General features: G+C 41.0%; 2 protein-coding genes across 5 annotated transcripts in view; both read right to left on the bottom strand.

The window, feature by feature from the left end:
• Positions 1-25,092: 25,092 nt before the first annotated feature.
• LOC102389138 (dihydrodiol dehydrogenase 3) lies at positions 25,093-50,635 on the bottom strand. 3 transcript variants are annotated; one of them, XM_025264090.3, is made up of 9 exons: positions 50,003-50,633; positions 46,620-46,787; positions 45,424-45,540; positions 43,175-43,252; positions 42,641-42,763; positions 29,357-29,439; positions 28,257-28,422; positions 27,982-28,064; positions 25,093-25,295 (listed from the first exon to the last, which is right to left on the bottom strand). In XM_025264090.3, the coding sequence occupies exons 1-9, from the start codon at positions 50,093-50,095 to the stop codon at positions 25,253-25,255; spliced, it is 954 nt and encodes a 317-aa protein (XP_025119875.3). In that variant the 5' UTR covers positions 50,096-50,633; the 3' UTR covers positions 25,093-25,252. The 3 variants fall into 3 exon arrangements, 2 of the variants coding, with proteins under 2 accessions (XP_025119875.3, XP_025119873.3); XM_025264088.3 differs by having other exon boundaries at positions 29,357-29,466; positions 50,003-50,628; XR_003103156.3 differs by lacking the exon at positions 29,357-29,439 and having other exon boundaries at positions 25,237-25,295; positions 50,003-50,635.
• A 20,954-nt stretch (positions 50,636-71,589) lies between these two features.
• Positions 71,590-72,089, bottom strand: part of LOC102396460 (dihydrodiol dehydrogenase 3) — a 19,509-nt gene continuing 19,009 nt past the window's right edge. Inside the window, exon 9 of one of the 2 annotated variants that reach the window (XM_044927946.2) lies at positions 71,590-71,954. In XM_044927946.2, the coding sequence (XP_044783881.1) occupies positions 71,912-71,954 (43 nt within the window). In that variant the 3' untranslated portion in view covers positions 71,590-71,911. The remainder of the gene's footprint in view (positions 71,955-72,089) is intronic. The other variant, XM_025264091.3, reaches the window with a different exon arrangement.

The raw sequence follows: 72,089 nt of genomic DNA on the forward strand, positions 1-72,089 counted from the left end.
AACATTACTTATATTTATATTGACTTTTGTATTCTGTTCTATTTCGCTGGTCTTTATATCTGTCTTTACACCATTACTCACACTGTTTTGATAAGAGTAGCTTTTGTTTATTGAAAATATACACACAACCTAAAAGGTGAAGTTATGCTCTATTCAATGGTAATATTTAGGACTTCAAGCCTGGGATACAGTATCTCAAGTAACCCTGAGAGAAGTGGTCCATGGAAGCTGCGGGTGGGGAGAGAAGTCAGGTTGTATAGAAGTTTGCAAGAAGGGACAGATAGTCCAAACATCAAAAGATTATTATTAATTAAGGAAGTTCAGATATCTCAAATTAAGGAATTAAGTGATTTTATATGTATGGGAAGATGCAAGAGTTTTGGCTCACTGAAATCATTCCTTTTGTATGTATCTTAGCTATATGGGGCCAGTGTGCTGCCTCTTTTCACATTTCACAGAGCTCCTCAGTGCTTGCAAGGAGTGCCAGCAACTCAATGGCCATTGGATAGCAGGCATTGCTTTTCCTGGGTGTTCTCTGGGCTCAGAAATTCATATTTGGAAGGCTGGAATAGCTGATGGCTGTGACATCCTTGTTTATTGATATAGCAAGAAATACTCCATTCCACACTTGGAGTAAGTTATAAAATCTGGAATTGTGACAAACTCAAATCTATTCTCTTTTTACTTTACTTTTTATTTTCCAAAATTTATTTCTTTCAAGATTGCTTTGTTTGCTCATGTTGCAGTGAAAAGGAAAACAAAAAGAGTGAGGTTTTTTGTTTTTTTCCCCTTAGTTAGCAGTGAAAAGGGGAAAAGAAAAAGAATGAGTTTTTTCTTTCCCTTTCCTGAGAGCAAAGAATATAGAGAAAACAGTGAGAAAGCATATTTTTTTTAATTTAACTGCTCCTAACTCTGCATTTCTGTAACTAAGTTTGCTTTTCTGCCCCCTAACTTTGCAGGAGCTACACGTCACACCTATTTTCTTTTGACTCTATGGTAAATTCATCCTGTATCTGGTGTTTACCCTTACAACACCCTTCCCCTCAAGATATATATCAGAAAGAAGGCTGCAGAGCCACCAAACTGCCAGACTCAATTACTAGGTTACTGAGGAAAGCCTATGACTGTCTTTGAAACAATGCAAGAGGAAGAAATGAAGATCCTTTCACCTCAGTTCCTCTTCACTGACTCCTGACTGTGAGATCTCAGCTTATATAAGCCCCCAGACTCCTCATGGAGGGGGTCGGGCCACAGTTCTTGCAGCTTGAGTCTACTGTGTTCCCTTCTCTGCCAGCTGAGAATTTAGGTCACTTTTCTATTTCCTCCAAACTCTGTCCCCTTATTTTTTATTTGGGTTTGGTGGGCAGAGAAAGCCAAGAATTTTTGTCAGCAACACTCAGGGTGTCTTGAGATCCCATATGAATTTTAGGGTGAGTTTTTCAACTTCTGCAAAAAATGATCTTGGGGTATATATAAAATTCAATTGAGTGTGTCGATCACTTTGGTTAGTATTGCCATCTTAATAGTAAGTCATGAACATGGTTGTCCTTCCAATACTTGTCTTTCTTCAATCAATTTTTTTAATTACTAAAAAATTATTCACAGCCTAAAAGTTGAAAGTTATATTTTATTCAGTGGGAATTTACACAGCCTCAAGTCTGGGAGGCAGCATCTCAAGTAACCCTGAGAGAAATGCTCTGAAGAGCCAAGGAAAGAGCCTGGTTATATAGGAGTTTTGCAACAAAGGACAGGTAGTCTGAATGTAAAATGATTATTGTTAATTAAAGAAAACCAGATATCCCAAGATAAAGAGTTTAGTGCCTTTCTTCTTATGGGAGGGCTTCCCTGGTGGCTCAGACAGTAAAGAATCTGCCTGAAATGCAGGAGACCTGGGTTCAGTCCCTGGGTTAGGAACTAAACCCTCAAGTAGGAAATGGCAACCCACTCCAGTATTCTTGCCTGCACAATTCCATGGACAGAGGAGCCTGATGGGCTATGGTCCATGGGATCACAAAGAGTTGGACATGACTGAGCAGCTCACATACACACACTATGTGTGGGAAGATGCAAGAGTCTGAGCTCACCAAAATCATTCCTTTGATATGCATCTCAGCTGCATGGGGCCAATTTCCTATGTTTTTAATATCCTGAGTTTCCTCAAGGCTCACCTTAAGGAATGGATGTAGTCTCATGGCTGCTGTTCAGTCACTAAGTCGTGTCCCATTCCCAGTGATCCCATGGACTACAGCACATCAGGCTTCCCTGTCCTTCACTATCTCCCAGAGTTCACTCAAACTCATGTCCATTGAGTCAGTGATGCCATCCAACTATCTCATCCTCTATCACCCCCTTCTCCTCTTGCCCTCAAACTTTCTCATCATCAAGGTCTTTTCCAATGAATCAGCTGTTTGCATCAGGTGGCCAAAGTACTGGAGCTTCAGCTTCAGCATCAGTCCTTCCAATGAATATTCAGGGTGGGTTTCCTTTAAGAGTGACTGGTTTGATCTCCTCGCTCTCCAAGGGACTCTGAAGAGTCTTATCCAGCACCAGTTTGAACAGCATGGCTGCTAGATGTGTGTTAGATGGCAGGTATTCTTTGTTTCCTTCCTGAGTCCCCTCAGGGCTCACGGCTCATTGTCTTCAGCTGGTGGCTGCAGTTGCTAAGAATTAAGACATCCTTTGTTTAGAGATAGTGCAGGAAATATTGCTAAAGCTGAAACTCCAATACTTTGGCCACCTCATGCGAAGAACTGACTCATTTGAAAAGACCCTGATGCTGGGAAATATTGAAGGTGGAAGGAGAAGTGGAAAACAGAGGATGAGATGGTTGGATGGCATCACCGACTCAATGGACATGAGTTTGGGTAAACTCCGGGAGTTGATGATGGACAGGGAGGCCTGCTGCTGCTGCTAAGTCACTTCAGTCGTGTCCAACTCTGTGCAACCCCATAGACAGCAGCCCACCAGGCTCCCCCGTCCCTGGGATTCTCCAGGCAAGAACACTGGAGTGGGTTGCCATTTCCTGGTGTGCTGCAATTCATGGGGTCGCAAAGAGTTGGACACAACTGAGTGACTGAAATGAACTGAACTGAACTGAGACCTAGGAGTTACATATTATTTTCCCAATTTTAGACATAAGGTAATTGAGGCTTGGAAAGTCCATTTTTAGAAATGTGTTCGTTAGTTAATAAATAAGTAAATCATGACATGCCTCAGATATGCAGATAACGCCACCCTTATGGTAGAAAGAAAAGAGGAACTAAAGAGCCTCTTGATGAAGGTGAAAGAGGAGAGTGAAAAGGCTGGCTTAAAATTCAACATTTAAAAAACTAAAACCAAGGCATCCAGTCCCATCACTTTATGGCAAATAGATGGGAAAACAATGAAAAACAGTGACAGACTTTATTTTCTTAGCCTCCCAAATCACTGCAGATGGTAACTGCAGCCATGAAGTTAAAAGATGTTTACTCCTTGGAAGAAAAGCTGGGACAAACCTAGACAGCATATCAAAAAACTGAGACATTAGTTTGCCAACAAAGTTATGTCTAGTCAAACCTATGTTTTTTCCAGTAGTCATGTATGGATGTGAGAGTTGAACTATAAAGAAGGCTGAGCACTGAAAAATTGATGCTTTTGAACTTTGGTGTCGGAGAAGACTCTTGAGAGTCCCTTGGACTCCAAGGAGATCAAACCAGTCAATCCTAAAGGAAATCAGTCCTGAAATATTCCTTGGAAGGACTGACGCTGAAGCTGAAGCTCCAGGATTTTGCCCACCTGATGCGTAGAGCCAACTCATTATAAAAGACCCTAATGGTGGGAAAGATTGAAGGCAGGAAGAGAAGGGGACAACCCAGGACAAGATGGTTGGATGGCATCACCGACTCAGTGAACATGAGTTTGAGCAAGCTTTGGGAGCTGGTGATGGACATGGAAGCCTGGTGTGCTGCAATCCATGGGGTCACCAAGAGTCAGCGACAACTGAGCAACTGAACAGCAAAATCATGACATAGCTTATGTGTTTGGAGAAGAAAATGGCAACTCACTCCTGTATTCATGCCTGGAGAATCTCATGGACAGAGGAGCTTGGTGGGCTATAGTGCATGGGATCGCAAAGAGTCAGACATGCCTGAAGCAACTTAGAACATACATAGATTTCAATGCAGATGATTGTTATTGATATTTCTATGAGACTAATACAATGTAGAGAAATTCAGTTTAGTTTAGTCGCTCAGGTCCAACTCTTTGTGACCCAATGGATTGCAGTAGAGAAACTGGCCGGGTGCTAGAAGACAAAAGTAAAGATTTTGTTCCATCCCTTCTTCCTCTCCTCCCTGCCTATGAGAATTATTTCCAGAGCCCTGAGTTGTTGGGATCCCAGAGAACCATAGGCAACAAGAACAATATCACGTGACCTGCAGAACTTCAACAGTTTGCTCTTTCTGAAATAAGGGTGACATTCTATGTGTAGAATGCCAACAGAGAAAAGTGTGAGATTATGTGGAAAGATAATATTAATATGACAGAGAAAGAACAAAAGTTTAAAAAGTACTAAAGGAAATATTGGAATATTAAATGTGACCTGGAAATATCAACATCAAGTAATGAGCTTTTTAATAAAAGAAATTTTATACCTCTGTCTCCTGAAAAGGTGAAACATTATGACCTGTCTGAGAATAAGCAGGGACCAGATCTTGATTACTAAGACCACTGTGCTCTAGCAGGAGACATGCCTAATTCCAGAGTGGGACAGTACTCAACTGTTGGCCTTGGACATCCAATTGTGCAGAAAGCAAGAATTTTTGAGGGTGGAGGTCAAGATGGCAGAGTAGATCCCACCTTCCCATGAATACATCAAAAAGACATCCACATCCACGTGTCCAAGAGTTCTCACAGAGGACCTACCAAATGCTGGCAGAAAATCTTGTACAACCAATGCTACAAGAAAATTGCTGTGGAACCAGGTAGGAGGAAAGAATATAACTGGAGTGGGGAAGTGATCTGCACCCCAGGGAGGGAACTATGAAAGAGAAAAGGGTCCCTCACCCTTGGAACCTCCTTCACAGGCTGGGAGGGCTTCTGGGACAGGTAAGGAGCTTCTGAGACCCAGAGGGGTGTGGAGCTGTTGGCTTACAGTGGGCAGGGCAGAGAGAGACTGACAGAGACAGTCCCTGCATCCTTGCTGCCCTTCCCAGCCAAGAGGCATGCCGCTGGTGCGTGCAGAGGCTGGGTGCTGGAACTCAGGCTGCAGTGGACAGACTGGGGAGAGGATGCTCCTTGCCCATGAGGAGACAGCCCCCCAGAAAGAGCCTGGAGTGTGGCCAGGGCCTCACCTGGGGGTGCATGCAGGACAGATCCTGGGTCTGCCCTCAGAGCCCCACTGTCAAGGGGTGGGCAAGGGAGGGTTGTGGCCACAGCCAGGGAGCTGGGCTCCACTGCTAAGAGCTCTGTGGGAGCAGCTGCCCCCAGAGGTGAGGCTGAAACCTGAGCCATTCCTGGCACCCCCACAGCCCTATGAGTGTGCCACCTGGGCAGAAGCACACCTGCAGCTTCATGAGCCCAGTGCCTGGGAACTGCTAAGCAGGTGGGTTTCCTCGCAGCTAAGGTGGGTCTGGCCCCAGCAGCAGCAGTGGGCTTTGTGGGTGCGCATGCTTGCATGGGTACGCACGCTTGCATGGGCTGAAACCTGAGCCCATTCCAGTGTTCTCACAGTGGAGGTGAAACCAGGTGCAGCGCCAGCTGTCTACTTGTGGGTTTTGCATTCTGGGCAGCTGGTGACCTCACAGAGCAAGTGGCCCTGCTGACAGTTCTTAGAGAGGGACATGCACTGGATGCTTTCTGGCAGGAGCACCCCAGTCCCCCCACCTCACACTCAGCTTTGAACCGGGTCTGGGGGCTTCCCCTCCAACACTCAGTTCCCAAACAGCACAAGAGGCCAGAGTGGGGGTGTGGATAAATTAGGAGACTAGGATTAACAGATACACACTGCTATTCATCAAATAGGTAAACAAAAAGGACCTAACTGTATAGCGGAGGGAACTATACGCAGTATCTTGCAATAACCTCTAATATAACAGAATCTGAAAAAGCGTACTGTGCTGCGCTCAGTCGTGTCCAACACTTTGTGACCTTATGGACTATAGTCCACCAGACTCCTCTGTCCATGGGATTTTCCAGGCAAGAATACTGGAGTGCTGGAGTGGGTTGCCATGCCCTCCCCCTCTAGGGGGATCTTCCTGACCAGAGATCGAACCCAGGTCTTATATATATATATATATATATATATATATAACTGAATCACTTTGCCATAACACTGAAACATTCAGATCAGATCAGATCAGATCAGTCGCTCAGTCGTGTCAGACTCTGCGACCCCATGAATTGCAGCACGCCAGGCCTCCCTGTCCATCACCAACTCCCGGAGTCCACTCAGACTCACGTCCATTGAGTCAGTGATGCCATCCAGCCATCTCATCCTCTGTCGTCCCCTTCTTCTCTTGCCCCCAATCCCTCCCAGCATCAGAGTCTTTTCCAATGAGTCAGCTCTTCACATGAGGTGGCCAAAGTACTGGAGCTTCAGCTTTAGCATCATTCCATCCAAAGAAATCCCAGGGCTGATCTCCTTCAGAATGGACTGGTTGGATCTCCTTGCAGTCCAAGGGACTCTCAAGAGTCTTCTCCAACACCACAGTTCAAAAGCATCAATTCTTCGGTGCTCAGCCTTCTTCACAGTCCATCTCTTACATCCATACATAACCACAGGAAAAACCATACCCTTGACTAGACGAACCTTTGTTGGCAAAGTAATGTCTCTGTTTTTCAATATGCTATTTAGGTTGGTCATAACTTTCCTTCCAAGGAGTAAGCATCTTTTAATTTCATGGCTGCAGTCACCATCTGCAATGATTTTGGAGCCCAGAAAAATAAAGTCTGACACTGTTTCCACTGTTTTCCCATCTATTTCCCATGAAGTGATGGGACTGGATGCCATGATCTTGGTTTTCTGAATGTTGAGCTTTAAGCCAACTTTTTCACTCTCCACTTTCACTTTCATCAAGAGGCTTTTGAGTTCCTCTTCACTTTCTGCCATAAGGGTGGTGTCATCTGCATATCTGAGGTTATTGATATTTCTCCCGGCAATCTTGATTCCAGCTTGTGTTTCTTCCAGTCCAGCATTTCTCATGATGTACTCTGCCTATAAGTTAAATAAACAGGGTGACAATATACAGCCTTGATATACTCCTTTTCCTATTTGGAACCAGTCTGTTATTCCATGTCCAGTTCTAACTGTTGCTTCCTGACCTGCATACAGATTTCTCAAGAGGCAGATCAGGTGGTCTGGTATTCCCATCTCTTTCAGAATTTTCCACAGTTGATTGTGATCCACACAGTCAAGGGCTTTGGCATAGTCAATAAAGCAGAAATAGATGCTTTTCTGGAACTCTCTTGCTTTTACCATGATCCAGCGGATGTTGGCAATTTGATCTTTGGTTCCTCTGCCTTTTCTAAAACCAGCTTGAACATCAGGAAGTTCACGGTTCACATATTGCTGAAGTCTGGCTTGGAGAATTTTGAGCATTACTTTACTAGTGTGTGAGATGAGTGCAATTGTGCAGTAGTTTGAGCATTCTTTGGCATTGCCTTTCTTTGGGATTGGAAGGAAAACTGACCTTTTCCAGTCCTGTGGCCACTGCTGAGTTTTCCATATTTGCTGGCATATTGAGTGCAGCACTTTGATGGCATCATCTTTCAGGATTTGGAATAGCTCAACTGGAATTCCATCACCTCCACTAGCTTTGTTCGTAGTGATGCTTTCTAAGGCCCACTTGACTTCACATTCCAGGATGTCTGGCTCTAGGTCAGTGATCACACCATCGTGATTATCTGGGTCATGAAGATCTTTTCTGTACAGTTCTTCTGTGTATTCTTGCCATCTCTTCTTAATATCTTCTGCTTCTGTTTCTGTCCTTTATCGAGCCCATCTTTGCATGAAATGTTCCTTTGGTATCTCTGATTTTCTTGAAGAGATCCCTAGTCTTTCCCATTCTGTTGTTTTCCTCTATTTCTTTGCATTGATCACTGAAGAAGGCTTTCTTATCTCTTCTTGCTATTCTTTGGAACTCTGCATTCAGATATTTATATCTTTCCTTCTCCTTTGCTTTTTGCTTCTCTTCTTTTCACAGCTATTTGTTAGGCCTCCCCGGACAGCCATTTTGCTTTTTTTGCATTTCTTTTCCATGGGAATGGTCTTGATCCCCATCTCCTGTACAATGTCATGAACCTCATTCCATAGTTCATCAGGCACTGTATCTATCAGATCTAGGTCCTTAAATCTATTTCTCACTTCCACAGTATAATCGTAAGGGATTTGATTTAGATCATACCTGAATGGTCTAGTGGTTTTCCCTACTTTCTTCAATTTAAGTCTGAATTTGGCAATAAGGAGTTCATGGTCTGAGCCACAGTCAGCTCCTGAAACATCACAAGTCAACTATCAGTTCAGTTCGGTCTCTCAGTTGTGTCCAACTCTTTGCAACTCCATTGACTGCAGCATGCCAGGCTTCCCTGTCCATCACCAACTCCTGGAGCAGTTGACAAAGTCAACTATATTTCAATTTTTAAAAACAATAAACAGAAAATGATAGACCATTCTAGGGTAAAAGAGCTTGAGAAACATGGCTTAAAGTGACATGTGAAGCACAATCAGTTCTATGTCAGCAAAATCTTTTGTGTACATATATGGCAACGTGGCAAAAATTTTGCATATAAAAGGGAAAATAGTGATTTTTTTTAATAATACCCTTTGTTTTTATTTGAAATTTTTTCACAATAAAAACTTAAGGAAAAAATTAATGCTAAAATAACATTAATTTTTTAACTTTTATAATTGAAAATATTTATTATGTTTATATAAATATACATATGCATATATATATATACAATTCTTTAATTCACAAAGTTGTATTTTTCATAGAATGCTCCTCCTCACTGATTTTAGCTTGTACCTTGAGGACATTACATTATATGAAATAAGATTGTCAGAAAAAGAATAATTTTATGTCAACATACATTATATGACATATCTTTTTTTTTCTGGTAGTTTTTTTTTTTAATTTTATTTTATTTTTAAACTTTACAATATTGTATTGGTTTTGCCAAATATCGAAATGAATCCGCCACAGGTATACATGTGTTCCCCATCCTGAATCCTCCTCCCTCCTCCCTCCCCATACCATCCCTCTGGGTCATCCCAGTGCACCAGCCCCAAGCATCCAGTATTGTGCATCGAACCTGGACTGGTGACTCGTTTCATATATGATATTGTACGTATTTCAATGCCATTCTCCCATATCATCCCACCCTCTCCCTCTCCCGCAGAGTCTAAAAGACTGTTCTATACATCAGCGTCTCTTTTGGTGTCTCATATACAGGGTTATTGTTACCATCATTCTAAATTCCATATATATGCATTAGTATACTGTATTGGTGTTTTTCTTGCTGGCTTACTTCACTCTGTATAATAGGCTCCAGTTTCATCCACCTCATTAGTACTGGTTCAAATGTATTCTTTTTAATGGCCGAGTAATACTCCATTGTGTATATGTACCACAGCTTTCTTATCCATTCATCTGCTGATGGACATCTAGGTTGCTTCCATGTCCTGGCTATTATAAACAGTGCTGCGATGAACATTGGGGTACATGTGTCTCTTTCAATTCTGGTTTCCTCCATGTGTATGCCCAGCAGTGGGATTGCTGGATCATAAGGCAGTTCTATTTCCAGTTTTTTAAGGAATCTCCACACTGTTCTCCATAGTGGCTGTACTAGTTTGCATTCCCACCAACAGTGGAAGAGGGTTCCCTTTTCTCCACACCCTCTCCAGCATTTATTGCTTGTAGACTTTTGGATCGCAGCCATTCTGACTGGCATGAAATGGTACCTCATTGTGGTTTTCATTTGCATTTCTCTGATAATGAGTGATGTTGAGCATCTTTTCATGTGTTTGTTAGCCATCTGTATGTCTTCTTTGGAGAAATGTCTATTTAGTTCTTTGGCCCATTTTTTGATTGGGTCATTTGTTTTTCTGGAATTGAGCTGCAGGAGTTGCTTGTATATTTTTGAGATTAGTTGTCTGTCAGTGGCTTCATTTGCTATTTCTCCCATTCTGAAGGCTGTTTTTTCACCTTGCTTATAGTTTCCTTTGTTGTGCAGAAGCTTTTAAGGTTAATTAGGTCCCATTTGTTTATTTTTGCTTTTATTTCCAATATTTTGGGAGGTGGGTCATAGAGGATCCTGCTGTGATGTATGTCGGAGAGTGTTTTGCCTATGTTCTCCTCTAGGAGTTTTATAGTTTCTGGTCTTACGTTTAGATCTTTAATCCATTTTGAGTTTATTTTTGTGTATGGTGTTAGAAAGTGCTCTAGTTTCATTCTTTAACAAGTGGTTTACCAGTTTTCCCAGCACCACTTGTTAAAGAGATTGTCTTTAATCCATTGTATATTCTTGCCTCCTTTGTCAAAGATAAGGTGTCCATATGTGTGCGGATTTATCTCTGGGCTTTCTATTTTGTTCCATTGATCTGTATTTCTGTCTTTGTGCCAGTACCATACTGTCTTGATGACTGTGGCTTTGTAGTAGAGCCTGAAGTCAGGTAGGTTGATTCCTCCGGTTCCATTCTTCTTTCTCAAGATAGCTTTGACTATTGGAGGTTTTTTGTATTTCCATACAAATTGTGAAATTATTTGTTCTAGCTCTGTGAAGAATACCGTTGGTAGCTTGATAGGGATTGCATTGAATCTATAAATTGCTTTAGGTAGTATACTTATTTTCACTATATTGATTCTTCCAATCCATGAACATGGTATATTTCTCCATCTATTAGTGTCCTCTTTGATTTCTTTCACCAGTGTTTTATAGTTTTCTATATATAGGTCTTTAGTTTCTTTAGGTAGATATATTCCTAAGTATTTTATTCTTTCCATTGCAATGGTGAATGGAATTGTTTCCTTAATTTCTCTTTCTGTTTTCTCATTATTAGTGTATAGGAATGCAAGGGATTTCTGTGTGTTGATTCCATATCCTGCAACTTTACTATAATCATTGATTAGTTCTAGTAATTTTCTGGTGGAGTCTTTAGGGTTTTCTATGTAGAAGATCATGTCATCTGCAAATAGTGAGAGTTTTACTTCTTCTTTTCCAATTTGGATTCCTTTTATTTCTTTTTCTGCTCTGATTGCTGTGGCCAAAACTTCCAAAACTATGTTGAATAGTAATGGTGAAAGTGGGCACCCTTGTCTTGTTCCTGACTTTAGAGGAAATGCTTTCAATTTTTCACCATTGAGGATAATATTTGCTGTGGGTTTGTATATGACATATCTTAATTGGTCAGACTGAAAGAGTTAAATAGGAGAGCGGTGGTTACCAGGGGCTTGGAGGAGGGAGAAATCAAGATTTACTAAGTCTCAATTATACACGATGAATAAATTTTAGAGATCTGCAGTACAACTTTTTCCCTAGAGTTAATAATATTATACCACACTACATTGTATTTAAGAGTATTGCATGCTTAAAATTTTTTTATGAGGATGGATCTCATGTTAAGTTTCCTAACCCCTCATAGGTTAGTCGGTAACGAATCTGCCTGCAATGCAGGAGACCTGGGTTCGATTCCTGGATCGGGAAGATCCCCTGGAAAACGAAATGGCAATCCACTCCAGTATCCTTGCCTGGAAAATCCCATGGACAGTGGAGCCTGGTGGGCTACAGTCCATGGGGTTGCAAGAGTAGGACACGACTTAGCAACTAAACTGCCACCACAACCAACCATGAAACAGTGAAAATATAACAGAAGATATGAGAACACAGAACCCAATAGAGAAAAGTGTGTCTAAACAGTTAATTTTCTGAGGGACGTCAAAGGGAGAACCAGTCCAAGATTGAGTAAATCACAAGGTGTGCTCTATGTTTGAGTAAATGTTCCTGAGTGGCTATTCCATCTACTATTAGTATCAGTATGAGCCTTTATCGTGACCTGTCTAACATAAATGACTTTCACAGTCTCTGGCAAATTTTCTGTACTGTGCTCCCTGTTGAAGACTCATAAATGCAGACACCAATTATTAAGATGCAGGCATCCAAACCCCACACAGACTCTTAAACGCGTCTTATCTGATTTTTCTCTTCTTTTGACTTTCCATTCCATGTTTTCATGGTCTTTTTTCTGTATGCAATTCTCCTGAGCTGATTTCTGGTCACCTTTTCAGGTTAGGGACATGCCTCTTCCCTCTGAGTTCTGGGTAACTTGTCTAACCCTCCTTTACCTTCTTTGCATGCATGCACACACACACAGTTGCTTCAGTCATGTCTGAGTCTTTGCTACCCCATGGACAGTAGCCTGCCAGGCTCCTCTGCCCATGGGATTCTCCAGACAAGAATACTGAAGCGGGTTGCCATTTGCTTCTCCAGGAGATCTTCCCAACTCAGGGATCAAACCCAGGTTTCCTGCATTTCAGGCAGATACTAAGCCACCAGGGAAGAGCTTAATATATGTTGCAATAAATACAATTTTTCTAGGTTCTAAAAGGGGCTCATTGTGGCTTATGTGAATTTTGTCTCTTCCCTGTACTTGCCTATTTTAAATGCCTCTTTTGAGCTCGGAATGGCAGTAAGTTACATGGCTTTATTTCCAGAATAAAAATTGCAATCTTGACCTGGGCTAGACTTCCTTTTCCCTCTGAGCATTAGAAGCCCTAGGGCAGTCATATGAACCAGTAAGGTTCTCTTTAGGTTGGTATGGAATGTAGACTATCAAGACAGGCCCTCAAATGTTCATGATCATGAGCCTTGAGCTGCCCCAAGGCATATTTGACAGCAATGGAAAATGTTCAGTAAAAATAAAGAAAACCAAGAGTAATGCCTTAATAAGAGGTGAAAAAAAGGAGACATATCTGAAGAGTTCTGCAAATCCTTAGATCTCCATGGTTGGGACCTGCCATCTACATAGTCCTCTAAGCTATTTTGCATCAGATGGCTTGAGTAGATTTCTATAACTTAAAATCAAGAGTTCTACATAATACAGTTTTTAGTGACTGAGTGCAGTCTACATATCTCATCATGAAAACAGCCATCATTGTAGGCAAGGTCTCCAAGTCCCTATAAAGCTCCTAGGTTTAGACCCACCCAGAGGAAGCACCATCAATTTGTTCAACTTGAAAGGGTGAAAGAGGAGATAAAGTCATCGTGTTCAAGTGTAAGAAAGTGTCACTGCTCACCACTACTGCACCAAACTGTGGGCTCAGGAAATCCCCAAGAGACTCAGGCATCATAATCAGGACTGTGCTGAACTCTCCTATTTTTATTTCCACAAGTTTCTGAGGGAAAGAGATCATGAAACTGGAGGGGAACCCAGAGTAATCTGCAGGTGAGCACAGCCTCAGACCCTGATGCAGACTGAAGACTGAATGCTCTCTCCTCTTTCATAGGGAATGGTTCTAGCCTGGTTAGTGGAACCAAGTGACCCTCCTAGTGTCATACGGGGACTCAGTGCTTGACAATCCAAGCCCTTCTCACTCATGTTACATCCACTACTGTTTATATCTCAATCCCAAATCACTACTGTTACCTCTGGAGGCGCATAGGTTCCATAAACCAGGACAGGAATGAAGTGGCCATCATTAAGCTTCACCTTCTGGCTTTTGAGATCCACTGCTTGTTGCTCCTCTGAGTAAGCAGACTTTATTTTCTTCTTCTTCTTCTGCCTTCACGGGTTATAAATAACAGGAATGTAATGCCTGAGCTGCATTGTCCAATGTTACACTGGACAGCAGTTATATTGCAGGAGGGGCAAGGTGAAATCAGTACCCATGGAATCAGAACAGAATCAAAGCCAGTTAACCTGTTTGCTTTTTTTAAAAATCAGCTTTATCTTAAGTTATATTATGATGAGAATGGCTGAATGGATGAGTATTGACTGTATGTTAGACTAGAAACGTCCACATAGCAATCTTTCTGCATTTTTCTGATTATGAAGCCCAATCTTGATCAAACATCAGCTGAAATAATTAACCTAGTTACAGTAAAAATGCACACACATACAGAATCACACAGTTTAAGGGAGTTATAATAAGAATTTTTCAAAATCTTATCCCTAAAAAATTCATGAAAACATCAAATGAAAATAAATTTGCTTTTTAACCTTTCCCATCAGCAAGATTATTTTGTTTTATTTTGAGAGTGGTGAAATTCTGAATAGAACACAAAAACCAGACATTTTATTATTGTTTAGTCACTAAGTTGTGTCCAACTCTTTGTGACCCCATGGAAGGTAGCACACCAGGTTTTCCCGTACTTCACTATCTCCAGGACTTTGCTCAAGCTCATGTCCATTGCGTCAGTGATGCCATCCAACCATCTCACCCTCTGTTGCCCCCTTCTCCTCCTGTCCTGAGTCTTTCCCAGCATCAGGGTCTTTTCCAATGAGTCGGCTCTTTGCATCTGGTAGCCAAAGTATTGGAGCTTCAGCTTCAGGATCAGTGTTTCCAACGTATATTCAGGGTTGATTTCCTATAGGATTGTCTGGTTTGATCTCCTTATTGAAGATGAGTTATTAATAGCTATTGGATACCATGTCCAGTGTGCAAACAGACTCTTGGAGGGTTTATACCTTAATTATGTAACTTTTAGAAATCTTTCATAACAGAAATGATACTTATTACATATTTTACTATCTTGCTCAGTGGTTATTCATAAAAGGAGAACCTGTAAACAAGTTAGATTGTAACAAATTTAGGAAGAGTTAGGGAAATCATGATGCATTGATACAATGGGATGTTGTGAAGCCAAATAAAATTTAACACATGGAGTGAAGGCAGAAAAATGGTGAGCCAGGAATCATTGAAGCCTCCCTTAGAAAGATAAGAAAGCAACCAGAAACCAGATAAGAAAGAAACCAGAAACCGGAAACCTCACAGGAGCTCTGGAAAACACTCAATCAAAAATCTACAACAACAATACTTAAAATGGATAACCAACAAGGACCTACTGTATAGCACATGGAGCTCTGCTCAGTGTTATGTGGCAGCCTGGACAGAAGGGAGTTTGGGGGAGACTGGATATATGGATATGTATGGCTGAGTTTCTTCCCTTTTCACTTGAAACTACCACAACATCATTAATCAGCTATACCCCAATACAAAATAAAAAACTTGAAGTTTGGGAAAAAGTCTACAGCAACAAAATGAACACACACTTAGGAAAAATCCAGAACACAGTGGAAGGACATTTCATTGTGGTTTTATTCACCTGTACCCTTCTCCTGGCAGTGCAGGGCAGTCTTTATCTCTAAAGGATGACAGTTCAGCTCTCAGTTACCTCCCTTAAACCCGACTGGTCACAAAAAAATATGCAATGTTCCGGGCTATTTGCAGGCTGCCTGAAGACTGGAGTGTGTTTTACTTCAAGGGAAGTAGGAATGGCAGTTACAGCTGCAGGGGGCTATATAGGCACAGATGCCAAGGACAAAGGACTAAGGGTGGAGACATAGACTAGAACTTGTAAAACCCTGAGTAAAACTGGGGTGTGGATTTAGTGGACACCGGGCATTCAAAAATAGCCACATATTCTGGAGAATCAAATAGGTACATGTATGCCAGGTGAGATGCTGACTCAGAAATGAACTGAGTTGCCCTTAGCTGAACTGTTGGACTGACCCCAGGACTAGGAACATGCCAAGTTAACCAGTGAAGGCCAGTCAGTGACATGGCACAAATCTGCAAAGAGTGGGTATTTGCTGTTGTTTTAAGTATGGAATTATGAACATGCACACATACCAACAAATGCATCAAAGGCCTTCACATACAGATACAAATATGGAACTCGTAGAAGAAAAACTAGAGGGAAAGCTTCATGACTTTAGATTTGGATATGTCACCAAACACAGGCGTGCATGTGTGGTAATTTTCATGTTTCAGTCATGTCAGAGTCTGTGCGACCCATGGCTCCTCTGTCCATGGGATTCTCCAGGCAAGAATACTGGAGTAGATTGCCATGCCCTTCTCCAGGGGTTCTTCCTGACCCAGGGATCCAACCTGCATCTCTTAATGCTCCTGCATTGGCGTGTGGGTTCTTTACCACTAAAGCCACCTGGGAAGCCACTAGTGTAACCAAAGCACAAGGAACAGAAGAAGAACAGGTAAATCAGTATTCATCAAAACTCAAAATGTTTTTGCATCAAATAAGCTATAAAGAGAGTGAAAATCAATCCACAGAATGGGAAGAAAAACCTTTGCAAATCATATTCATGATAAAGCTAAATTGACTGGAACTTCCTGGAAACATCCTAAAACTTAATCTGAAATTGCTTGGTTCAATTGTCAAGGTTAATTGGTGACCTTTACTCTTTATTATGGCTAATATTTCCACAATTAATCTTCTGATTATCCTTGACTGTTGATGCAAAATTTACAGTTTTATATTTCTTCACTCCTTCTGAGTTTGTCTTGACTACCACCATTTCTCTTCCTTACTGATTTAAAGCATTTTCTAAGAGAATTTGGATTTAAACCTTGAACTAGGACTAGTGTTTCCCAACTAGCAGAAATGGGTATGGTAGAAATTTTTACATTCTCTATGTGAACAGCTGACACTCAGGAATGGAAATACATTGTTCCACAAAATCACACAAGCACTCTGGTGTATTCTCTCCATACCTCCAGTAATCACCTCTGTTTCTCTTCTGTTCTTTTGATTCCGGTTTTCTACACAGTGCATCCCAAACCAAAGTAATTGTGTGAACAGGATGATGCTAAGCTCCAGGTGACAGTGGCTCAGGTGCTTTGGTCATGTCCCCTGGTTCCTGCTTCTATTCCATCCTCTCCACATCTCAGAACCACCACCTGTTCTTCATCTTTGTATTCTTGCACTCACTGGATCTCCGAGTTTGGGGGAACTTGAAGACCAGTCACAGTCACAGAATAATTGTGATCATATTACAACAGGAATGAAGTATTACATCAATAAGCATCTTTATTATAGAAAGAGTTGATAATAATATATAAGAAAAGGTCGATTCTCAAACAAGCGTTCAAAGAGTTCTTCTTATGTAACATGCATCCTAACATCAGCTGGGTGTTCATCTAATCTCATCTTCAATGAGAACAGTTTCTTCATGTCTTGGCACAAGTACAGCTAGTATCCTTGATCTGATAACTAGAAACATTTTTCATCATAATGTTCATGATTTCCATTCACAAATTTAATGAGTAAGAAGAAATCACAGTTCTTAGTTTTTCTTGGAATTGATTTTATTTGGGCTGTTTTGAAATTGATCTTTCTTGGAAAACATAGCTGAAGAACATACTGCATTCTAGGTAAGAAGTCAAGACTTGAGGGTGACCCTGATCATCGGGGACTGGTTCTGAAACCAGGCACAAGCTTCTGTGTCTTTGTTCTTTGAAGTAAAATGCTGACTCAGGAGTTAATGACTGAGAAATCTGAAGATGCAGAAACAAAGAATAGCTGTAGTATAGGGAACTGGTAACAATTTAGAGTATAATTCTGCCACATTGCAGAATCACCAAACTCTCAGTTCCCTGAAATTTATAGACAAAGGTCTGACATACATTCCTAAGTTATTTTTACATCAAGCAGCCCCCACCAAATGAGAACTGGTGACAACAAGCATGTAGACCCTAGACTTGTTGAAAGCAGGAGGCTGATAATGCTTGAAACTTCACCTTGAAGCCAACCAATCCAAGGACTGTGCATGAGCTGGTCTTGCCCGGATCCTTAAACACCATGAAACTCCTCACTAACTGCTCCAGGGAGAGTCACACGATCTTGAGGGCATTAGTCCTCTGTGGCTCCCTTTACCTGGTAAAATAACTCTTTGCTACTTCACCCAATATTCTGTCTCTGTGTTTCTATTTGGCACCAATGAACAAGGGCAGAGTTTTGGTAAAAGCTGCACAGAGACATGATTCATCCCAAGTCATGTGTTCCATTCAGGTACAGCTGCTTGAATGGTGGTCAGCCCAGCTCCAAAGGGAATACACAGGGCTGCGGATTCAAAGTCTCAATGTCTCAATGTTGATATAAGAGAGAAACAAGCAAAAAGGCTTTACATAATTGCCCATATGAGTGTGAGGATGGAGGACAGCTGGAACCGTGCTGGGAGAAAAGACCCCATATCAGAAGAGCCTTTTGTTATTCTCCAGACCACAGAGAATCTCACTCAGACAGTATCTAGAAGGTTTCATGTGAATTTGGGCAATCACAGTAAAAGCTATCAAGGATTATTGGCTCAAATGTATAGAAATTCAGTGTTATTTATCTTATTATTTGATCACAAACTTTTTTTGGATTTTATTTTGTTTTAATTGGAGGATAATTGCTTTACAATGTTGTGTTGGTTTCTGCTGTACAACATTGAGAATCAGCCATAATTATACGTAGTCCCCCTCCTCTTGGAGCCTCCCTCCCACCCTCTCCCCCACCCACCCCTCTAGGTCCTCAGAGAGCACAGAGCTGAGCTCCCTGTGCTATACAGCAGCTTTCCATTATCTATCTGCTTTACACATGTATAATAGATATTGTATATATGTCAGTGCTTCCTCCTCAACTCATCCCAAACTTTTGAAATTGCTTCCAATCAAGACTGTCTTCCTCATCTCTAAAACATCTTTAGGTCTCCCTTTTGGGGAAGAACCCTGACCTCTTGGATACACAGCACATCTAAGATACACAACCCCTCTAGCAGGATCCCAGTGAGATGGCTCATTCCTTCTTCATCAACCAGCAAACACCAGATTTACTGTCACATATACACAGACTGGGCTTTGAACAAACTAATAGAAAGCTGATTTTGCATCACTTGTTGGATTCCAAAGTCAAAGACACAAAGCCTGCACCTATTAAGCAAAGCACACTTATGCACCCTCTACAGCCTCAAACTTTAGTAACATTTTCTTAATTGATAAGATTTGAACTCATATCACCCCATGAATATTCAGGGAGTGGAGTAACAGGAGAAAAACCTTTTTTTATTTTTATTATTTTATTTTTTTATTTTATTTTATTTCATTTTTAAACTTTACATAATTGTATTAGTTTTGCCAAATATCAAAATGAATCCGCCACAGGTATACATGTGTTCCCCATCCTGAACCCTCCTCCCTCCTCCCTCCCCATTCCATCCTTCTGGGTCGTCCCAGTGCACCAGCCCCAAGCATCCAGTATCGTGCATTGAACCTGGACTGGCGACTCGTTTCATACATGATATTTTACATGTTTCAATGCCATTCTCCCAAATCTTCCCACCCTCTCCCTCTCCCACAGAGTCCATAAGACTGTTCTATACATCAGTGTTTCTTTTGCTGTCTCGTACACAGGGTTATTGTTACCATCTTTCTAAATTCCATATATATGCGTTAGTATATTGTATTGGTGTTTTTCTTTCTGGCTTACTTCACTCTGTATAATAGGCTCCAGTTTCATCCACCTCATTAGAACTGCTTCAAATGTATTCTTTTTAATGGCTGAGTAATACTCCATTGTGTATATGTTCCACAGCTTTCTTATCCATTCATCTGCTGATGGACATCTAGGTTGTTTCCATGTCCTGGCTATTATAAACAATGCTGCGATGAACACTGGGGTACACGTGTCTCTTTCCCTTCTGGTTTCCTCAGTGTGTATGCCCAGCAGTGGGATTGCTGGATCATAAGGCAGTTCTATTTCCAGTTTTTTAAGGAATCTCCACACTGTTCTCCATAGTGGCTGTACTAGTTTGCATTCCCACCAACAGTGGAAGAGGGTTCCCTTTTCTCCACACCCTCTCCAGCATTTATTGCTTGTAGACTTTTGGATCGCAGCCATTCTGACTGGTGTGAAATGGTACCTCATAGTGGTTTTGATTTGCATTTCTCTGATAATGAGTGATGTTGAGCATCTTTTCATGTGTTTGTTAGCCATCTGTATGTCTTCTTTGGAGAAATGTCTATTTAGTTCTTTGGCCCATTTTTTGATTGGGTCATTTATTTTTCTGGAGTTGAGCTGTAGGAGTTGCTTATATATTCTCGAGATTAGTTGTTTGTCAGTTGCTTCATTTGCTATTATTTTCTCCCATTCTGAAGGCTGTCTTTTCACCTTGCTAATAGTTTCCTTTGATGTGCAGAAGCTTTTAAGGTTAATTAGGTCCCATTTGTTTATTTTTGCTTTTATTTCCAATATTCTGGGAGGTGGGTCATAGAGGATCCTGCTGTGATGTATGTCAGAGAGTGTTTTGCCTATGTTCTCCTCTAGGAGTTTTATAGTTTCTGGTCTTAACGTTTAGATCTTTAATCTATTTTGAGTTTATTTTTGTGTGTGGTGTTAGAAAGTGTTCTAGTTTCATTCTTTTACAAGTGGTTGACCAGGAAAAACCTTGAGTCTAGGGATCCTGGATCAATGGCAGTAGGCACTCAGGATCCCTCTCTTTCTCAAGAGGGAGATGTTTTCTTTACATTAGATCAGATCAGATCAGTCGCTCAGTCATGTCAGACTCTCTGCGACCCCATTAATCACAGCACGCCAGGCCTCCCTGTCCATCATCAACTCCCGGAGTCCACTCAGACTCACGTCCATTGAGTCAGTGATACCATCCAGCAATCTCATCCTCTGTCGTCCCCTTCTCCTCCTGCCCCCAATCCCTCCCAGCATCAGAGTCTTTTCCAATGAGTCAACTCCTCGCATGAGGTGGCTAAAGTACTGGAGTTTCAGCTTTAGCATCATTCCTTCCAAAGAAATCCCAGGGCTGATCTCCTTCAGAATGGACTGGTTGGATCTCCTTGCAGTCCAAGGGACTCTCAAGAGTCTTCTCCAACACCACAGTTCAAAAGCATCAATTCTTCGGTGCTCAGCCTTCTTCACAGTCCAACTCTCACATCCATACATGACCACAGGAAAAACCATAGCCTTGACTAGATGGACCTTTGTTGGCAAAGTAATGTCTCTGCTTTTGAATATGCTATCTAGGTTGGTCATAACTTTCCTTCCAAGGAGTAAGCATCTTTTAATTTCATAGCTGCAGTCACCATCTGTAGTGATTTTGGAGCCCAGAAAAATAAGGTCTGACACTTTTTCCACTGTTTCCCCATCTATTTCCCATGAAGTGATGGGACCCGATGTCATGATCTTCGTTTTCTGAATGTTGAGCTTTAAGCCAACTTTTTCACTCTCCACTTTCACTTTCATCAAGAGGCTTTTGAGTTCCTCTTCACTTTCTGCCATAAGGGTGTTGTCATCTGCATATCTGAGGTTATTGATATTTCTCCTGGCAATCTTGATTCCAGCTTGTGTTTCTTCCAGCCCAGCGTTTCTCATGATGTACTCTGCATATAAGTTAAATAGACAGGGTGACAATATACAGCCTTGACATACTCCTTTTCCTATTTGGAACCAGTCTGTTGTTCCATGTCCAGTTCTAACTGTTGCTTCCTGACCTGCATACAGATTTCTCAAGAGGCAGATCAGGTGGTCTGGTATTCCCATCTCTTTCAGAATTCTCCACAGTTTATTGTGATCCACACAGTCAAAGGCTTTGGCATAGTCAATAAAGCAGAAATAGATGTTTTTCTGGAACTCTCTTGCTTTTTCCATGATCCAGCGGATGTTGGCAATTTGATCTCTGGTTCCTCTGCCTTTTCTGAAACCAGCTTGAACATCAGGAAGTTCACGGTTCACATATTGCTGAAGCCTGGCTTGGAGAATTTTGAGCATTACTATACTAGCATGTGAGATGAGTGCAATTGTGTGGTAGATTGAGCATTCTTTGGCATTGCCTTTCTTTGGGATCAGAATGAAAACTGCCCTTTTCCAGTCCTGTGGCCACTGCTGAGTTTTCCAAATTTGCTGGCATAAGGAGTGCAGCACTTTCACGGCATCATCTTTCAGGATTTGGAATAGCTCAACTGGAATTCCATCACCTTCACTAGCTTTGTTCGTAGTGATGATTTCTAAGGCCCACTTAACTTCACATTCCAGGATATCTGGCTCTAGGTCAGTGATCACACCATCGTGATTACCTGGGTCATGAAGATCTTTTTTGTACAGTTTTTCTGTGTATTCTTGCCATCTCTTCTTAATATCTTCTGCTTCTTTTAGGTCCATACCATTTCTGTCCTTTATCGAGCCCATCTTTGCATGAAATGTTCCTTTGGTATCTTTGATTTTCTTGAAGAGATCCCTAGTCTTTTCCATTCTGTTGTTTTCCTCTATTTCTTTGCATTGATCGCTGAGGAAGGCTTTCTTATCTCTTTTTGCTATTCTTTGGAACTCTGCATTCAGATGTTTTTATCTTTCCTTTTTCCCTTTCCTTTTCACTTCTCTTCTTTTCACAGCTATTTGTAAGGCCTCCTCAGACAGCCATTTTGCTTTTTTGCATTTCTTTTCCATGGGGATGGTCTTGATCCCTGTCTCCTGTACAGTGTCACAAACCTCATTCCATAGTTCATCAGGCACTCTATCTATCAGATCTAGTCCCTTAAATCTATTTCTCAATTCCACTATATAATCATAAGGGATTTGATGTAGGTCATACCTGAATGGTCTAGTGGTTTTCCCTACTTTCTTCAATTTAAGTCTGCATTTGGCAATAAGGAGTTCATGGTCTGAGCCACAGACAGCTCCTGCTCTTGTTTTTGCTGACTGTATAGAGCTTCTCCATCCTTGGCTGCAAAGAATATAATCAATCTGATTTCGGTGTTGACCATCTGATTATGTCCACGTATAGAGTCTTCTCTTGTGTTGTTGGAAGAGGGTGTTTGTTATGACCAGTGCATTTTCTTGGCAAAACTCTATTAGTCTTTGCCCTGCTTCATTCCGTATTCCAAGGCCAAATTTGCCTGTTACTCCAGGTGTTTCTTGACTTTCTACTTTTGCATTCCAGTCCCCTATAATGAAAAGGACATCTTTTTTGGGTGTTAGTTCTAAAAGGTCTTGTAGGTCTTCATAGAACCGTTCAACTTCAGCTTCTTCAGCATTATGGTTGGGGCATAGACTTGGATTACTGTGATATTGAATGGTTTGCCTTGGAAGCGAACAGAGATCATTCTGTCATTTTTGAGATTGCATCCAAGTACTGCATTTCGTACTCTTTTGTTGACCATGATGGCCACTCCATTTCTTCTGAGGGATTCCTGCCCACAGTGGTAGATATAATGGTCATCTGAGTTAAATTCACCCATTCCAGTCCATTTCAGTTCGCTGCAGCAAACATGCCCTCCATGTCTCTACAAGGAGCCACTGTCTCTGTGTTGCAAGGGTATTTGTTGTACGGACAAATACTTGTGTGGGATGAATGGTAGTTTGTGCCTCTGCCTAACAGATATACAGAAATGGGAGAGATTTGGTAGAAATTCTCCTCCTGGCACTTATCCATTTCTAACAGCTAAATTCTAATTTCATTCACAGTGTTACCCTCCACTAGACTATCAACTCAATAATTTATTTTAATTTATTCTTCTCTATTTTATTTATTGATGAAACAATGTCTTCCTAAAAGGGTTCAATAAGCTTTTGCTGAATAAATCAAGAAGTGACTGGCAAAACATATGAGAACTATTCAAAATGCTTTGCATAAAAAGGCATGAAATTGCTTCAGTCATATCCGACTTTTTGTGACCCTTTGGACTAAAGCCTTCCAGGCTTCTCTGTCCATGGGCTTCTCCCAGCAAGAATACTGAAGTGGGTTGCCATTTCCAGACATATCTAAATCATTTTCCTGTACAGCAGAAATTAACAGAACATTGTAAACCAACTACAATGGTAGTTGAAGTATTTCAACTTCAATAAAAATTTTTTAAATAAATAACTTCTAACAGTTTTAACAAATTAAATCGATAAGATGCACTGCTTTGTAATATGCGTGCATGTTCAGTGGCTAAGTTGTGTCCAACTCTTGTGACCATGGACTGTAGCCCACCAGGCTCCTCTATCCATGGGACTTCCCAGGCAAAAATACTGGAGTAGGTTGCCATTTCCTTCGCCAAGGGATGTCCCCGACCCAGGGATTGAACCGAAGTCTCCTTCATTCTTTAGAATTCCTTACCACTGAGCCACCTGGGAAGCATTATAAGAAACGAAATATAATATTGGAAGTATTTTATTTCATTTGTATTGAGATATAGTTGAATTACAATGTTGTGTTCATTACTGCAGTACAGCAAAGTGACTCGGTCATATATATACATATATATATATATATATATATATATATATATACTTTTTATATGCTCTTCCATTATGGTTTGTCAAAAAATATTGAATATAGTCCCCTGTGCTGTACAGTTGGACTTTGTGTTAATCCAATTTGTATACAATAGTATGCAACCGCTGACCCCAACCTCCCAGTCCAACTCTTTCCCAAGCCCTTCCTCCCTGGAAACAATCAGATAATATTTGATAGCTTACAAAAATACTTACACTAAGTTAAAAAAAAAAAAGTGTAAAACCTGTATATTGAAGATCATTTCAAATTGTAAATAAACACGCAAATACTTTTATATAGGAGAGTCATGAAAGTATGAAATTAAATTTATATTTTATGACAAGAAAAATTTAAACATGAAAAACTTTTCTCTACCTTTGCACTCCTCTCCCTCATTGTAAGTTGTGTGTCTGCATGACGCATGGACCAGACCTCCCACATCAGAGGGAAGACCTGCTCGACATTGAAGAACAACAGACTCCTAGCATCAGTAAGACAGCTCCTTAAAAGATAAATTCCTTCTTGACCTTGTTAGGGGTCACATGACCCCCTACGATTATGCTTAGATCTGGATTATGTACACTGTCAGTAATATGTCTTTTCATGCAGAGCCCTCTGTCTCCAAAACTTACATCCCTGTGCCTTGACTTCTAGAGGACAGAACAGTTCTCAGGCTTTCTGAGATGCTCTCCCTGGGTTATAGTGCTCAAATCTGACTTGAATAAAATTTTCCATTTCTTTCTTAGATCACCTAATTCATTTTTGACAAAGGAAAAGGCACCAGGAGGTTATCTTTATTTTCTATTCTTTCTCTTTTATTTTCCAAATTATTTTGTTATCACAGAAAACTAGAATTCACATTTGAAGTCATCTTTATTTCATAAAATTTTTTTTAATGATAAACAAGTTTCAAAAGCTCATACTCTTTTTTTAAACATCTCCACCAAGTACAGAAATGCTCTTCACAACCCTGGAAAAGAAGTTCTGGTGTAATGCCTGGTGGATAGCTCACAGTCAATATTCTTCAGAATATGGATACTCAGGGTGATCAACTGCCCTGAAAGAGAAAGAGGGGAAATAATTTATTAAATTTGTCGTATTGTCACAGAGATCATTAGTCTGTGGATGCAGTCAGGATGGGCTAAAACTCTAAATCTATAAACACATCCCATCTTCTCCCCCGACAAGCACACATCAGGTGTCTGCTCCATGTACACACGGGACCTGCATTCACCTGCATCCAATCCCAACATTCACGTGTAATATTCACCCCACAATGACAGGTAGTTTGACTCAGGTTACAATTTATAAGAGGGCAGAGACCTAGGGGTAACGATGGAGGTCATTTCAGACACAGGTGGAACTTTTGACCCTAAGTGGTGAGAAGGATCACAGTCAAGGAATTCTTTGCTGTTTTTCATAAATCCATTCAACAGAAAAAAAATATTGAGCACCCCTCAAATATAGGGTGCTTCCATTAAGGAATTACTATTAAATTGAAGAAATACCACATACACCTAAACAGTCTTACCTATAAAATGTGATTACTGCTTTCTTAATGTGTATTATATAACTACACTCATTATTAATATTACTGTTGTTTTCCTTCTTTATAGACTGATTTTTCTTTCTAAATTTCTTCTTTTCAACTCAGTTCATTAAAGAGTGCATCCTGAGCCATTCCATGTGCCGGGAGCTGTGCTATCAACATAAACCTACAAGGATGAGTAAGTCTAGGCATTCACAGAATAATGAAGGAGAGCACAGAATATACATAAAGCTTTTGAGGACAGAAAAGTAACTTGCTATCTTTTCTCATTTTTCATCATGTCTTTTTTCAGAATCATAATATACATATACATGAGTATGCAGGCATACTAAGTTGCTCAGTTTTGTCCAACTCTTAGTGACCCTATGGACTATAGCCCACAGGCTTCTCTGTCCATGGATTCTGTAGGCAAGAACACAGAAGTGAGTTGCCTGCATTCCTCTAGGGGATCTTCCCACCCACGGTTCAAACCTGCATCTCTTATGTCTCCTGCATTGGCAGGTGGCTTCTTTACCACTACTGCCCCCTAGGGAGCCCATATATATGTGCATGTGTACTGTGTGCTAAGTTGCTTCAGTCCTGTCTGACTCTTTGCATCTCCATGGACTGTAGCCCACCAGGTTCCTCTGTCCATGGGATTCTCCAGGAAAATACTGGAGTGGCTTGCCATTTCCTTCTCCAGGGGATCTTCGCAACCCATAGATGCATCCTGCACCTCTTAGGTCTCCTGCATTGGCAGATGACTTTCTCACCATTAGTGCCAACTAGAAAGCCCATATGTAAATGTACATATAAATATATATATCTTCTTTACATACAAGGAGGCTTCCCAGTGTCTCAGTGGGTAAAGAATCTGCCTGAAATGCAGAAGACACAGGAGACATGGATTCAACCCCCAGGTTGGGATGATCCCCTCAAGATGGGTATGGAAACCCACTCGAGTATTCTCTCCTGGAGAATCCCATGGACAGAGGAGGCTAGTGGGCTACAGTCCATAGGGTTGCAAAGCTACAGTCCATAGGGTTGCAAAGTGTCAAACACAACTGAAGCGACTGAACACTAAAAACAAGGGGAGGTTTGAGATCTTTCATTTGAAACTAAATCTTCATTTTATCACTAATTTGTGTATCCTTTTCTCTAAACTCCCTCCAAACACCTCTCTGTTTGATTAGTCTTCTCTCTCTTCAGTCCTGACATCCTCCTGCAGTAATTAGGCAGCTGGAATTCCATGGTACTAACTAAGTAAAGTCAAAGAGATAGGAGCTCCCCAGTGGATGGATCCCTGATGGTCAAAGTCTACACTAGGGTGAGTCTTGACTCAAGAAACCAGAGAGACCCAGACGATCTTACCAGTTGTGTCCAGCTAAGGACAGAAGTCTCTCTCTGGAGGGTCAGTCCATGATGTACTCAAAATTCATTAGGTGACATTTTAAGGGTGAGGAAATGGGAGATGTTTTGGGGAAAAGGTCAGTAAAGGCATAAATTTGGAAGAAATAGATGGTGTCTTGCTAAAGAAAAGTCCATCAGGGAGAAAATTCACCAGACACTTAGAAGAAGTAGTGGAGCCAGGCTCACTGTGACTTCTCACACTGAAGCATGTTGGCCTTCATGGGCCCCTCCTCCAGAAATATCAACAATTCATTTACAATTGTGTTAGGATAAGCAGAAATGTAATTCAGGATGGATTCCTTATTACACAGTCATTATGTATCATTTCCTCCTGATTCTACAAAGAATTAAAGATGAAACATTTGCATCAGTCCCTGAAAGAAGGAGCCTGGTGGGCTACAGTTCATGGGATCCAAAGAGTCAGACAAGACTGAGCAACTAACGCTTTCATTTTCTGAAAGAAGAATGGGCTGCAGGCACTGTGCCCTCTGTGTTTCCTGGGTCTCTGGGCCCTGAGAGGAGGAACACCAAGCACAGGGATTAGGCACAATGTAGTGAATTCACCACAATGTCAACACTGGGGATTTTACTGATTGGCTGTCCTGGGTCCCAGTCACATTTCTGTTGAGCAGAGACAGAACCCTAGAAGAAACCTCTGGTCTGAGGTCTGCAGGAAGCTGCTGGTTTACTCCTACACTGGAATCCAGAGCTCTCGCCCTGAAATTAAGCTTTAAGAAAGTTTATTCCTCTGCTGATCTACATGCTAGAGAAAATAGTATTTGTGGAACATATACAAGTCACTTACTGTTGAAAATCATAGTATCTTATATTGCTGTTGAGGCCATCGATTGCTTTCATGTTTTCCAGAGTCAGTTCAAAGTCAAACACCTGAAAAGAAGGAAGAATCACATTAATCTTTCCCCCAAGGAGCCAGCTTCCCCCTGGGGACTGGAGGACTTTCCAGCTGGATGGGGACAACTAGAGGGGAAAGGGAAGCCATGTCTGTCCTCAGTTAGACAAAGAATGACCTTCATGAAGGATATGCCTTAGGAGCCCTCTGCCCACAGCCCCACTCATCACCTGTATGTTCTCTTTGATCCGCTTCTTGTTGTAACTCTTGGCCAGAACCACAACCCCACGTTGTATCTGGTAGCGAAGGGCAACCAGAGCTGGGGTTTGCTTGTGCTTTTTGGCAATGGCAGAGAGAACTGGGTCCTCCAAGAGAAAGGGAAGGCTCGGGTTCATCCTGGAAGGAAATTCAGAACTGCTGAGGAGCTGAGACTAAGTACTCAGTTTGTGAAGAGGCTTCCCAAACATATCAGGTATGCCACCTCTAGACCAGCGCTTCTCAAAGTGTGGTCCATGGACCAGCATCATCAGCATCACTAGGATCTTGTTAGAAACACAAAATTCCATGGCTTAGCTGAAGACAAACTCATACAGAACCTCAAATATGTCATCTCCTATTCTGTGATTACAGATCTCTGCGGGTGGTTCAGATGCATTATTGAATTGAGACCAGGACTGCCAAACTCATGGAGTTTTTTTTCTTTTTCAGTTCTCTGTGGTTATTTTTCTTTTCTAATCAATGCTCAAAAGTAAACACAATGGTATGAAAGGAGAACATGATGGACAAGATTGGGAAATATTGTTTTTCATTTTTTTATAATTTTCACTTGTCTCAGGTGTTGATAAAAGTTGAGTAGTCTGAAAATGCAGACCGTGCATTTCATAATTTTTTACATTGTGCAGTTCTTCTACAAATGTTTACAAAAATGGTTCAAATTGTACTTATTTTTCAATCATGATAAACCTGGAAATTATGTATTATTGTCCTGATTTTAGACATAGGGTGAGGGAGGCTTGATAAGTCTGTTATAGTAATGTGCTCATTAGTCCATAAATAAGCAAATTATGAGAAAGCTTATCTTAGTGATCAACTGGGGGATTATATAGAGATTTTAATGCAGACACTTGTGTTAAAATGTATATACAAGACACATGCAATGTAAGATATCTAGCTGGGTGATGAAAGGACAAAAGAGGATTTCTCCCATCTGTCTTCTCTCCCCTCTACCCTTTGAGAGTTATCTCCAAAGCACTGAGTACAGAACAATAATATTTTCATCAAGAAATGAGATTTAGATAAACTCCTTGTGACCATCAATACTGTTCATTACCATTGTAATGTCCGCTGGGCCCCCAGAGCACCATAGGCAACCAGGACAATATCGTGTGACTTGCAGAACTCCAGCAGCTTGCTCTGGTTGAGATAAGGGTGACATTCCACGTGTAGAACACCAACAGAAGAGTGTCAAGTTATATGAAAAGGTAATACACCAGAGAAAGCTTAAAAGTAAGAATTATACATGCTAAAGAAAAACTGTGTCACATCAGATTACAACTGGAAATATCAAGGAAAGAATTTTTTAAAAATTATATTTCTTTCCCCTGAAAAGGTAAAAAATAATGACATTACTGAGAACAAGTAATTCTGTGGACCAGATCTTGGTTGCTGAACACGACTGAACAGACCAAGACATGTGCCTAATTCCAGATATGGGACAGGAAAAGAGCTGTCTAAGCTTTGGACATCAAACTATGCCAGAAAGAAAGAAATTGCACAGTCTTATGAAGAAATGTCTGAAAGACAAAAGAACCAGTTTGATGAATTCCCATTGGTGACATTTCAGTAGATTTGAGCACCAAAGGGAATCATGAGTGAAAGCAAATGTAGCACACAGAGACAAAAACATCCCTGAGAGAGGAAGAAAGAGCAAAAACGCTTCTCTCCACAGATGGTGATTATTACAATAAATCTTTTCTCAGAAACTGACAGTTAATGTGAAGGAGTGCAGTGTTTTCTCCTGTCTTATAGGAATAGATGTATTTTATCCTGAGTAATGAGGGAATTTTACTTTTACAATAAAATATCAGGTCAGAAATATACAAGCAACTCCTGCAGCTCAATTCCAGAAAAATAAATGACCCAATCAAAAAATGGGCCAAAGAACTAAATAGACATTTCTCCAAAGAAGACATACAGATGGCTAACAAACACATGAAAAGATGCTCAACATCACTCATTATCAGAGAAATGCAAATCAAAACCACTATGAGGTACCATTTCATGCCAGTCAGAATGGCTGTGATCCAAAAGTCTATAAGCAATAAATGCTGGAGAGGATGTGGAGAAAAGGGAACCCTCTTACACTGCTGGTGGGAATGCAAACTAGTACAGCCACTATGGAGAACAGTGTGGAGATTCCTTAAAAAACTGGAAATAGAACTGCCATACGACTCAGAAATCCCACTGCTGGGCATATATACCTAGGAAACCAGAATTGAAAGAGACACATGTACCCCAATGTTCATTGCAGCACTGTTTATAATAGCCAGGACATGGAAACAACCTAGATGTCCATCAGCAGATGAATGGATAAGAAAGCTGTGGTACATACACACAATGGAATATTACTCAGCCATTAAAAAGAATACATTTGAATCAGTTCTAATGAGGTGGATGAAACTGGAGCCTGTTATACAGAGTGAAGTAAGCCATAAAGAAAAACACCAATATAGTATACTAACACATATATAGGGAATTTTGAAAGATGGTAATGATAACCCTGTATGAGAGACAGCAAAAGAGACACAGATGTATAGAACAGTCTTTTGGACTCTGTGGGAGAGGGAGGGGGGATGATTTAGGAGAATGGCATTGAAACATGTATAATATCATATAAGAAATGAATCGCCAGTCCAGGTTCGATGCAGGGTACAGGAAGCTTGAGGCTGGTGAACTGGGATGACCCAGAGGGATGGTATGGGGATGGAGGTGGAAGGGGGGCTCAGGATTGGGAACATGTGTACACCTGTGGCAGATTCATGTTGATGTATGGCAAAACCAATACAATATTGTAAAGTAATTAGACTCTAATTAAAATAAATAAATTTAAATTAAAAAGCAAAACAAAATAAAATAAAATGTCAGGTCAGAGGATTAAAAAGAGCGTTTAAAATGGAAAATAATGAAAAACGTTCCAATGAAATAATTAATTCAATTGAAAGTCCTCAATGGATTCTCAACCATTACATGAAAACTTGGGGTAAATCAAATGTCCCCTGATGAAGGTTATCATCCAACAGATGACTAGATAATTTCAAGAGGTAAAATACACATTTCCAAATAAAATATCCAGCTACTAAAAGCTTTTCCAGAAGAACAAAAGTACTGTCACTCACAGTGGGACAACTTTTTACCTTGCACTTCTTACCTGGGTTCATTTAGGGACAAAGCATGCAGCTATCATTATCTTGTCAAAATATTTAACCTTAATGTAGCAAGGAGTTCAGATTTAAGTGCTAATTTACATAATCTAGGATTACAGAAACAAGTTAATTAGCATCACAACATAACAGTGATAAAGACAGTGTATTTGTCAAAACCTTGCCTGGATATCTTGGTGACACAATGACTGAGTAACTGTTTTACATCAAAAGAGCTTAAGATGACTCAAAATTACATGTGAATCACAATCAGAACCAGGTCGACAAAATATTGTTGCAGCCTGGCAGAGCAGAAACCAGAACCTGCCCCATGGCTCGGGGGTGCGGCAAACTGTGCCCTCATGATTGTGCTAGTAAGCATGCTGAATGGACAGACTTGGGGCTGGGCATGCTCTCTGCTCCGCTTCACTGACAGCCCCTGTGTCCATCCCCGTGGAAACAAAACAAATGTTCCTGATCAACAGCAGAGCCTCATTAACTCCCTCTTTATGATGCGCTGATCAAACTCCCCAGTATAGCTCTTTCCTAGTGATCTCATGACTTCTGCCCATAAAAGTGCGGGCTGAAAGGAGACATCTTGGCTTCCTGCCATGGAGAGCAGGAGGGCCCCCTGACCCCCTGCTAGCAAATTAGATGTGTCTGTCTTTTCATTAGGTGCTCGCCCCTGGTTCAGGTCTTTCTTACCCTCTGTGCTGGACATGGCAGGTGGCCCCTGAACCGGGGCCTCAAGTCAGAAAGGATTCCCCCGAGGGAAAAAACTCAAAGTGAAGACATTGAGCTGTAGGTGAGACGTATGGATCATGACCAGACCCTCAAACTCTAAGGGTGGAAAGTCCCTTGTTGTCTAAGTCAGGGTGTCAGTGGGGAAGGATTTGAGAAACATGAGCTGAGAAACATCATCTCCATCTTTTGAGGCACCTTCTCTGGACTGCAGGAGTGCAGGTGAACGAGGAGCCATTGACACAATTGCTAAGAGAGGTGGTTAAATATAATCTTTGGTTTCTGGAAGAAGGCACTCTAGATATTGAAAATTGGGATCCAGGGGGGGGAAATTTGAAAACAGCACACAGGAGAAGGGATTGCATACCTGTGATGGTATTTGTCACCTGAGGGCTAGTGCGATTGGTCCTATACCCTATACAGACTGAGAAATAATGTGAGAATACAGTGTCCTCAGACATGTTGGTAACCCTTCTTCCCCTTTGGCACCCAAGCTCAAGGACAATTTTCCACCACTGGCGCCTCCACTGGGTCCAGAAATGTCTTGGGAGGATAAGCCACTGACCTGGTTTCAGCGGGCCATGGTCTCTGCCCTTCCTTTGGGTGCATTAGACATTGAGGACCATTTTGCTTTCCCTATCAATTACAGGCGCAACCCCAATAATCCCACTCAGGTTATTGCAATCCATGAAACTTTTGAAATCAAGATTTTAAAGGAACTACGAAGATCATGGCATCCAGTCCCATCACTTCATGGGAAACAGATGGGGGAACAGTGGAAACAGTGTCAGACTTTATTTTTGGGGGTTCCAAAATCACTGCAGATGGTGACTGCAGCCATGAAATTAAAAGATGCTTACTCCTTGGAAGGAAAGTTATGACCAACCTAGATAGCATATTCAAAAGCAGAGACATTACTCTGCCAACAAAGTTTCGTCCAGTCAAGGCTATGGTTTTTCCTGTGGTCATGTATGAATGTGAGAGTTGGACTGTGAGGAAGGCTGAGCGCCAAGGAATTGATGCTTTTGAACTGTGGTGTTGGAGAAGACTCTTGAGAGTCCCTGGGACTGCAAGGAGATCCAACCAGTCCATTCTGAAGGAGATCAGCCCTGGGATTTCTTTGGAAGGAATGATGCTAAAGCTGAAACTCCAGTACTTTGGCCACCTCATGCGAAGAGTTGACTCATTGGAAAAGACTCTGATGCTGGGAGGGATTGGGGGCAGGAGGAGAAGGGGACGACAGAGGATGAGATAGCTGGATGGCATCACTGACCCGATGGATGTAAGTCTGAGTGAACTCCGAGAGTTGGTGATGGACAGGGAGGCCTGGCATGCTGCGATTCATGGGGTCACAAAGAGTCGGACACAACTGAGCAACTGAACTTAACTGAACTGAATTCTGGTGTTAGACTGATTGGGGTCAATTCTCCATATACATACATGGGAGTTGTTGGAAATTTGTTTACGTGGGAAATGATCTCCTTATGATGTTAAAATGCTAGCCAAAACAGCTTTAAGTGGTCTCTTATACTGAGTTGTGCCAAGAGCAAGCCTGTATGAATTTGGCCAATGGAGATAATCTTACTTTTGAAATGCTCATAGGCACAGGGCAATTTACCAGTCCAAAGCCCAATTGACTTATTAAGGTATGTTGGTGGGAGCATATGTACAGATTGCAAAATTTTACTGAAATGGCGGCCGACAGTATGAGAACTCAGCGAGCCTACTGGTTCATTTGTTAAAATATTACAGAGACCCAGAAAAGACTTCACTGAATTTTAGACTGGCTCTCATCTGCTCTCCGCTGTCAGATTAATAGTCCTAGAGCAAAGGATATTTTGTTAAAACCTATTTTAATAACATTTTGTTATTAGCCTATAAAAATGCCAATAAAGATTCCAAGGCCGCCCTTAACACAATTTGTCAAAATGACAGCCTTGGCGATTTTGTTCGAGAGTGTCAAAATGTTGGTACACAGGCTTACAAACAAACCAAGCCAGCCCAAGCAATTTGTGCTGCCTTTAAAAATAATTTTAGCTCCTCCCATGCCAAATGCTTTCAATGTGGAAAACCCAGACATACGAAAAAGGTTTGCTCCTCTGGGCCCAAAATAGATGTTACAATACCTCCGCCTACTGGTGAAAATAAAACACCTGTGTCCTAGGTAACCAAAAAGGCAATCATTGGGCTAATCAATACAGATCAAAATTCCATAAGAACGGTTCCCCTTTGCAGACCGGAAACCACCATCAGGGCCAGCCCTAGGCCCTACAAACAGTGGGGGCACTGTGAGGACCTCCAGCACACCCTTCAGCCTATCTCCAGCCTTTCAGTCTCTATCAGTGGAAGTGCTGGGTTGGACCTCCCAACCTGAGTATCTGTCTGAATTAATGAATTGGATCCCCCACCACCACCATCCAGTAGCAATCCCTGCTAGAATCCAAGGTCCCACTCCACCAGGGACCATAAGACTCATTCTGGGCAGAAGTGGCCTTACCCTTAAGGGCCTCCAAATTCTTCCTGGCCTTATTGACCCAGACTATTCAGGAGAAATTAAAGTAATGGCTCTCTCCCTTTAATTCCATGTCATTCCTCAAGCTCAACAAATTGCTCAACTCCTTCTCTTGCCTTACCATGCCCCTAGCAACTATAATCCTGTCACCAGAGGAGAACAAGGATTTGGGAGCACAGGTGATCAAGTAGTGTGCTTTACTCAACAAATACTCTCAGATCGGCCCACATGTAAGGCTGAAATCCAAGCAAAAATGTTCTCTGAAATCTTAGATTCTAGGGCTGACATTTCCATCATTACTTCTCCTCAATGGCCAGCTGATTGGCCCCTGACTGAACCCCAGGAAAAGATAATCAGGCTTGGGGGAACCTCACAATTTGCTCAACGTGCAACAGTTCTTCCTTGCCTAGGGCCCGACAAACAACTTGCTCACTTCCAACCTTTTATTGCAGACATTCCCTGTAATTTATAGGGCAGATATCTGCTTTCCCATTGGCACCTAGTTCTTTTCAATGAGGAAAAGGCAGATCATACAATGGCAAGAATGGGATGCCAACCAGAAAAAGAGCTAGGAAAGAAGGGAGATCCTTCTCCTTTATCTGTTCAGCTGAAAGTGGACAGAAAAGGGCTAACTGAGGGCCATTAAAGTTTCTCTGGGCTTCCCTCATAGCTCAGTTGGTAAAGAATCTGCCTGCAGTGCAGGAGACCTGGGTTCGATTCCTGGGTCAGGAAGATCCCCTGGAGAAGGAAATGGCAACCCACTCCAGTATTCTTGCCTGGAGAATCCCATGGGCAGAGGAGCCTGGAAGGCTACATTCCATGGGGGTCACATGTGTCAGACACAACTTAGTGATTAAACCACCACCAAAGTTTCTCTGCCACCACATGCCATACCTCTAACACAGCTTACATCTAAACCTGTTTGGGTGGATCAATGGCCTCTAGCAAGGGAGAAAGTCATATATTTACAAGACTTGATAGAAGAACAGTTTCAAGCAGGACACATAGAGGAGAGTATTAGTCCTTGGAATACTCCAGTTTTCACAGCCCATAAAAAAGCAGGCATTTGGAGGCCGCTTCATGAGCTTTGAGCTATTAATGCAGTAATGCAAACCATGGGGACCTTTGGCCATACCACAGAATTGGTCAATTATAGTTCTGGATCTTAAAGATTGTTTTCAACGATTCCCCTAGCTCCACAAGACAAAGAAAAATTGGCATTCTCGGTATCCATATTAACCAAAAAGCCCCATGAAACAGTACCAATGAAAAAAGTTGCCCCAGGGGATGAGTCTACAAGTCTTCAAGATGGCAAAGTAGAAGGACATGTGCACATCTTCTCCTGTGAGAACTTCAAAATACAACACGCTTCTGAACAACTCTCAACAGGAGAATGATGGATCCCACCAAAAAAAGATACCCCATGTCCAAGGGCAAAGGAGAAGCCCCAGCAAGACAGTTCAGTTCAGTTGCTCAGTCGTGTATGACTCCTTGTGACCCCATGAATCCCAGCACGCCAGGCCTCCCTGTCCATCACGAACTCCCAGAGTTCACTCAAACTCATGTCCATTGAGTCAACGATGTCATCCAGCCAACTCATACTCTGTTGTCCCCTTCTCCTCCTGCCCCCAATCCCTCCCAGCATCAGAGTCTTTTCCAATGAGTCAACTCTTCGCATGAGGTGCCCAGAGTATTGGAGTTTCAACTTCAGCATCAGTCTTTCCAATGAACACCCAGGACTGATTTGCTTTAGGATGAACTAGTTGGATTTCCTTGCAATCCAAGGGACTCTCAAGAGTCTTCTCCAACACCACAGTTCAAAAGCATCAATTCTTCGGCACTCAGCTTTCTTCACAGTCCAACTCTCACATCCATACATGACCACTGGAAAAACCATAGCCTTGACTAGATGGACCTTTGCTGGCAAAGTAATATCTCTGCTTTTCAATACGCTATCTACGTTGGTCATAACTTTCCTTCCAAGGAGTAAGTGTTTTTTAATTTTATGGCTGCAGTCACCATCTGCAGTGATTTTGGAGCCCCCCAAAATAAAATCTGACACTGTTTCCACTGTTTCCCCATCTAGTTCCCATGAAGTGATGGAACCAGATGCTATGATCTTAGTTTTCTGAATGGTGAGCTTTAAGCCCACTTTTTCACTCTCCTCTTTCACTTTCATTAAGAGGCTTTTCAGTTCCTCTTCACTTTCTGCCATAAGGGTGGTGTCATCTGCATATCTGAGGTTATTGGTATTTCTCCTGGCAATCTTGATTCCAGCTTGTGCTTTCTCCAGCCCAGCATTTCTCGTGATGTACTCTGCCTATAAGTTAAATAAGCAGGGTGACAATATACAGCCCTGACGTACTCCTTTTCCTATTTGGAACCAGTCTGTTGTTCCATGTCCAGTTCTAACTGTTGCTTCTTGACCTGCATACAGGTTTCTCAAGAGGCAGGTCAGATGGTCTGGAATTCCCATCTCTTTCAGAATTTTCCACAGTTTATTGTGATCCACACAGTCAAAGGCTTTGGCATAGCCAATGAAGCAGAGATAGATGTTTTTCTGGAACTCTCTTGCTTTTTTGATGATTCAGTGGATGTTGGCAATTTGATCTCTGGTTCCTCTGCCTTTTCTAAAACCAGCTTAAATATCTGGAAGTTCACGTATCGTGTACTGCTGAAGCCTGGCTTGGAGAATTTTGACCATTACTTCGGTAGCATGTGAGATGAGTGCAATTGCGCGGTAGTTTGAGCTTTCTTTGGCATTGTCTTTCTTTGGGATTGGAATGAAAACTGACCATTTGCATTCCTGTGGCCACTGCTGAGTTTTCCAGATTTGCTGGCATATTGAGTGCAGCACTTTCACAGCATCATCTTTCAGGATTTGAAATAGCTCAACTGGAATTCCATCACCTCCACTAGCTTTGTTTATAGTGATGCTTTCTAAGGCCCACTTGACTTCACATTCCAGGATGTCTGGCTCTAGATGAGTGATCACACCATCATGATTATTCGGTTGTGAGGCTCTTTATTGTACAGTTCTTCTGTGTATTCTTGCCACCTCTTCTTAATATCTTCTGCTTCTGTTAGGTCCATACCATTTCTGTCCTTTATCAAGCCCATCTCTGCATGAATTGTTCCTTTGGTATCTCTAATTTTCTTGAAGAGATCTCTAGTCTTTCCCATTCTGTTGTTTTCCTCTATTTTTTCGCATTGATCACTGTGGAAGGCTTTCTTATCTCTCCTTGCTGTTCTTTGGAGCTCTGCATTCAGATGCTTATATCTTTCCTTTTCTCCTTTGCTTTTTGCTTCTCTTCTTTTCACAGCTATTTGTAAGGCCTCCTCAGACAGCCATTTTGCTCTTTTGCATTTCTTTTCCATGGGAATGGTCTTGATCCCTGTCTCCTGTACAGTGTCATGAACCTCATTCCATAGTTCATCAGGCACTCTATCTATCAGATCTAGGCCCTTAAATCTATTTCTCACTTCCAATGTATAATCATATGGGATTTGATTATATTTGACTAGACTATACCTGAATGGTCTAGAGGTTTTCCCTACTTTCTTCGATTGAAGTATGAATTTGGCAATAAGGAGTTCATGATCTGAGCCACAGTGAGCTCCTGGTCTTGTTTTTGTTTACTGTATAGAGCTTCTCCATCTTTGGAGGGGCAAAATCACATTTAGAATCAAACCTCGTACCTGCCAGGGACCTCGGAGGGCTCAAACAAACCTTGTGTGCACCAGGACACAGAGCCCCCACAGAGACTGAGCTAGAACTATGTTTGAGTCTCTCCTGCAGAGGTACTGGTCTGCAGTGACCTGCCATATCCCTCAGTCAGTCTTTCCCATCAGGAAGTTTCCATAAGCTTCTTATCCTTATCCATCAGAGGATAGACAGATAAAAACCACAATAACAGAAGACTAACCAAAGGGATCACATGGACCATAGCCTTGTATGACTCAATAAAACTGTGAGCCATGACGTGTAGGGCCACCCAAGACAGACAGGTCGTGGTGGAGAGTTCTGACAAAACATGATGCACTGGAGAAGGGAATGGCAAACCACTTCAATATTCTTGCCTTGAGAACCCCATGAAAATGCAAAAAGATAGGACACTGAAAGATGAACACTCCATGTCAGTAGGTGCCCAATATGCTACTGGAGATCAGTGGAGAAATAACTCCAGAAAAAATGAAAAGACAGAGCCAAAGCAAAAACAACTCCCAGTTGTGGATGTGACTGGTGATGGAGGCAACGTCTGTGGCTGTAAAGAACAATATCGCATATGAACCTGGAATGTTAGGCCCATGAATCAAGGCAAATTGGAAGTGGTCAAACAGGAGATAGTAATAGTGAACATCAACATTTTAGGGATCATGATTGGACTGGATGGGTGGGCTGGGTGGACTGTAATGGGTGAATTTAACTCAGATAAGCATTAATTATATGTGGGCAAGAATCCCTTAGAAGAAATAGAGTAGCCATCATAGTCACCAAAAGAGTCCAAAATGCAGTACTTGGATGCAATCTCCAAAACAACAGAATGATCTCTGTTTGTTTAGAAGCTAAACCATTCAATCTCACAGTAATCCAACTCTGTGCCGCAACAAGTAATGCTGAAGCTGAAGTTGAATGGTTCTATGAAGACCTACAAGACCTTCTAGAACTAACACACAAAAAATATGTCTTTTTCATTATAGGGGACTGGAATGCAAAAGTAGGAAGTCAAGAGACACCTGGAGTAACAGGCAACTTTAGCTTTGGAGTACAAAATGAAGCAGGGCAAAGGCTAACAGAGTTTTGCCAAGAGACACAATGGTCATGGCAAACACCATCTTCCAACAACACAAGGGAAGACTCTACATATGGATATCATCAGATGATCAATGCCAAAATCAGACTGATTATATTCTTTGCAGTCAAAGATGGAGAAGCTCTATACAGTCAGCAAAAACAAGACTGGGAGCTGACTGTGGCTCCGATCATGAACTCCTTATTGCCAAATTCAGACTTAAATTGAAGAAAGTATGGAAAACCACTAGACCATTTAGATATGACCCAAATCAAATCCCTTATGATTATACAGTGGAAGTGAAAATAGATTGAAGGGATTAGATCTGGTAGACTGAGTGCCTGAAGAACTATGGACAGAGATTGATGACATTGTATGGAACGCAGTGATCAAGACCATCCCTAAGAAAAAGAAATGCAAAAAGGCAAAATGATTGTTTGAGGAGGCCTTACAAATAGCTATGAAAAGAAGAATACTGAAAGGCAAAGGAGAAAAGGAAAGATATACCCCTTTGAATGCAGAGTTCTAAAGAATAGCAAGGAGAGACAAGAAAGCCTCCCTCAGTGATCAATGCAAAGAAGTAGAGGAAAACCATAGAATGGGAAGGACTAGAAATCTTTTCAAGAAAATTACAGATACCAAGGGAACATTTCATGCAAAGATGGGCTCAATAAAGGACAGAAATGGTATGGACCTAATAGAAGCAGAAGATATAAAGAAGAGGTGGCAAGGATACACAGATGAATTATACAAAAAAGATTCTTCATGACCCAGATCATCATGATGGTGTAATTGCTCATCTAAAGCCAGACATCCTGGAATGGGAAGTCAAGTGGGCCTTAGGAAGTATCACAAGGAACAAAGCCAGTGGAGGTGATGGAATTCCAGTCGAGCTATTTCAACTCCTGAAAGATGATGCTGTGAAAGTCCTGCACTGAATATGACAGCAAACTGGGAAAACTCAGCAGTGGCCACAAGACTGGAAAAGGTCGGTTTTCATTCCAATCCCCAAAAGAGGCAATGCCAAAGAATTCTCAAACTACTGCAGAATTGCACTCATCTCACACACTAGTAAAGAAATGCTCAAAATTCTCCAAGCCAGGCTTCAACAGTACGTGAACCATGAACTTCCAGATATTTAAGCTAGATTTAGAAACGGCAGAGGAAACAGAGATCAAATTGGCAACACCTGCTGGATTATTGAAAAAGTAAGAGAGTTCCAGATAAATATCTACTTCTGCTTTATTGAGTATGCCAAAGCCTTTGACTGTGTGGGTCACAACAAACTGGAAAATTCTTCAAGAAATGAGAATACGAGACCACCTTACCTGCCTCCTGAGAAATCTGTATGCAGGTCAAGAAGCAACAGTTAGAACCAGATATGGAACAACAGGAAAGGAAAATTAAGCCTCTCAGTTGTGTCCAGCTCTTTGTGACCCCATGGACTGTAGCCTACCAGGCTCCTCCATCAATGGGGTTTTCCAGGCAAGGGTACTGGAGTGGGTTGCCATTTCCAACTCCAGGGGATCTTCCCGACCCAGGAAGCGAACCTAGGTCTCCTACATGGCAGGTAGATGCTTTACCATCTGAGCCACCAGGGAAGCCTGGGACAACAGACAGGTTACAAATGGGAAATGAATAAGTCAAGGCTGTATGTTTTCACCCTGCTTATTTAACTTATATGCAGAGTACATCTTGTGAAATGCCTGGATGGCTGACGCACATACTGGAATCAAGATTGCTAGGAGAAATAACAATAACCTCCGATATGCAGATGACACCACCCTCATGGCAGAAAGTGAAGACGAACTAAGAGCCTCTGGATGAAAGTGAAACAGAGTGAAAAAGTTGGTTCAAAATTCTACATTCAAAAAATGAAGATGCTAGTATCCAGTCCCATCACTTCATGACAAATAGTTGGGAAACAATGGAAACAGTGAGAAACTTTATTTATGGGGGCTCCAGAATCACTGCAGCTGGTGACTGAAGCCATGAAATTAAGACATGATTGCTCCTTGGAAGAAAAACTATGACCAACCTAGAAAGCATATTAAAAAGTAGACATGTTACTTTGCCGACAAAGGACCGTCTAGTCAAAGATATCCTTTTTCCAGTAGTCATGTATAGATGTGAGAGTTGGACCATAAAGAAAACAGAGTGCTGAAGAATTGATGCTTTTGAACTGTGGTGTTGGAGAAGACTCTTGAGAGTCCCTTGGACTGCAAGGAGATCCAACCAGTCAATCTTAAAGGAAATCCTTCCTGAATGATCATTGTAAGGACTGATGCTGAGGCTGAAACTCCAATACTTTGGCCACCTGATACAAAGAACTGACTCATTGGAAAAGACCCTGATGCTGGGAGAGATTGAAGGCAGGAGGAGAAGGGGACAACAGAGGATGAGATTGTTGGATGGCCTCAATGACTGAATGGACTTGAGTTTGAATAAGCTCTGGCAGTTGATGATGGACAGGGAGGCCTGGCAAGCTGCAGTCCATGGGGTTGCAAAGAGTCAGACATAACTAAGCGACTGAACTGAAGTGAACTGAAATCACAAGGTCTGCTCTAATTCCTGAGTAACTCTTCTATCAACTGTTAAGATCAACATAAGCGTTTAACTTCATGCTCTAACCTGGGTGACTTTCATAGTCTCCAGCACATTTCTCTGTACTGTGCTCCCTGTTGAAGCTGGGACACCAAGACTAAGGATTTAGGCATCTAAACCACACACAAACCCTTAACACCTGTCTCACCTGGATTTTCTTGGATTTACTTCCCACTCCATGTTTTCATGGTCTTCCTTTGTGTATAGTTTCATCCGAGCACTTTCACACCTGATTTCTGGTCATGCTTTCAGCTCAGGGAAATGCCTCCTTCCTCTAATTTCTGGAGGAATTTCACCTCCTTCAGCTCCGTTACCTTCCGTCAGTCCCCACCACGATTAAGAAGGAAGCCATCCCCAACTTTTCCACCCAGAGTTGATCAAAGATACTGTTATAGATTCTGTTCACACAGTCCAAACACAGGCTCAGCTCTGTAGACTTCTCACTCCATAAAGGTCGAATGAACAAGGGGGAAGCACAGATAGACATCAGGCTCCAGTGTAAGGAGGTTCTGAAGAGCAGGAGGGAGAGGAGCCGAGCTGCTCACCTGGTTGCAGACAGGCTTGTACTTGAGCCCTGGCTTGTTCAGAATCTTCTCCAGCTGCTTGTGGTTGAAGTTGGACACCCCGATGGACTTGGTCAGCCCTGCGTCCTTACACTTCTCCAGGGCCTGGGAGGGAGGGGTGGTGAGCAGTCACTTGGAATGGACAATATAACAATAAGAAATGCTGAAAAATCGTTAAGAGGGTCTCTGGTCAAGAATTAGCTTTGCGTATCAAGAAGATAAAGGGGGAAACGGTCATGAAACAAGAAGATGTAGCATCTCCTCCTTAGAAAACCCTGGAGAAGACAATCACATGGAATGAAAGAGATGCCTATCTACACAATCCCAAATTCTCCATTTCATTCCTCTCTGTGAATATTTCAGCAATGGTTCCCTCCCCACAACCCCAGCATCCCAGCCCTTAGATTCATGAACTGCTGAGTGTGATGGTCCACAGCCCATTCTCACAAGTGGAAGAGATGAAGGAGGTTCCCCCTCTCCTGGCTCCTCCCCTGGTTCTCTCCTCCCCAGGCTCACCTCCCACGTGCGACAGAGATCCACTGAATCATATATCGGTTTTCCATTTTCATCTGTTGGGAAAAGTGTCTCCCCTGGCTGGAATAGAAGCAGTCATTTCAGAGATATCACCAAATAATTTCTTCACATTTAGCCAGCCTGCCAGGCACATCTGGGACCAGGACGCTAAACTTCTGTGAGGTTCCTTTACATTCTGCATACTAATATTTACAAAGAGGTTTGCAAATGGAGTTATCAGCAATGTCTTTAGAAGGCAGTTTTCAGTAATCGCTTATACATACTATATGTTTTGATAGATATAATTTCCCTAATTCTCATGGGAACTCTCAGTGCCTTAAGTGAAATATTTTCTGGCCCTTATACTTTCCTCTTGCAAAATGCCTCTATTGTGCAGGGAGTGACATTAAGTTATGCCTTACTCCTGGCATAAAAATTGAAATCTTGACCTGGACTAAATATCAGAATTCCTTTTCACTCTGAACATCTGATAGCTTCAGGGCATACACACGAACCAGTAAGGTTCTCTTTAGGTTGATAAGCTATGTGGAAGAAGCAGACATACTCTCAAATATTCTGGAGATTGAGGCTTGAACAGATCAAGGTCATTCTGCCACCCATGGAAAATGCTAAGATAAAAATAAAACAAACCAAGAGTGATGTCATTGTAAGGAATAGAAAAACAGAGACATTTCTGTCAAGTATTAAGAATCCTTAAATCTATGTAGATGGGAATTGCCATCTACATAGTCCAATAAACTCTTTGGCAAAGGATGGCTTGAGCAGAATTCTGTATTTTAAAAAATTGTTCTGCACAATAGATGTTGTTCTTGCTGTTTTGTTTTGGCTGTGCCATGGGTTTGCTATATCTTAGTTCCCTGAACAGGAATTGAACCCACTCCCTCAAAACACCCAGACTCAGCAATGAAAGCACACAGTCTTAACCACTGAAAAACTGGAAAATTCCCCTCTACATAATACAGTTCTTAATGGCTAAGTGCAGTCTGCAAACATCACCATGAACACAGGCGACAGCGGAGGCCAGGTCTCCCAAGTCCTGAGAAGACTGTGAGGTTTAGACCCACCCAGAAGGACACCACCAAATCCACGAAACATGAAAGGGTGAGAGATGAGAACACCTCATCCTGTTCAGGTGTGAGGCCATGTCAGCACTCAGCACTCTGCACCAAACTCTGTAGTGAGATCCCCAGACTCTGAGTCCTAATCAGCACCATGCACAGAACTTGCCTATTTCTACTTCCTCAAGATTTTGAGGCAGAGACACTCAGCTTACTTAACACATTTCTCTTAGAGGCAGGTAAGAGATTCAAAGAACCTCCTCCAAATAATGATCACAAATGGTTATTTAGGGGATTCTATGCTAGTGTACTCCAAGGCCAAGTCAGTGAAAGAGTGAAAGAGGAGAGTGAAAAAGTTGGCTTAAAGCTCAACATTCAGAAAACTAAGATCATGGCATATGGTCTCATCACTTCATGACAGATAGATGGGGAAACAATGGAAACACTGTCAGACTTTACTTTTTTGAGCTCCAAAATCACTGCAGATGGTGATTGCAGCCATGAAATTAAAAGACGCTTACTCCTTGGAAGGAAAGTTATGACCAACCTAGACAGCATATTCAAAAGCAGAGATACTACTTTGCCAACAAAGGTCCGTCTAATCAAGACTATGGTTTTTCCTGTGGTCATGTATGGATGTGAGAGTTGGTCTGTGAAGAAAGCTGAGTGCTGAAGAATTGATGCTTTTGAACTGTGGTGTTGGAGAAGACTCTTGAGAGTCCCTTGGACTGCAAGGAGATCCAACCAGTCCATCCTAAAGGAGATCAGTCCTGGGTGTGCATTGGAAGGACTGATGCTGAAGCTGTAACTCCAATACTTTTGGCACCTCATACGAAGAGTTGACTCATTGGAAAAGACTCTGATGCTGGGAGGGATTGGGGGCAGGAGAAGAAGGGGATGACAGAGGATGTGATGGCTGGATGGCATCACAGACTCGATGGTCATGAGTTTTAGTGAACTCTGGCAGCTGGTGATGGACAGGGAGAGCTGGCATGCTGTGATTCATGGGGCCACAAAGAGTTGGACATGACTGAGTGACTGAACTGAATTGAACTGAACTGAACTCTAATGTAATCCTTCAAACTTACTAAAAAAATCTTGTCAACCATCCATGCAAGTTATAGACATTCTGACCCATGAAATAAAACTGAGCTGATCACACTAATCACCTACCACCAGAGGCATTGGATAATGAATAACATAGAGATCGACATAGTCCAGTTGAAGATCTTTCAGTGACTTTTCCAAGGCTGGTCGGACCAACTCTGGTCGAAGGAAAGTGGACCAAACCTGCAAAAATTAAACAAAGGAAGCTGTGGGAAATGATTGCTATATGTAATTGTGTTTGTCTTCTTTCACTTAATAATTAGGCATTATTATCCGTTAGAAAGAGATGACCATGGGAAAAACCATTTCATTTCTTCTTGAGTTCCATTCTGTATCTAACCTAGCCATGTAAATTTCATTATTTGATTGAATTTGTCATCAGTATATCTTTCACAATGGAATGAAATGAATCAAGATATAAATAACTTTATCAAATAATTACCATGCCCATCAACTGAACTATGCTTAATAGAGTGTAAAAGCACAATCTTAGTCTATTTTGATCAAACAAACTATCTTCTCAAAGTTAATTACTATTTTGTTTACAATACTGTAGGGAAAAGAGCTTTGAACATATTAATGTGAGAAAAACATAGTTCAAGACACTTTGGCTGGATTTTGTGTAATGTACAAAGTGCCTCTCAAATGCTCTCTTACTCTTGGAGCTGAGAACTGAGATTCAGAATGTGAAGAAATTCAAGAAGTCTTCCAGATGATAAGAAAAGCTATAATCTGCTCCCAGGTTGTCTGATTCATTAAGTAAATATACTATAGTTTTGGCCGCTCAGTTGTATCCGACTCTTTGGGACCCCTGGAGTGTAGCCCACAAGGCTCATTTGTCCATCGGATTCCCAGGCAACAATACTGGAATGGGTAGCCATTTCCCTCTCCAGTGGATCTTCCCGACCCAGGGATCGAACTCATGTCTCCCGCAATTCAGACTGATTCTTAACCATCTGAGCCACCAGGGAAGCCCTGATTCATTAGCCCATACTAAACCACATTGCTCTGCTCTAGGTTCAAAGAAGTCAAGTGACTTTAATTTAAAATTAAAATCTGAACACACCAATGATGAGAAAGTTATAATTACTCTCTTTGAGGGGGCACAGTGAGAGGAGAAGGATACTAGATTTGAGATACATATATGTGTGAAAAAATGGGTACCAATGAGCACTGTTCAGCAAACTACTGGTCCTATTATGTAATTGTCATCTGCCCCCAGTCACTTGCACACACATGCACACACACAACACACACAGCACCTTTGAAGTGTAGAATATGTCTTCTCTCTTCACAGTGCCATCTGCAATCTTGCTTCGAATGGCCTGGCCAACCTGCTCTTCATTTTGGTACAAATGAGCACTGTCAATATGACGAAATCCAACCTCTATAGCAAATTTGGTGACCTCCAGAGCTTCACTCTTAGGAACCTATGTAAGCAAGAAAAGTAGTTGTTGAATATTCACATCATTAAGAGATTGCTAAGACACAAGCTTGATCTTACTAAGAACCAACATTTCTTCATGCCTTTGTTTAGCTCTGTATGTATGGTGATGGACCCATGACAGTTTCCTTGGACGTTCCTGGTCAGTGATTCAATGGGCACCCAGGAACCCTTCAACCCCATGTGATCAGTGGTTGATCACAGGCATCAGAGGACTCCAAGCCCACCACTAGTTTCAGTGATTTGCTGGAAGAATCCAAAGGACTCAGAATAAACTTGTAGTCATGGATAGGATTTATACTGTGAGATGTCTGAAGCAAAATCAACAAAGGTACAAGATGTATGATAAAAGCATCAAGACTGGACTGTATCCCATGAGACTCCTTCATTCATGGGGTTCGCAGGCAAGAATACTGGAGTGGGTAGCCAGTTCCTTCTCCAGGGGATCTTCCAAACTCAGGGATCAAACTCAGGTCTCCCACATTTCAGGCAGATTCTTTACCATCTGAGCCACTAGGGAAGCCCTGATTCATTAGCCCGTATTAAGTCACACTGCTCTGGTATAGGTTCAAAAATTTAAAGTGAATTTAATTTAAAATCAAAATTTGAACACACCAATGATGAGAAAGTTACAATTATTCTCTTTGGGGGGGGGCATGGGGAGAGGAGACATGTACTAGATTTAAGATAGAAATATGTGAGGAAAAAAGAGGTACCAATAAGCACCATTCACCAAACTACTAATCCTATTACCTAGAGGTGGTATCAATAAGCATCTATAGCAAATAGATGAGGAGACAATTGAAACAGTGACAGACTTTATTTTCTTGGGCTCCAAGATAAATACAGTTGGTGACTGCAACCATGAAGGCATAAAAGATGCTTACTCCTTGGAAAAAAGCTAGCACCAACAACCTAGACAGCTTATTAAAAAACAGAGACATTACCTTGCCAACAAAGGACTGTCTAGTCAAAGCTATGATTTTTCCAATATCCCATACGGATGTAACAATTGGACCATAAAGAAAGTTGAGCGCCAAACAACTGATGCTTTTGAACTGTGGTGTTGCAGAAGATTCTCAAAGGTCCCTTGGACTGCAAGGAGATCAAACCAGTCAATCCCAAAGGAAATCAGTCCTGAATATTCATTGGAAGGACTGATGCTGAAGCTGAAGCTCCAACTTTTGGCTAACTGATGTGAAGAACTGACTCATTGGAAAAGACCCTGATGCTGGGAAAGATTGAAGGCAGGAGGAGAAGGGGATGACAGAGGATGAGATGATTGGATGGCATCACCGACTCAATAGACATGAGTTAGAGCAGGTTATGGGAGATTGGTGATGGACACGGAAGACTGGCATGCTGCAGTCCATGGGGTCACAAAGAGTTTGGACATGACTGAGCAACTAAACTGAATTGAAATGCATCAAGAAACCAGGTGATATAGTCATCAATAATGTGTAACTGTCAGCACAATCGATTTTAGAACATTTTCACTATTGCCCCCCAAAAGAAACCCTATATTCATTAACAGTCACTCCATATTAAAAGCCATTTAATTACATATTTCCAATAAGTGAATTGTATAACATGTGAATTATATCTCAATAAAACTGCTATTAAAAAAAAAAAGAAACCAGGTGAAAGCTTCTAAGATCCGTGTCTACCAGTATATATTACAGAGAAAACACCAAAGAAAAACTGTATCTATTCAATCTGTACAAAGTGATGTTCTTATGTAACTATCTATTGTTAATGATTAACACAATCAAGATAGTTAATAGATCCATGATCTCACATAGCTAACTTTGGGGAGTGTTTGTGAGAATACTTAATATATATTCTCTTATAAAATTTCAAAATATAACCCATTATATTCAAGTATAGTCACCATGCTGTACATCAGGTCTCCAGACATTCATCGCATTACAAAAGGTATGGACCTTTGGCAAACAACTTTCCTTATTTCCCACCCTTGTCCCCAGCTTCTGGTCACCATTCCTCTACACTGTGCTTCTATGAGTTCAATGTTTTAGATTCTACCTATGAAGAGAACATGCAGTATTTGTCTTTCTATTTCTGGCTTATTTCACTTTGCTTACTATTCTCCAGGTTCACCTGTGTGGTTGCAAATGGTGGAATTAACTTCCCTTTTCAAGCTGAATACTATTTCAATATGTTTCTGCAAAGCAGGATCTTTCATGTTTCAAGGAGGTAGATGTTTGATCCAAGTTCCCTCTATTGGGTCTAGTTCTGGTTTTCCTGACGATCACGTGCCTTGTGGGATGTACTGAGGAATGAACCAGTGAGCTCAGTACTAGGCTGGACCCTTCTCTTCACTCATCACATTTTGCAAAGTGAACAATCCCTGTCTTTTATCTGCAAAATGTCTCTGAATATTTTCTTTTGTTCTATAAATTAGAAAAGTGAGATTCAAAGTTTAAAGACCAGTCCCTTGTCACAACTACATACTCTAAAAACAAGATGGACAGCCAAGTTTCTGGCTTCCAGTCTAGAGATTTATCCACTAGTCTCTCTTATGCCCAAGCACTAAAAACGATACTCTAATGAAAAGACACTACAAAACCCAACAATACAGTATGAAGCCTGACCTGTAAGATTGTAGCTTATCCCCTCAAATGATACTATAGTTTCCATTGGAAAAAGTTTCCAAGCACAAACAGAATCACAAGGCAAAGCACAGCTGCCGTGTGTTGCCTGGACCGAGCAGGTATCCCGCGGTAGAAAAGCAATTCTGTCCCATTAGATTCCAGTCACCTCATCTTCAGGACCTTCCACCTCAAATAGTGCTCTGGGTGAAATACTAATTTGGAAGGAGGAAAGAGTTCTGGAATGAAATATACAAAGAAGTCCCACCATTGCAATCGCCCTCAAAGCCAAACAGCTGACAGTCAGTGTTCTCAACAGCCGAGTCTCACCTCTTCTGACAAGCTGGGAAAGAGACGGAAACTGAAGGGGAACCCAGAGTAATCTGCAGGTGAGCACAGCCTCAGGCCCTGATGCAGAGTGAAGGCTGGATGCTCTCTCCCTTTTCACAGGGCATGGTTCTAGCCTGGTTAGTGGAACCACGAGATCCTCCCAGAGTCACACAGGAGCTCAGTGCTTGACAACCGAAGTTCTCTTCCACTCATGTTACAGCCACTTACTATTTATATCTCAACCCCAAACCACTACTCTTACCTCTGGAGGTGCGTAAGTGCCAAATCCCAGAACAGGAATGAAGTGGCCATCATTAAGCTTCACTTTCTTCTGGTATTTGGGATCCATTGTCATTTCTCTGACTAAGCAGACTCTGATTTTTCCCTTCTGCCTTCACAATTGATAAACACCAGGATGGTCACGCCCTAGCTGCACTCCCCAATGTTAGCAGATACATTGTAGGAGGGGCAAGGTGAAACCAATCCCAGGGCATAAGAAGAGGATTGAAGCCAATTAACTTGCTTGCTTCTTTATCAATGCAATCTTAAATTATACAATGATGAGATTGAACAATTATTGACCATATGTTAGACTAGAAACCTCCACACCATTTTTTTTTCATTTTTCCAATATTAAGCTTAATATTTATCAAACATCAATTGAAAAAATTTAACTATTTTACCATACATACATACACACATTCACAGAACCACACAATTTAAGGCAGTGATTAATAAACATTTTACAAAATCTTATTTCTTAATAAAGAAAACCAAAGCAAAATAAATTTGCCTTTTTACTTTTCCCACCAGCATAATTATGTTGCTATCCAGACCCAACAGGATCAACAGATCCTGAAAAGAATATCAAAACCACACATTCTGACAAAGTGTTTATTGGAGGTTAATTATTAATAATTTTTGGATACCATGTGCAGTGTCCAAATAGACCCTTACAGGGGTTAATCCTTGGGCTTAGTTACATAACTTTTAGAAAGATATCATAATGGAAATGATAACGAGTTCATGTACTTTACTATCTTGCTCAATGGTGAGTCATAAATGAAGGACCTGTACACAAGTTAAATTGTAACGAATAAGGGAAGAGTTAGGGAGATCAAGATGCATTGATACAATGGGATGTTGTGAAGTCAAATAAAATTTAACACGTGGAGTGATGTCAGCAAAATGGTGAGCTAGGAAGTGTTGAATTCTCCCTTATAAATGTGAGAAAACAATCAGAAACCAGATGAAAAACCTCACAGGAGCTCTGAAATTAGTCAAACAGTCCAAATCTACAGGAACACATTGAACACACAATCAGGAAAATTCCAGAACTGAGAGGAAGGACATTTTATTCTGTTTTTCCTCACACTTACCTCTCCCCTGGCTTGAACAGTGAAGTCTTGATCTATAATGGGTGTCAACTCTGTTCCCAGCTGCCTCCAGCAAACAAGACTGATCACAAAAACCTTAATGCAATGTTCCAACCTGTTTGGGGCTGCCCTAAGACTGTGTCTGTTTCACCCAAGCCTAGGCTTAACCTGGAGAGCAGCCAAAATAGCTCATTACTGTTGCAGGGGAGACTATATATATGGTGCCAGGGACAAGGATGTAAGGGTGGAGACATAGACTAGAGCATATAAAACCCTCAGTAGAACTGGGGTGTGGATTTTGAGGACAAAGGACATTTTTAAACAGCCATACATTCAGGGGAATCAAAGAGGCACACCTCCTCCAGGCAAGATGCTGACTCACTCAGACATGAACTGAGTGCCCTTAGCTTGACTATTGGGCTAATCCCAGGACTAAAGCATGCCAAGTTAACTAGTGAAGGCCAGTCAGGACATGGCACAAATCTTCAAACAGTGGGTATTTTGCACGTGTTTCAGGTGCCCAATTGTGAACACACTCGCTCCCCACGCACATAGACCTCAATATGCAGTAAAGATTCACACATACAAGACACGGATGTGGAACCCTTAGAAGAAAACTAGAAGGGAAGTTCATGACACTAGATTTGGATATGTCACCAAAGCACAGGCAACAGAAGAAAAAATAGTTAAATCAGTATTCATCAAAACTCAAAATGTTTTTGCATCGAAGGAAACGTAATACAAAGGTTGTGAAAAGTCAATCCACAGAAAGGGAAAAAAACTACAAATCACATTTATGATAAAGCTTAATGGAGTGAAACTTCTTGGAAACACCCTAAAACTTCATCTCAAATCGCTTGGCTCAACTGCCAATTCTCTTGGTGACCTTTACTCTTTAATACTTTCAGTTCAGTTCAGTTCAGGCACTCAGTCGTGTCCGATTCTTTGTGACCCCCATGGACTGCAGCACACCAGTCTTCCCTGTCCATCATCAACTCCTGGAGTTTACTCAAACTCATGTCCATCGAGTCGGTGATGCCATCTAACCATCTCGTTCCCTGTCATCCCCTTCTCCTCCTGCCTTCAATCTTTCCCAGCATCAGGGAGTTTTCAAATGAATCAGTTCTTCACATCAGATGGCCAAAGCATTGGAGTTTCAGCTTCAGCATCAGTCCTTCCAATGAATATTCAGGACTGATTTCCTTTAGGATGGACTGATTGGATCTCCTTGCTGTCTATTTCCATAATTAACCTTCTGAATTTCCCTACCTATTGAAGAAAAATGTAAAGTTTTTATATTTCTTCACTCTTTCTGAGTTTGTGATGCCTACCATCATTTCTCTTCCCTAGTGAATTCAAAGCATTTTCTAAGAGCATTTGGGTTTACACCTTGAACTAGTCCTAGTGTTTCCCAACCAGCAGACATGGACATGGTAGAAATTGTGACAGTCTTTATGTGAACAGCTGACACCCAAGAATGGAAACACATTTTTCCACAAACATCACACCAAGCACTCTGGTGTATTCTCTCCACACCCTCCAGTAGGCATTTCGGTTTCTCTTTGACTCCAGTTTTCTGCACAGTGCATCCCAAACCATAGTAACTGTGGGGACAGGATGATGGTAAGCTCCAGGTGATGGTGGCCCAGATGCTTTGGTCACATTCCCTGGTTCCTGCTTCTGTTCCCTCCCCTCCACGTCAGAACCACCACCTGTTTTTCATTTATATATTCTTACACTTACTGGATCTCAGAGTTTGAGGAAACTTGAAAGCCAGTCACAATCAGAGGATAAGTGTGATCAGATGACAATAGGAATAAAGTACTACACCATTAAGCATCTTTATTATAGAAGGAGCTGATAATAATATAAAAGAAATCTCAGATTCTCAAGGAAGTGTTCAAGGAGCTCTTCTTCAGTTCAGTTCAGTTCAGTTGCTCAGTTGTGTCTGACTCTTTGCAACCCCATCTACTGCAGCCCGCCAGGCTTCCCTGTCCATCACCAACTCCCGGAGCTTACTCAAACTCATGTCCATAGAGTCAGTGATGCCATCCAGCCATCTTATCCTCTGTCATCCCCTTCTCCTCTTGCCTTCACAGAATAACTGTGATCAGATCACAACAGTAATAAAGTGTTACATCAATAAACAGATTTATAGAAGGGGTTGATAATAGTGTACAAGAAATGCTCATATTTGCAACCAAGCATTCAAGGATCTCTTCTTAGGTAATGTGCATTTCAACATCTGCTGGGTGTCCATCCACTATGTCTTCAATGAGAACAATTTCTTCATGTCATGGAGCAAGCACACCTATTGTCTTGTTCTGATAACTAGAAAATTCTTCTCAATATTAGTGTTCATGATTTCCACTCACAAATTCAGATGAATAAGAAGAAAATACAGTTATTCATTCTTCTTGGAATTGATCTTTCTTGCAAAATTGTAGCTGAAGAACATCCTCTATTCTAGATACAGAGCCAAGACTTGGGAGTACCCCCATCTTCAGGGACTAGCTTCACAGAGACACCCATTGTCCCAAGTCCTTCGTGCATTCAGGTCCAGCTGCCTGCATGGTGGTCAGCCCAGCTACAGAGGGAAAAGAGAGAGTTACTGCTTTGAGGTCTCAATGTCTAATTTTTATACAAAACAGAAACAAGAAAAAAGTCTTAATATAATCACCTAACACTGTGTGGCTAGAAGACAACTTCGGACCATGCTGGGAAAAAGATCCCACATCAGGTCACATAAAGTCTCTCTGAGACAGTATCTGGAAGGTTTCACGTGTGAATTTTGGCATTCACAGTAGAAACATATCAAGGACTACTCCTCAAATATACAGAAATTCAGGGTCATTCATCTTATTATTTGGTCACAAACTTTTTAAGTTGCTTTCAGTCAAGCCTGTGTTCCTCATCTCTAAAGCATCTTTAGTTTCCTTCTTGGGGGAGAACCCTGACCTGGTGGATACAGCACATTTAAGGTCCACAACACGTCTAGTGGATCCAAGGGGGACACGTCTTTACTCACCACCCAGGTAACGCTAGATTCGCTGTCACATGTACACAGACATGGCTTTGGCAAACGGATGCAAAACTGCTCTTACAATTCTTGTTCAGTTCCAGGGTCAAAGGTACAAAGCCTGCCCCTATTAAGTAACATTCACTCATCCATTCCCTATAGCCCAGAACTATGCAGCATTTTCTTTTTTTATGTATTAATTTTTTCTTTCAGTTGGAAGAAAATTGCTTTACAATGTTGTGTAGGTTTCTACCATACAACAATGTGATTCAGCAATAATTATATTTTCTTAATTGATAAGATTTGTACTTATATCAACCTGTGCTTCATTTCTATGTTTACTTAGAGATTAGAACAGTCAGAATGCAGTATGACTGGAGCAAAGGTTAGAACACAAGAATGGTTAGACAATAGTGCATTGCATTGGGGATATTAGATTCTTTATGAAGAAAGAAGCAGGTAATGACTCATAAACTACACCTCCTTAGGTGTTATTAGATGTCTCCAAAGAAAAAACCATAAATGACTCAAACTCTAAAAGGTCTTCCCAATAGGAGGAAGGGATATTTAGGGGTTAGGGATGGACATGTACACACTGCAATGTTTAAAAGGGATAACTGACAAGGACCTACTGTATAGCACAGGGAACTCTGCTCTATATTATGTTGCAGCCTGGATAAGAGACGTTTTTGGGGGAAATGGATACAAGAATATATATGGCTGAGTCCCTTTGCTGTCTGACTGAAATCATCACAACATTGTCAATTGGCTATACTCTAATATAAAATAAAAAGTTAAAATTAAATAAATAAAAGGATTTTCCTAAATATCCATCTACAGAATAGCTGCATTCAACTTACTTCTTAAATTTTTATAAAAATGCAAATTCCTGGGCCCACCTGGGAATATAGGAGAAAACAAAGAGGAAGTTGGTCTGGCTCCCTGTCAGTAAAAATCCAGTTTGTGGATTTGGCTGCAGGGTGGACTTGAACTGAAGAAGACAGAAATGGGAGGAAACCATGTTCCCCACCACCGAGGACCCCTCCAGTAAGGAACTGATTCCCCTTTTCCTTTAATTTATGTCCATTGGTACACTCTGGTTGACTCTGCTCTTAAAAGATATCCCTATCCTAATAACTTCTGATCACCTTTACTGCTCGCTCATTCCATGGTCCAGGCCAATATCATCTCTCACCTGAATTTTTGTAGAGCTCTAAAAGAGGATTCTTTTTCCTCCTTTTATACCCCACAATGTAACACCTGTAGTCACTCACTCAGTCGCATCCGACCCTTTCCCACCCTATGGACTGTAGCCTGCCAGACTCCTCTGTCCATGCATATTCCAGGCAAGAATACTAGAGTGGATTGCCATTTCCTCCTCCAGGGAATATTCCTGACTCAGGGATTGAACCCACGTCTCCTGTGTGTCCTGCATTGGCAAGCAGATTCTTTACAACTCTGCCACCTGGGAGGCCTACCAGAAATTATTCCATATCCCCAGTATGACATAAAATGTAGAAATGATATTTTGGAATAGCACTAGTAACCTTGGAGAACCTATGGAAAGGTACATGTAAGAATTATAAATGCATGCAAGAATGTATTATGTGCCAGAATAGTATGGAATGAAATGCAAATGCTTTTATTCCCTCAGGGAAGTCATTACAACTAAAAGACAATAGTCAGGTTATTGTGACTTGGTGCCAAATTTTATGGCTGTTTGGAAAAAAAGCAGAACCTCTTTTTTCTTAAAAAAGACCTGTTGAGATACTCTGAGCAGGGTCCAGATAGAGTGGATATGCCTTAGATCCATAAAAAAGGAAAAGGAAATATACATACAGATACACAGATACACACACACACACACACACACTGACCTTCCACTTAGGTTCCCTAGCTCATCATAGAATCAGGAAATCACAGAACATAAGAACTGGAAGAGATGATTCGGCATCTTAGTTATCAATCCCATCTATAGCAGTTCCACTAAGGGTTATTGAATATTTGCATGACAGAGCTAATGAGATACTCTCTTTCATTGCTATAGAACTTACTCCGATCATCTGGGAGGCCTTGTAGTATGATGAAAAAAACACAGATTTTGGAAGCACAGTCAGTTCAGTTCAGTGGCTCAGTCATATCCAACTCTTTGCAACCCCATGGACTGTAGCACGCAGCACTGTAATAGCTGGAGTGATTGTTTTTTAAAATTGTGCTCATGTAACTACCCTGCTTGAAACCTGAAATATCACTGTCTGTTTCTCTAAGCCTGAAGATATTTCAAAAGCCTACAGGACACAAACCCCCTAGCCCCTCTGACGTTCTGACCTTATCTTCAGCTCCTTTTTCCCTCCCTCACTAAACTCCACCCACATCAGCCAACTTGCTGGCCCTTAAATGTGACAGAAGCCCTCTTTCTGGACTTAGGTTTTCTGTTCTGTGCCCCACGTGTCCACTGTTTGCCTTCACTTTTGCTCAAGTGCATCCATCTCAGTGACATCTCTTCTAACTATCTTGTAAGAGCACCCAACCCTACCACCTCCCAGAATGACCCATTCCCTTCCCTGCTTTCTTTCTCTCCATATCACTGTTAGAAGTCATGAAGAATATAAAATTTTAACCTGACTTGCAGGCCTTCAAATCACCCCGCCCCGGTTTCACGGATGCTGATAAAAGACAGAATGTTTATCACCCACAACAAATGCCATAGCCAATGTAAGAATATTGTTTTTCAGCTTTTCTGAGACATAGTTGACATGTCTCAGTGTGTAGTCTTAAGGTTACCATGTGATCTGGTGTACATATATATTGTGAAAATGTTCACCACAGCAAGGCTCATCCTTGACTCTTTATTTCTAAAGCTTGAAGTGGTGGGACCAGGTGACACCTAAATAGGCAATGGATTGGATTATAGGAGGAAAAGGTTAAGTCTAGGGGCCCTGGACCAACTACACTAAGCACTCAGCATGCCTGTGCTTTCTCTGGATGGAGATGTTTTCTTCATATTACTGGACAGTAAGCACACCCTCCATTTCTCTGGAGGGTGCCACTCTATCTATGTTGCAAGGCTGTTCCCTGTACAAATAAGAATTAGTATGGCAGGAAAGTTAGTCAGTGCCTCTGCATCTCAGGTGTCAGAAATGCAAGATTCTGTGGACAGTCATCTCCCAAAGGGCATTGATCCATTTCTAACAGCTAAAGACTTGTGATTTCATTCACCATCCTCACTCTCCACTAGACTGTCACCTCAAGACACTTCTTACTTTCATTTCATTCTTGTCTGCTTTATGTATTGACAAAACACTGTCTTATTAAAAGTGTTCGATTAAGTTTTGTTGAGTAAAGCAATGAATGAATGAAGAACTCATCAAAACGCTGACCATGGGAGAACAAGACGGCAGAGGAGTAGGTGGACGTGGAGCACATCTCTCTCCACAGGTACATCAGGAATACATCTTCAGACACAGACGTGCATGCAGAACACGAGCTGAGAGTGGACAGGAGGACCTGACCTGAAAAGAATATATGCTGCTGCTAAGTCGCTTCAGTCGTATCCGACTTTGTGTGACCCCATAGACGGCAGCCCACCAGGCTCACCCGTCCCTGGGATTTTCCAAGGCAAGAACACTGGAGTGGGTTGCCATTGCCTTCTCCAGTGCATGCAAGTGAAAAGTGAAAGTGAAGTCGCTCAGTCGTGTCCAACTCTTAGCGATCCCATGGACCGCAGCCCACCAGGCTTCTTCGTCCATGGGATTTTCCAGGCAAGAGTACTGGAGGGGGTGCCATTGCCTTCTTCAAAAGAATAGATATAAACATGCAAAACTCAGTAGGACAAAGGAACTAGGGGGAAAAACAGGAGTGTTAGTAGGACTGGACCTGCCCCTGGTGGGTGGGGGAACTGAAGTAGGAGTCTGATCCCCACAGCAGGGCAATTGTCTCAGAGGAGAAACATTTAAGGCTGAGAGTGAAACAGCTGATCTGTGGCAGCCTAAATGGAATGAGAATCAGGCAGTCCTTGCCACAGCCATATATATGCAGGGCAGGAACATGGGTCTCCTGGAAGGGACAGTGGCTGGGAGCCGGAGTTTAGGGATTGTGGAGCAATCCCAGTGAGAGGGCTGCTGTTGACTGTGGACAGACAGATAGAGGGGATGTGAGGGAGGAGACTGTGGTGGGAAATGCCTGTGGAGGAAAACCTGGCAGCCATGGAAGCAAGGTGATACTGCTGAGTCATGCATAAGGGGTGGAGCCATCACCATAGCCTCTCTCTCCCCACACACCAGCATTGGCAGATGAACAGCAGAGAGGCTGGCCCATCAAACCCCTGGGACACTGAACTACAGAGTAGGACCCAGGATGCCCCTTTAAGTGCCTGATGTGCCAAACAACAAAGAAGGACCCCAGGCAAGGGAGCCCTCTAAGTGTCTGAACAGACAGAGCTATGGACAAAGACTGGCCAAAGAGGTCTTCTGATCTCCAGCTATATGAGACTCAAAAAAAGACTCTGATAGGGCCATAACTCCTGCCATGGAAGCAGTCTGTGTCCCTGCACACTTGGCGCCACTGGGGTCCCTGCAAGCCAAGCAGCTATACCACCTTCATACTCAACCCTCACCTGGTAGAGCTGCCACAGGCCAAAAAAAAAAAAAAAAAAAAAAAAAAAACTTGTGTTTATGCACATAGGATTGCTTCAGTCCTGTCTGACTCTTTGCGACCCCACAGACTGTGGCCTGCTAGGCTTCTCTGTCAGAGAGGGGGTTCTCCAGGCAAGAATAATGGAACGTATTGGCCAATACTGGTTGTCATACCCTTCTAGAGCACTTTATTTTCTACTACCCTAGCCACCAACTTCCCTGAGTACCTGGTGCTGCCAGAACCCATGCTGCCCAAGCAGCTGCACCACCTCCACACCTGGCCCTCACAGGGACAAATCCAAGCCCTCCAGGGCAGCCTCAGGAGCTAAACCCCAGTGGAAGACACATATGTAGAGAGGGGAAATAAAACCACAATTGAAACCCAGGGGCAGTGTGGCTAAGGAAGAAGACTCAAAACCTTCCCACAAGCTGTTCAAGCTGCAGATTAAATCCACATAATCAACTAAGCAGACTCTGTGTCTATGGAATACATAAAAGGCCATTGAGAGCTTCCACAACAGAAAACGCACTAGCTCTGATAGCTGGGGACATTGGAGGCAAGAATACACAGGAGTAGGACCAGATTAGAATCTGAGCAGCCCCTACAGCAGGTCCAGAGATCAGTACAGTGTTGGAGGTCATCCTAGGGAGGTGAGGTGGACTGTGATTTCCAGCAAGGGAAGGATTCTGACAGCAGTGACTCAAGAAAAGCATTTATTATTCTTATTTTTTAACTTGTTCTGTAGATTCTTTTGGCTTTTCTTCTTTTTTTTTTTTTTTTCCTTTTTTGCCCCCTCTGTTGTATTTGTCAATTTTATTGGCACTAAGAAATTTAATTAAACTTTTGAGCTTTTTTTTTTCTTTTTCCTCAGTCACATTTTTTAATTGTTGTCATAAACCTCTGCCTCTACATTGGGCTTTTGCAGTTCTGTGGAGTTTTCCTCTTTTATTTTCTTTTCTCTTTTTAAAATTTTAATGTTTAATTTTTTTTTACAATAATTCATTTATTTTTATTTTTTAACTTTACAATATTGTATTGGCTTTGCCAAGGTTAATTTTTTTAACCTACTATTTTTTCTACATTTATTCCTTTGTTTGCTTTTCCTACTGTTCTTTTCCCCTTGCAGTTAATCTTTAATATATAAAAATCTTCTTTATCTACCTCTATTTAACTTTGCATGTCTATTGTTTCTTTCTTTTCTTTCTCTCCTTTCCTCTCAACATATTAGTTTTATTTTCATTGTTTTATTCCCCTACTGGCACCTTGCTTTAGTTTTGTCTTCCAGTTTGTGCTTTAATTAGTTTTGTTCTGATAGATATAATTTTGTGTTTCCTTTGTTCACCAGGTCAATCTATTGTACTTAATTTTTGTTGTACTGCTTTGATTTTGCTTATGAGTGTCTATGTATATGTGTATATTCAATCACATCTTCTATTGTTGTTATAAACCTCTGCCTCTACATTAGGCTTTTTCGGTTCTGTAGAGTTTTCCTTTTTTTCTCCCTTTTTTCTTTCTTCTTCCATTTTTTTCTCTTTTTTATTATTTTAATTTTTAATTTTTTAAACCTATTATATTTTTTCTAAATTTATTCCTTCGTTTGCCTTTCCTACTGTTATTTTCCCCTTACAGCTAATCTTTAATGTCTATAAATCTTCTTCATCTATATCTATTTAACTTTGCATTTTCTTTCTTTTCTTCTCAACATATTTGATAGTTTTGTTTTCATTTCCTTATTTCCCACTTGGCACCTTGCTTTAGTTTGGTTTTCCAGTTTATGCTTAAGTTAGCTCTGTTCTTAATGGGTAAATACAATTTTTGATTTCCTTTGTTTGCCAGATCAATGTACTGTACTTTATTTTTGCTGGACTGATTTCACTTTGCTCATGGGTGTATATGTATATATTCCATTATTTTAATTGTTATTTGCCTGGTTTTGTAACTGCCATTTGTCTGGGGTTCATCTTTGGCTTCTTGCTTTTGGATATTTGTTTTACTCTCCCATAATGCCATAACAAACCATTTGTGGAATCTTCGTTCTGACCAGAGATCAAATCTGAGCCTTGGAGTGGGAGCACTGACTCCAAGCCCTAGACTACCAGAGAACTAACCCTAGGGAGTATCAAACAGTGAGAATTCACAAAAAGGAAACCACTTGAATACAAGACCTGGCATCACCCAACCAGCAGTAGCACCCTGGGCAGGACGCCTCATCTAACAACAAACAAAGCAAAAACAAACCCAGTCATCAGCAGACAGGAGTACCACTACACTCAGCCTTACCCTTCAGAGGAAAACCAAACAAACAAACAAAAATTCAGCACAAATCTCACCCTATACAAAGCTCACACAAACCACTGGACCAACCTCAGGAGGGAAGAAACCAAAAGGAAGAATGAATTCAACCTTCTTCAAAGAAAGAATTCAACTTTCCTTGAAGCCTGGGAAAAGGAGACTTCAAACACAATACCTTAAAAAAAAAAAAAGAAAGAAAAGGCAGAGAACAGCTGCACAAATGAGGGAACAAACTAGAAACATAGAAGTCCAAAATAAATCAAGAGGAAATAGGAAAATTACCTGGAAAAGAATTCAGAATAATGATAGTAAAGATGATCAAAAACCTTGAAAACAAAATGGAGAAGATGCAAGAATCAATTAACAAAGACATAGAAGAACTAAAGAATATAACAGAAGGAAAAAGATCTACAAAATCAACCTCAAGCAATTAGAAAATGCCAATAGGAACATATATATCAATAATAACTTAAAATGTAAATGGATTAAATGCTCCAACTGAAAGATACAGATTGGCTGAAAGGATACAAAAATAAGACCCATATATATTCTGTCTACAAGAAACCCAGTTCAGACCTCAAGACACATATAGACTGAAAGTGAGAGGATGGAAAAATATATTCCATGCAAATGGGAAGCAAAAGAAAGCTGGAGTAGCAATCCTCATATCAGACAAAATAGACCTTAAAATAAAGATTAGAAGAGATAAGGAAGGACTCTACATAATGAGTAAGGAATCAATTCAAGAGAAAGACATAACAATTGTAAGTATATATGCACCCAACATGGAGCACTTCAATACATAAAACAAACACTAACAGACATAAAAGGAGATATTAACAATAACACAATAATAGTCGGAGACTTTAACACCTCACCTACACCAATGGACAGATCCTCAAAACAGAAAATTAATAAGGAAACACAAGTCTTAAATGATACATTAGATGAGATAGATCTCACTGATATCTTCAGGACATTCCATCCAAATGCAGAAGAATACACCTTCTTCTCAAGTGCACATGGAACATTCTCCAGGATAGACCACATCTTGGGTCACAAATCACGTCTCAGTAAACTTAAGAAAATTGAAATTGTATCAAGCATCTCTTCCAACCACAATGAAATGAGACTAGATGTCAATACAAAAAAAAAAAAAAAAAAAACCTGCAAGAAACACAAACACATGGAGATTAAACAACACATATCTAAATAACCAACAGGTTACTGAAGAAATCAAAAGGGAAATCAAAAGATTTCTAGAAACAAATGACAATGAAAACATGACAACTCAATACCTGTGGGATGCAACAAAAGCAGTTCTAAGAGGGAAGTTTATAGCAATATAACCCTACCTCAAGAAACAACAAAACATCGAATAGACAACCTAACTTTATACCTAAAGCAATTGGAAAAAGAGGAAAAAAAGCTCAAAATTAGTAGAAGGAAAGAAATCATAAAGATCTGAGCATAAATAAATGAAAAAGAAATGAAAGAAACAATAGTAAAGATTAATAAAACTAAAAGCTGGCTCTTTGAGAAGATAAACAAAATTGACAAACCCTTAGCCAGACTCATCAAGGGAAAAGGAGAGAAGAACCAAATCAACAAAATTAGAAGGAGAGGTTAGAACAGACAATGCAGAAATACAAAGGATTGTAAGAGACTATTATGAACAACTATAAGGCAATAAAATAGATAACCTAGAAGAAATGGACAGATTCTTAGAAAAATTCAATCTTCCAAGACTGAACCAGGAAAAAATAGAAATTATAAACAACTCAAATACAAGCACTGAAGTTAAAGCTGTGATCAAAAATCTCCCAAAAAACAAAAGCCCAGGATCTGATGGCTTCACAGGAGAATTCTACCAAACATTTAGAGAAGAGCTAATGCCTATCCTTCTAAAATTCTTTCAAAAAATTACAGAGAAAGGAACACTTCCAAACTCATTCTACAAGGCCACCATCACCCTAATACCCAAACCAGACAAAGACAACACAGAAAAAGAAAACTATAAGCCAATATCCCTGATGAACATAGATGCAAAAATCCTCAACAAAATTTTAGCAAACATAATTCAGCAACACATCAAACAGCTCATACACCGTGATCAAGTTGGGTTTATTCCAGGGATGGAAGGATTCTTTAATATTTGGAAATCAATGTGAAACAGCACATTAACAAGTTGAAACATAAAAACCATATGATAATCTCAATAGATGCAGAAAAAACCTTTGACAAAATTCAGCACCTGTTTATGATTAAAACTCTTCAAAAAATGGGCACAGAAGGAACCTACCTCAACATAGTAAAGGCTATAAATGATAAGCCTACAGCAAACATTATTCTCAGTGGTGAAAAACTGAAAGCATTCCCCCTAAGATCCCCTGATTCTAAGATCCCCAAGACAAGAGTGTCCACTTCCTCAACTATTACTCAGCATACTTCTGGAAGTCCTGCCTACAACCATCAGAGAAGAAAAAGATATAAAAGGAATCCAGATCAGAAAAGAAGTACAGCTCTCACTGTTTGCAGATGACATGATACTGTACATAGAAAACCCTAAAGATAGTATCAGAAAATTACTAGAGCTAGGGTTACGGTTTTTCCAGTAGTCATGTATGGATGTAAGAGTTGGATTATAAAGAAAGCTGAGTGCCGAAGAACTGATGCTTTTGAACTGTGGTGTTGGAGTAGACTCTTTAGAGTCCCTTGGACTGCAAGGAGATGCAACCAGTCAATCCTAAAAAAGATCAGTCCTGGGTGTTCATTGGAAGGACTGATGTTGAGGCTGAAGCTCCAATACTTTGGCCACCTGATGCAAAGAGCTGACGCATTTGAAAAGACTCTGATGCTGGGAAAGATTAAGTGCAGGAGGAGAAGGGGACTAAGGGTGGAGACATAGACTAGAACTTGTAAAACCCTGAGTAAAATGGGGGTGTGGATTTAGTGGACACTGGGCATTCAAAAATAGCCACATGTTCTGGAGAATCAAATAGGTACATGTATGCCAGACGAGATGCTGACTCAGAAATGAACTGAGTTGCCCTTAGCTGAACTGTTGGACTGACCCCAGGACTAGGAACTAGTTAACCAGTGAAGGCCAGTCAGTGACATGGCACAAATCTGCAAAGAGTGGGTATTTGCTGTTGTTTTAAGTATGGAATTATGAACATGCACACATACCAACAAATGCATCAAAGGCCTTCATATACAGATACAAATATGGAACTCGTAGAAGAAAAACTAGAGGGAAAGCTTCATGACTTTAGATTTGGATATGTCACCAAAGTACAGGCGTGCATGTGTGGTAATTTTCATGTTTCAGTCATGTCAGAGTCTGTGCGACCCATGGCTCCTCTGTCCATGGGATTCTCCAGGCAAGAATACTGGAGTAAACTGCCATGCCCTTCTCCAGGAGTTCTTCCTGACCCAGGGATCCAACCTGCATCTCTTAATGCTCCTGCATTGGCGTGTGGGTTCTTTACCACTAAAGCCACCTGGGAAGCCACTAGTGTAACCAAAGCACAAGGAACAGAAGAAAAATAGGTAAATCAGTATTCATCAAAACTCAAAATGTTTTTGCATCAAATAAGCTATAAAGAGAGTGAAAATCAATCCACAGAACGGGAAGAAAAACCTTTGCAAATCATATTTATGATAAAGCTAAATTGACTGGAACTTCCTGGAAACATCCTAAAACTTTATCTGAAATTGCTTGGTTCAATTGCCAAGGTCAATTGGTGACTTTTACTCTTAGTTTGGCTAATATTTCCACAATTAATCTTCTGATTATCCTTGCCTGTTGATACAAAATTTACAGTTCTATGTTTCCTCACTCCTTCTGAGTTTGTCTTGACTACCACCATTTATCTTCCTTACTTATTTAAAGCATTTTCTAACAGAATTTGGATTTAACCAAGAACTAGGACTAGTGTTTCGAAACTAGCAGAAATGGATATGGTAGAAATTTTTACATTCTCTATGTGAACAGCTGACACTCAGGAATGGAAATATATTGTTCCACAAAATCACACAAGCACTCTGGTGTATTCTCTCCATACCTCCAGTAGTCACCTCTGTTTCTCTTCTGTTCTTCTTTTGATTCCAGTTTTCTACACAGTGCATCCCAAACCAAAGTAACTGTGTGAACAGGATGATGCTAAGCTCCAGGTGACAGTGGCACAGGTGCTTTGGTCATGTCCCCTAATTACTGCCTCTATTCCATCCTCTCCACATCTCAGAGCCACCACCTGTTCTTCATCTTTGTATTCTTGCACTCACTGGATCTCAGAGTTTGGGGGGAATTTGAAGACCAGTCACAGAATAATTTTGATCATATTACAACAGGAATGAAGTGTTACATGAATAAGCATCTTTATTATAGAAGAAGTTGATAATAATATATAAGAAAAGGTCTATTCTCAAACAAGTGTTCAAGGAGTTCTTCTAATGTAACATGCATCCTAACATCAGCTGGGTGCCATCTAATCTCAACTTCAATGAGAACAGTTTCTTCACGTCTTAGCACAAGTACAGCTAGTATTCTTGATCTGATAACTAGAAACATCTTTCAACATAATGTTCATGATTTTCATTCACAAATTTAATGAGTAAGAAGAAATCGGAGTTTTTAATTTTTCTTGGAATTGATTTTATTTGGGCTGTTTTAAATTGATAATTCTTGGAAAACATAGCTGAAGAACATACTGCATTCTAGGTAAGAAGTCAAGACTTGAGGGTGACCCTGATCATTGGGGACTAGCTCTGAAACCAGGCACAAGCTTCTGTGTCTTTGTTCTTTGAAGTAAAATGCTGACTCAGGAGTTAATGACTGAGAAATCTGAAGATGCAGAAACAAAGAATAGCTGTAGTATAGGGAACTGGTAACAATTTAGAGTATAATTCTGCCACATTGCAGAATCACCAAACTCTCAGTTCCCTGAAATTTATAGACAAAGGTCTGACATACATTCCTAAGTTATTTTTACATCAAGCAGCCCCCACCAAATGAGAACTGGTGACAACAAGCATGTAGACCCTAGACTTGTTGAAAGCAGGAGGCTGATAATGCTTGAAACTTCACCTTGAAGCCAACCAATCCAAGGACTGTGCATGAGCTGGTCTTGCCCGGATCGTTAAACACCATGAAACTCTTCACTAACTGCTCCAGGGAGAGTCACACGATCTTGAGGGCATTAGTCCTCTGTGGCTCCCTCTGCCTGTAAAGCAACTCTTTGCTACTTCACCCAATATTCTGTCTCTGTGTTTCTATTTGGCACCAGTGAACAAGGGCAGAGTTTTGGTAATAGCTGCACAGAGACATGCTTTGTCCCAAGTCATGTGTTCCATTCAGGTACAGCTGCCTGAAAGGTGGTCAGCCCAACTCCAAAGGAAATACACAGGGCTGTGGCTTCAAAGTCTCAACATCTCAATGTTGATATAAGAGAGAAACAAGCAAAAAGTCTTTACATAATTGCCTATATGAGTGTGAGGATGGAGGACAGCTGGAACGATGCTGGGAGAAAAGACCCCATATCAGAAAAGCTTTTTATTATTCTCCAGACCACAGAGAATCTCACTCAGACAGTATCTAGAAGGTTTCATGTGAATTTTGGCAATCACAGTAAAAGCTTTCAATGACTATCTGCTCAAATGTATAGAAATTCAGTGTTAACGCTGAAAAAGCTGAAGTTGAACAGTTCTATGAAGACCTACAAGACCTTTTAGAACTAACACCCAAAAAAGATGTCCTTTTCATTATAGGGGACTGGAATGCAAAAGTAGGAAGTCAAGAAACACCTGGAGTAACAGGCAAATTTGGCCTTGGAATACGGAATGAAGCAGGGCAAAGACTAATAGAGTTTTGCCAAGAAAATGCACTGGTCATAGCAAACACACAAGAGAAGACTCTACATGGACATCACCAGATGGTCAACACCAAAATCAGATTGATTATGCTCTTTGCAGCCAAAGATGGAGAAGTTCTATACAGTCAACAAAAACAAGACATGGAGCTGACTGTGGCTCAGATCATGAACTCCTTATTACCAAATGCAGACTTAAATTGAAGAAAGTAGGGAAAACCACTAGACCATTCAGGTATGACCTAAATCAAATCCCTTATGATTATACAGTGGAAATGAGAAATAGATTTAAGGGCCTAGATCTGATAGATAGAGTGCCTGATGAACTATGGAATGAGGTTCATGACATTGTACAGGAGACAGGAATCAAGACCATCCCCATGGAAAAGAAATGCAAAAAAGCAAAATGGCTGTCTGGGGAGGCCTTACAAATAGCTGTGAAAAGAAGAGAAGCAAAAAGCAAAGGAGAAAAGAAAAGATATAAGCATCTGAATGCAGAGTTCCAAAGAATAGCAAGAAGAGATAAGAAAGCCTTCCTCAGCGATCAATGCAAAGAAATAGAGGAAAACAACAGAATGGGAAAGACTAGAGATCTCTTCATGAAGATTAGAGATACCAAGCGAATATTTCATGCAAAGATGGGCTCGATAAAGGTCAGAAATGGTATGGACCTAACAGAAGCAGAAGATATTAAGAAGAGGTGGCAAGAATACACAGAAGAACTGGACAAAAAAGAGCTTCATGACCAAGATAATAACGATGATGTGATCACTGACCTACAGCCAGACATCCTGGAATGTGAAGTCAAGTGGGCCTTAGAAAGCATCACTATGGACAAAGCTAGTGGAGGTGATGGAATTCCAGTTGAGCTCTTTCAAATCCTGAAAGATGATGCTGTGAAAGTGCTGCACTCAATATGCCAGCAAATCTGGAAAACACAGCAGTGGCCACAGGACTGGAAAAGGTCCATTTTTATTCCGATCCCAAAGAAAGGCAATGCCAAAGAATGCTCAAACTACCACACAATTGCACTCATCTCACATGATAGTAAAGTAATGGTCAAAATTCTCCAAGCCAGGCTTCAGCAATACGTGAACCGTGAACTTCCTGATGTTCAAGCTGGTTTCAGAAAAGGCAGAGGAACCAGATATCAAATTGCCAGCATCTGCTGGATCATGGAAAAAGCAAAAGAGTTCCAGAAAAACATCTATTTCTGCTTTATTGACTACACCAAAGCCTTTGACTGTGTGTGAGAGAGTCATTTCCTAGGCAGGTTGATAAGGAGTCTAGGGGTCCCCAAGGAGAGAAGGGTCTGGAATTCTCAAGGAGGAAAAAAGGACAAACTTTTTTTCCTTCTCTACATTCCTTAGGATTATATAACAATAATGTATCCTGCCTAAGGACAGTCTCTGGATTAAACCTTCTGTTATCTTAAAATATAAATTATGGGAGTAGACCTGGGCTTTACAAGGATGTATCCTGCCTGACGACAGTGTTATCTTAAAATGTAAATTATGAGAGTAGGTCTGATGAGGTCTTTACAACCTCCAGACATTCTTTGGATTATATAACTTCATTGTTAACACTAACAAGCGGGTACTCTTTCTGCCCCCTTCTGATGCCTATGTCAGAAGCTTTCTCTATCTCCTTTATACTTTAATAAAACTTTATAACACAAAAGCTCTGAGCAATCAAGCCTCGTCTCTGGCCCCGGATTGAATTCTTCTCCTCCAGGGGCCAAGAATCCCGGTGTCTTCATGTGATTCAACAACAACCTTTCATCTGGATCACAATAAACTGTGGAAAATTCTGAAAGAGATGGGAATACCAGACCACCTGACCTGCCTCTTGAGAAATCTTTATGTAGGTCAGGAAGCAACAGTTAGAACTGGACATGGAACAACAGACTGGTTCCAAATAGGAAAAGGAGTACGTCAGGGCTGTATATTGTCACCCTGCTTATTTAACTTCTATGCAGAGTACATCATGAGAAACGCTGGGCTGGAAGAAACACAAGCTGGAATCAAGATTGCCGGGAGAAATATCAATAACCTCAGATATGCAGATGACACCACCCTTATGGCAGAAAGTGAAGAGGAACTAAAAAGCCTCTTGATGAAAGTGAAAGTGGAGAGTGAAAAAGTTGGCTTAAAGCTCAACAATCAGAAAATGAAGATCATGGCATCCGGTCCCATCACTTCATGGGAAATAGATGGGGAAACGGTGGAGACAGTGTCGGATTTTATTTTTTGGGGCTTCAAAATCACTGCAGATGGTGACTGCAGCCATGAAATTAAAAGATGCTTACTCCTTGGAAGGAAAGTTATGACCAACCTAGATAGCATATTCAAAAGCAGGGACATTACTTTGCCAACAAAGGTCCGTCTAGTCAAGGCTATGGTTTTTCCTGTGGTCATGTATGGATGTGAGAGTTGGACTGTTAAGAAAGCTGAGCGCCGAAGAATAGATACTTTTGAACTGTGGTGTTGGAGAAGACTCCTGAGAGTCCCTTGGACTGCAAGATCCAACCAGTCCATTCTAAAGGAGATCAGCCCTGCGTGTTCTTTGGAAGGACTGATGCTGAAGCTGAAACTCCAATACTTTGGCCACCTCATGCAAAGAGTTGACTCATTGGAAAAGACTCTGATGCTGGGAGGGATTGGGGACAGGAGGAAAAGGGGACAACAGAGGAGGAGATGGCTGGATGGCATCATTGACTTGATGGACATGAGTTTGAGTGAACTCTGGGAGTTGGTGATGGACAGGGAGGCCTGGTGTGCTGCAATTCATGGTGTTGCAAAGAGTCGGACACGACTGATCGACTGAACTGAACTGCTAAATTTTAATTTCATTCACAGTGTCACCCTCCACTAGACCATCAATTCAAGAATTTATTTTAATTTATTCTTCTCTATTTTATTTATTGATAAAACAATGTCTTCCTAAAAATGTTCAATAAACTTTTGCTTAATAAATCAAAGAATGAATGGCAAAACATATGAGAACTAATCAAAATGTTTAGCATAAAAATGCATGAAGTCACTTCAGTCATATCTGACATTTTGTGACCCTTTGGACTGTAACCTTCCAGGGTCTCTTCCATGGGATTCTCCCAGCAAGAATACTGAAGTGGGTTGCCATTTCCAGACATATGTAAATCATTTTCCTATACAGCAAAAATTAACAGAACATTGTAAACCAACTACAATGGTAGTTGAAATATTACAACTTCAATAAAAAATGTTTAAATAAAGAACTTCTAACAGTTTTAAAAAATTAAATCGATAAGATGCACTGCTTTGTAATATGCATGCATGTTCAGTGTCTAAGTTGTGTCCAACTCTCGTGACCATGGACTGTAGCCCACCAGGCTCCACCGTCCTTGAGATTCTCCAGGTAAGAACACTGGAGTGGATTGCCATCTCCTTCTCCAATGCATGAAAGTGAAAAGGGAAAGTGAAGTCGCTCAGTCGTGTCTGACTCTTGTGACCCCATGGACTGCAGCCTACCAGGCTCCTCCATCCATGGGACTTCCCAGGCAAAAATACTGGGGTAATTTGCCATTTCCTTCTCCAAGGGATGTCCCCAACCCAGGGATTGAACCAGAGTCTCCTTCATTCTTTAGAATTCCTACCACTGAGCCACCTGGGAAGCATTATAAGAAACAAAATATAATACTGGAACTATTTTATTTCATTTGTATTGAGATATAGTTGAATTACAATGTTGTGTTCATTACTGCAGTACAGCAAAATGACTCGGTCATATGTGTATATATATATATATGTGTGTGTGTGTGTGTGTGTGTGTGTGTGTGTGTATATACTTTTTCATATGCTCTTCCATTATGGTTTGTCAAAAAATATTGAATATAGTCCCCTGTGCTGTACAGTTGGACTTTGTGTTAATCCAATTTGTATACAATAGTATGCATCTGCTAACCCCAACCTCCCAGTCCAACTCTTTCCCAAGCCTTTCCTCCCTGGAAACCATCAGATAATAGCTTGATAGCTTACAAAAACACTTACACTAAGTTAAAAAAAAAAGTGTAAAACCTGTATATTGAAGATCATTTCAAATTATAAATAAACACGCAAATACTTTTATATAGGAGAGTCATGAAAGCATGAAATTAAATTTATATTTTATGGCAAGAAAAATTTAAACATGAAAAACTTTTCTCTACCTTTGGACTCCTCTTCCTCACTGTAAGTTGTGTGTCTGCATGACGCATGGACCAGACCTCCCACATCAGAGGGAAGACCTGCTCGACATTGAAGAGCAGCAGACTCCTAGCATCAGTAAGACAGCTCCTTAAAAGATAAATTCCTTCTTGACCTTGTATGGGGTCACATGACCCACCATGATGATGCTTAGATCTGGATTATGTACACTGTCAATAATATGTCTTTTCACGCAGAGCCCTCTGTCTCCAAAACTTACATCCCTGTGCCTTGACTTCTAGAGGACAGAACAGTTCTCAGGCTTTCTGAGATGCTCTTCCTGGGTTATAGTTCTCAAATCTGACTCGAATAAAATTTTCCATTTCTTTCTTTTATTTTTTTCTTTTTCTTTCTTTTTCTGTTTCACATATGATATTATACATTTCTCAATGCCATTCTCCCAAATCATCCCACCCTCACCTTCTCCCACAGAGTCCAAAAGACTGTTCTATACATCTGTGTCTCTTTTGTGGTCTCACATACAGGGTTCTTGATACATCAACTAATTCATTTTTGACAAAGGAAAAGGCACCAGGAAGTTATCTTTATTTTCTATCCTTTCTCTTTTGTTTTCCAAATTATTTTGTTATCACAAAAAACTAGAATTCATATTTTAAGTCTTCTTTATTTCATAAAAAATTTTTTAATGATAAACAGGCTTCAAAAGTTCTTTTAAACATCTCCACCAAGTACAGAAATGTTCTTCACAACCCTGGAAAAGAAGTTCTGGTGTAATGCATGATGGACAGCTCACAGTCAATATTCTTCAGAATATGGATACTCAGGGTGATCAACTGCCCTGAAAGAGAAAGAGGGGAAATAATTTATTAAATCTGTCATATTGTCACAGAGATCATTAGTCTGTGGATGCAGTCAGGATGGGCTAAAACTCTAAATCTATAAACACATCCCATTTTCTCCCCCAACAAGCACA

This window comes from Bubalus bubalis, chromosome 14, assembly GCF_019923935.1.
Source record: "Bubalus bubalis isolate 160015118507 breed Murrah chromosome 14, NDDB_SH_1, whole genome shotgun sequence".
Classification (NCBI taxonomy): Eukaryota; Metazoa; Chordata; class Mammalia; order Artiodactyla; family Bovidae; genus Bubalus; species Bubalus bubalis.

Bases quoted from the DNA above. Each gene is read 5' to 3' on its own strand.
- LOC102389138 (XM_025264088.3), bottom strand. From the start codon at position 50,095: ATGACAATGGATCCCAAATACCAGAAGAAAGTGAAGCTTAATGATGGC. The intron at 29,467-42,640 runs GTGAGCAGCTCG...GGTGTTCTACAC, and splicing joins ACAAGCCTGTCTGCAACCAG to GTGGAATGTCACCCTTATCT. The intron at 28,065-28,256 runs GTGATGAGTGGG...CCTTCTTTTCAG, and splicing joins GGATCAAAGAGAACATACAG to GTGTTTGACTTTGAACTGAC.